Genomic DNA, 71,243 nt, shown 5'->3' with positions numbered 1-71,243 from the left:
AGCACTCCCAACCATAACTCAAAGGTAGAGGTAAAGGCCAAGGGATATTTCTGTATCCAGCTTCTTGTGTGATCCTAGGCTTCCTTCACGTGCCCAGATTTGTCTGAGAATTTCACTGAAGTAATTAGCATTCACTGCCTCTTTCCAAGAATGTCAATATTCTCCTGAACTGTGTGATGAAATATGCCTCTTTCTGGGATAAAACCAATGAATGAAAGTCCTCTATGCAGAGGCTTTAAGGGAGAAAGGAAGAAAAGGAGCCCTGCAATTCATCCCATCCACCAAGGTACACTTATTGTGATCAATTGAACCAAAGTCACACTATGTTTTGCTGAACAGACAGAACAACACCATTCCAATGAGATATTTCTGAACATAGCTCATGCTAGCAAACAGTATAGCCTTCATTTAAATGTTCCCAGACTTAGTTACCAGTATCTCCAACCAGAAGGGTCCCAATTAGCCCTCCATAGTGGTTATTTTCTTCTGGCCTTTGTCCGGCAGTGAGCTGTGGTTCCTCTTTAGGAATCCAGGGTTGGGAAACGTCTCTTTTTGAGATCTCCAGAGTACCACAAGCAGTAAGCAGAGCAGACAGCAGTGGGCCTTGCTTAGATGGCCTGAGCATAGAACAATCCCATATGTAACCTATTGGAGGAAAGATAACAAGCATAGCTTCCTTGTTTCTTCTTCTTTTCATCCCTGTGGAAATATTAGGAGTCTGTGGGTGTTGATTCATGTGCATATGCAGTCAGGCCTCATCTAAACTCTTTCTAAACCTGGCCTAGAAATAGCTGTTGGATCACTGCAGACTGTGTGTGTGTGTGTGTGTGGTGTGGGTGGGTGGGAGTTTAATCAAGTCTACCATTTCAGTTCATATGTGTTGTGCAACATGGCTTACCACAGTTGATACAGCACAATAGCAAAATACAGCAACAATAGAAATGCAAGAGAGAAGCCCTATTTAAATATTGGAAGAGATGTCATGTTGAGGAGGGAGCAAGCTTGTTTTCTGCTGCTCCAGAGACTAGGACCCGGAGCAATGGATGCAAGCTCCAGGAAAAGAGATTCCACCTCAACATTAGGAGGAACTTCCTGACAGTAAGGGCTGTTCGACAGTGGAACAAACTCCCTTGAAGTGTAGTGGAGTCTCCTTCCCTAGAGGTCTTCAAACAGAGGCTGGATGGCCATCTGTCAGGGATGCTTTGATTGTGATTTCCTGCATGGCAGGGGGTTGGACTGGATGGCCCTTGTGGCCTCTTCCAACTCTACGATTCTATGATTCTAAGCATGGAACATAAAATACAGTTTTCAGGTAAAATTACTTCAACATGGCAAATTCCCTGCCAAAAACAAAATGCCTTCATAAGATGATGGAAGGCAATCAGATAATAGGTCATCAGAATATCATGGGGCACAATGTTCCACTGTAAATGGTATAACCGGATAAAAAGTCCTGTGCTTCAACCTCACCAAGTGTGTTCCCACCATGGATGGGATACACAGAAGGGCTTCTATGACTGTTCTGAACAAGCAGGCAGGCTGATACAATAGAGGTGGAAGTTAGGCATCCTGGACCCAAACCATAGAGGACTTCAAAGGCCGTGAATGAGTGTCTTCTAACATCTCTGCTAGTCTATATTGTGCACCAATTGAAGTTTCCAAATACCCTTCAAAGGTTACCCTGTATACAGCACTTTGTAATAATCTATTCAAAATGTAAATAAGGCTTACATTTACCATAGCCATGGCAGATCTCCTGAGAAATGAGAATGGCAGGCATGTCAGCCTAAGAAGGCCTTGGTCATAGGTATAATTTAGACATCCAGATGGAAGGCTAATCTGAGGAGTACTCTCAGTCTTCAGAGCCAGCATGATATAATGGTTTGAGTATAGGACTGACTCTGAAGGCCAGGCTTCGAATCCGCATTCAGCCAAGGAAATCCACTGGGTGACTGTGGGGAAGTCACACTCTTTCTGAGGAAGGCAAAGGCAAGCCTCTCCCCAAACAAATCGTGTAAAAAAAATTGTGATAGGGTCACCTTAGGGTCTCCATAAGTTGGAAACTACTTGAAAATATACAACAACTCTAAGACTACAACTTGTTTCTTTAACAACTACCACCCACAAACTGTATGCAGAGTCAATCCCATTTCTTATGAACAGCACATCTATCTCTTATGGTCTATAGCTCCCCTGTCTTGTGCTGTTCTGACACAAGGAACAATTCTCCAAAATATATGACATTTCTTAAACATCTAACCAGTTTTGTCAGCAACTGAAAATGAAGCATATTATCAGAGTGCAGAATCCCGATCCAAAAGCGCTAAAATAATAATTGTCTAGTGCTAGAGGAACACCTCTGTGTATATTCTTGTTTGCTCAACAGTCAGACAGGAACAGAGTTAAAACAACAAATACAAGTGGTTTTTTTTATAGGCAAAGTCTTCAAAGTCTGCAAAAATGCTTCCCTCCTCCCCTTGAAGTTTTGAAATGCTTGAGGGGCTCTTCAGAGTTCTGGTACATTGAACTTTCAAGTCTTTCTGCAGCAGCAGAAGGGAAAATTCCAGTGCAGTTGACTTGCCTAAATTCTGACAGGATTAAAGTGCTGTTTTAGAACTGAGAGAGAATCCTCTGTCTCTCTCACACAAGCACACAAAAGATTATAATCTTATCTTTTCCATCATCCCTGTCACTGGTTGAGAGCTATTGGGGGGGGGGACTGAGGCTGCACTAAAAGCATGTTTGTCTTGCAGAATCTAGGTCCATGCAGTCAGAATTCATGCTATTGGAATATAGTCACTTAACCAAACACAACCACTTCACCCAACTGATATAAAAAAGCAAAGCTAGAAAATATGTTGGAGACTGGTCCAGTGCAGGTTCTTTGGATGAAAACTCTACAGATTATTGCTGCTTTAGAGAATTAGGCATCACATGGCATAAACATTGGATAAAAGCTCTCTCCAGCAATAAACTGTGGTCTGATTAATATGACTGACTAATTGATTGCATAAAGGTTCCTGAGTAAGTCATACAGCAGTGGCTTATGGATTTCAATTTGCTCTATAGGATATACTGTTTGGCTGTCCATGAGAGACCATGACTGATTTAAAACTCCTTCTGCAAGGCAGGTCGGGACAATGTCTGTTTCTCTGTCTTGAAAAAAGCAGCTTTCTTCTCATAGTAGGCTGCCTCATTGATGAAAACTGGGTAGGTGGTATCATCACCCTCATACAGAATATTTTCTCCATCGAGAGTCTGGAAAATAGGGTCCCCAGGCTTCAGAGGCTGGAAATCTTTATCCTAAGATGAATTGTTTAAGTATGGGTCAAAAACAAAACAGTCACATCCCCACCCACAGGCAAGCATTTTAACATGTCCTCTGCAGTATCTTATGAAGAACAATGACCCTCATTATAACAGATGGAACAAGAGTTCAACATCATCACTATAGTTTTGGGTGATCAGGGCTAAAAAATTTTCATCTTCAGCCAGATATTGTTCTCAGCTAGCTTAGCAATTGGTTGGGGCTGGCAATGATGAGACAACATCTGGGGACCCAAAATTGGGAAAGGCTGCACAAACAGATAGTCTGGTGTACCTTTGATAATTGAAATGAAGGGAATTTTGCCATAGGCATCTTTCCTCTCTCAACATTATGCTATGTGATATACAACCCAAATCCTTATTTTTGCCATTTATAGAAGTCCTGTTCCTTGTTGCATTGTGCAGAAGTTACAAAGATGCATATCAGTCACAAGGCTTTTCTCCTGCACATATGCACACAGGTTCTTACCTCCTTTTGTTCCATTCCTTCCTTTGATACTCACCTGCAGTTTTGGATGGACCACAGCACAAATCTCACCACTGGGATTGCGAGGGAAGTCCACACATCCAACTACCTTGTATGCTTCAGTTTCAAAGGCTGGAAACAAGGTACCTGGCAAAAGGAGGTGGAAAGAGCTGGCTTCCTAATTTATTCTTTGTCTTCACAGTGAGGAATCCATTAGGACCAGGGTGGGAATCATGTGGCCTTCCAGATATAATTGGACTCCACTCCTCCTAGCAGTCCTCACCATTAGCTATGCTTGCTGGCACTGCTGGAAGTTATGGTCCAGCCACATCTAGAGAAACACATGATTTCCAGCCCCGCTTTTAAATAAAAGGCAACTCCTGCCCTCTGCAATTTATAGTCACTGCGAGACTATGTCACACTACTTTTTGAACCACACTGGCTTTCTTCATTAGGCAAAACACCATGTAAAGAAACCAAAGTGAAAATGTGAGTGTCACAGGTCTGCACCTTGCTTCAGAAATTTGCTTACATGTTAAAGATGGTCTCAAAGTAGGGTCAATGCAGATGGACACCACGACTTTTGTTGGCTTTAAAATGATTTAAAACAAAGACAGTTAAAGAATTGCAATAAAAATTGCTCATCCATTAGCAAGAATAGAATATGGTATTATTGAAAATATTTTTTGGATTTTGTTGTATTTTGCTACCATTATAATTTTATGGAACTATATGCCAGTTATACAATGTATTTATCAAGTCTTATATTAAAGTTAAAATACTGAACTGAGAGTACTGTAGCAGCGGTGTTGCCAGCCCCAGTGTACCTTGGGCATGGCCACCTGGGGGCATGGCCAAAAGCTGCACTCACCCCTTCTCCTTCCCCGCGACGGCAGAAGCCTCCTCACAAGATGAGTACTGCCGCTGCTGCAAGGAAGAAGGGCCAGGTGCCCTCAGCCTTCTCTTTCCCCATGGTGGCAGTGGTTTCTTTGTAAGGGCTGGGGGTGTTTAGCTCTCCCCCCAGTGGGAGGATGGCCTGATCGGGGGATCACTCCTCTTCTAGAGTAGGCTGCACCTGTGCAGCCCCCAATGATGCCACTGTTCTGTACAGCAGAACAGCATTAGAAAGCATACTTGATGCAACAGGCAAATTAATTATGGAGTGGTATATAATAGCTAGCTGATCAATCAGTCTAGCTCTCTCTTTTACTCTGAATGTAAAAATATTGAATACTACCAGCATTCACAAAGAAGCTACAAAAGTGATACAAACCATCTTCAGTGTTTCATCAGCTACCAATCAATCTAAATCAAGTTCATTTGGCTCAACATCCAGTTCCATGAATCTGTACAGAGTGAGGCACAATGGGATAAGTCACCTTTGTTAAATAGCTCTATGAAGTCCAGAACATAAGCCACAGTGGATCTCATCTCAGTAAGCAGGTCAGCTCGTGCCACTCCCTGGGGCTGTGGGCCCATCTCTATCACTGTAGGAGATCACAAGGATATGGATATGTTGACTGGTGCTTTTGCAAGAGTTATCATGCAGAGCGCGCCTTCCGCTATATAGCCATAATATACTAATAATGTACAGTACTACGTTACCTCCTGGGGAGCCTTTTACATAAATCAACTTTCCCCAATCTGGTGCCTTCTGGATGTGTACAAGACCCACTGACTGCTAGGTCGGTTGGGGGTGAAGGGAGTTGCAACCCAACACTTCTAGAGAACAGCAGTTTGTGAAATACTAGCATAGTTCATAATGCAAAGAGTAAAGGCTTGATAATGTGCATTTCACATTCTTACCTGGCTTTCTGCAGATCACTGTCTTGAACCATCATCCACCTGAACCACATTTCTATTCCATCCCATAAAGAGAGACAGTGTACTTAAGAGTGCTGAACTTTGAGTTAGGAAATCTTATAAAATCTCATCCCCAGCCCCCACCAAATCTTGCTGCATAACCTTGTGACAGTTATTCTCTCTTGGCTCACTCTCTCAATCTCACAGAGTTACTGTGAAGACAAGAGAAAAAGAGAACATGTACCCTGTCCTAAGCTCCTTCAAGGAAGTGCAACATAAAAGGCGTTTATGAAACAAAGGCATCACAAACATTTGGATAACACTAGGGAGTTTATCACATGGGGAAAACTGGAAGTTTAAAAGGGAAGAACCCATGATTATCCAGCGTATTAGGAGCAATTGTGCAATTGGTTTTCACATGACGTTATGTGCAAACTGCTGAGAATCCAACTGGAAAGACACATGAACCAGCAATTAGTCATTTTCAGGAAAATATTGTGAATTCATTTCCGTTTCATTCACAATATCGCTTTTTTTCCCCCACAATTGCTCTAATATGAAAACTATTTGTGGTTTATTCATAGGATTCTCACAGTTTTTGTACTCGTTGCCAGATTTCCCAAGGTTCTTTGGGGCGAATTTACTTCCGGTGCTCTTTTGTCATGTCCGGTTGCTAAGAGGAAAGCAGCCTTTAATGCTTTTTTTAAAAAAAAAATCCCTATCTTTCCTGTCTTTTGGGTAGTGTTTTGTTCTTTTTACTTAGGTTGGATACCATTTCCGGGACAGTAAGGGCTATGCGAATCAGACATTGGTGTAAATAAGGGGACTAAAAATCACTGGCAGAAGAGAAAAAAAAAGCCAGGCTGTGCTTTAAAGAGACCACTTTCTAAAGCACAGCAAGTTTGAATCCACTGCATTTCTGGAGCTGCTTTTTTTACTCCTTCAACCAAATGCTGAGAGGGAAAAAACAACTGGCCTTGGCTGGCAGGAAGAGAGCAAAGCGGTGGGCATAATCTTCCCCCTGTACATTAACCCCTCCCTCCTGGGTGCCCAAATGGGATCAGGAGCAAGCTCCCATTGGCAGCACCCTGATATAACCTGGTGTTTTGGAAAAGAAACTGAGAAAAACATGATCTTGGAAAAACCAGGTTAAGGAGGATTGGGCTAGCCACCTGGAATTCAGGTTGGGAAAAACTGGTGCAAGTGTGAATGACCCCTTTTAAACTAGTTTGCAAACCGGTTTATAATGTAGTGTGAACAGCCCCAGAGTCCTCTTGCTTTTGAATTATATGGCACATATCACTAACACTTTTTTTTATTAGAATTTATTATTATATATTTGCTTCCCATATTGGTGGGCTTTCAGTGGATATTCTTCATCTTTAAGATAATCTTCAGTAGGACTGAAAGGAATACTGGGCTGTACATCTTTCAGACAGATTGGTATGCAAAGGGATCTAGTAGCGCTTTTGAGACTAACTGAAAGAAAGAAGCTGGTAGCATGAGTTTTCAAAGACTTGAGCCTACTTCCTCAGATGCATAGGAGAGAAAAGCTATGAAAGATGATACTACCAGCTTCTTTCTTCAAGATAGTCTCAAAGGTGCTACTAGATATCTTTGTAGACTGATTTTCCAGACTAATACTGCTGTCTTTGAATTTCAGAAAAATTATTCATGTTTCTTTGGTATTCGGAATAAAAGCACCATTCACTTCAAATAATAACTTGGTTGCTTTGCTCACTCGAGCTGGTCAACTTACAAAACTGCTGACAGAACAACAGCCAGTGTAATGTGAGGAGAGTTTTCTGCCATCAGGAATGTTCATGCTGAAGACTACACCTTACCTAGTCCAGCTTTGGACACAGAATTAATGGAATATGTCTCCTGTCCTGGTTGTTGATAGAGCAAGATGGGGCAGTTTTTCCTTTTGGACTGCTTCTGTGGAGTAAAGAAGAAAGGAGATTACCAGGGGAACTGCAACCTGAGAAAAGTGGAGAAATAAGTTTTTCAGTAACTCCCTGGAGCACATTCTCACCTGAATGTAACTGCACACATGCAGGGGCAACAGGTCATGCTCAGAAGCCACTATGAGGCAGGACCCCATGTTGGCAGTGGTGTTGTGTAGGTCAAGCATGAAATCGTAGGCTTGTGATGAACCCTTGGGTCCAAAGGTTTGGTTGATCTCCTGAGCACGCTGACATTCATAGGAGTCTGTATCTGAGACCTTATAGCTGAGAAAGAGAAACTCAAAGCAAAAGCAATGGCCAAGATCCAACAGGCCTCCTTACAGAGCCTAACCCTGCACCAGTGCATTTAAGACAAGATTTTGCTTTTGTTTTTTAGTAGGGTTAAAGGCGTCTTCATCTTCCTCCCCAGCTGTGCAAGAATAATCAGAAGGCTCCTGAGTGCAACGGTCCCACAGTCACTGTTTGGTCTCTGTCCCCAGCACCATGGCCATATGTTAACAGCTGTCCAGTGGCACAGCAAGAGTTAATGTATATTTAGTGACTTTGTTAGATATATTTTGCTGAAAGTGAAAAAAGATATGAAGGCTAGGAGCTAAGTCAGGGAGTGGAGTGAAGTTTCTCGTTTAGCAACCTACTTGAACAGATGGGTCATGCTTGTGCATTATATAATCCTTGGGAATCCTTCTTCCACCAGCCTCATCTAGAGTGGTTCACCACAGTCTGGGGCTCTGTTTAGCCAGCCATGGTGGATTGGCCTCCCATTAATGAGATAGTTGGGGGTGAATTCATCATTTAGAGGCCCAGTTCTGCAATTGGCTGTGAGAGGATGCTGGATCTCATCAGCAAAAGGGCTGGGATACTTCCCTGCTATGTACCATCTGCTGCATCATTTATCTATAAAGCTTATCTTATAGCCATAATATGCATCAGCATTCATACCAAGCAAAGTCTGGGGGAGGCCAGAAACTGTTGTTGTTGTTGTTGTGCCTTCAAGTTGTTTCTGACTTATGGCAACCCTAAGGCAACACTATCATGGGGTTTGTTTGGCAACATTTGTTCAGAGGAAGTTTGCCATTGCCTTCCCCTGAGGCTGAGAGCCTATGACTTGCCAAAGCCCTATTTGGCTGCCCTTCAGCAGCCAAGATAGAATGAGAGTTCTTTAAAAAGAATATATGAAACAAAGAAGTCCAGGCAAAGTCTGCTCCTTCTTCCCCAGGTGTATGAAGGCATCCAGAAACCATCCAGATGCACCTCCATGGCCAGTCTCAAGGTGGGGGGGGGGGGGCAGCTAAGGGAGAAAGAACTGTACTCAGGAACTGTCTGCTTATGCCTTCATACCCCAGCGTCAAGGTGTTATGGAAGGAGATACTGGGTAACTCCTTCTTGCAATGCCACCAGAGGTATTTATATTGGTTTAACCAGGTAAAGATATACAGCTGAACACTAAAGTTAGAATTGTCCAAGCCTTTGTATTCCCTATCACCATGCATGGATGTGAGAGCTGGACAATGAAGAAAGCAGGTAGAAAGAAAATTAATTAATTTTCTGTGGTGCTGGAGAAGAGTGCTGAGGATACAGTGGACAGCCAAAAAGACCAACAACTGGGTCTTAGAAGAAATGAAGCCTGAAATCTCCCTGGAAGCCAAGATGACTAAACTGAGGCTTTGGCCACATAAGGAGAAGACATGGCTCATTAGAAAAGACAACGATGCTGGGGAAGGTAGAGAGCAGTTGAACGAGAGGAAGACCACATGCCAGATGGATAGACTCAATCACGGAGACCATGAGCTTGAGCCTACAGAACGTGAGCAGAGAGGTGGAGGATAGGGGGCTTAGAGATGTCTCATTCATAGGATCGCTGTGAGTTGAGATCGACTCAAAGGCAGCTAACAACAAGCAACAACCAGGTGTTATGGTAGCATAAACAAACAACAGGATTCTGGCCAATGTGAACAGATTCCTTATGCCTTTAAATAGATTTAATCCTCCACTGGAGCAACCATGGAGACCACCCAGAGGGAGCACATCTGAGAACTCTACAGCATATTCAAGCACCTAGAAGCCCAGTGAAGCCTGATGCAGGTTAAAACAAAGGCACCGTTCTCCTCTCACCCAAACCTGTGGAAGCTCTGCAAAGTACAGTAATGCAGTGTGGTACTCACTTGAGAATTCCAGCTGTGAATGCCCGATTAAGGTCCCTCCCAATGTAGCGGACACACTGCTCAACTGCCCGTGGGTTGCCCAGGAAGGGTGTGGCATGAAAGGTTCCACGCTGTAGCTCGGAGGAATTAGCCAACCAGTGCTTGGCCAGATAAACACCAGACATCTCATTCCCGTGTGTGCCCCCGCATACTGCCACACGTCTCAGGGCAGGAAGGTGCTGCAGGCCAGTCATGACTGTGTAGATTTTAGACCCTGTTGGGAGAAAGAAGTCTAGGTGAGACTGTCAGCCATCTGCTTGGGAATGCTAGAAAGACAAATGTTTCTTACTGCAACTCATCCAGGCAACCCGGTTTTCTCCTTTTCAGATTCCTATTCCTTCTCAGATTCCTACTTTTTTTCATTTTTAAAATCTTCATTAGTATTATAACGTACATACAATAATATAAGAAAACTTTTACATAATATTCCACATATATATGGTATATCACATTAGTTATCCATTCTTTACTACCTTATCTAAATCTAATTCATATCAAACCATTTAATTTTAATTAGACAAGTAATTAAAAAACATTAAATTGTTTTTTGTGGGTTTTTCAGGCTACGTGGCCATGTTCTAGAAGAGTTTCTTCCTGATGTTTTGCCAGCATCTGTGGCTGGCATCTTCAGAGATTTCTGGCGAGGGTGCAGGGGCCAGCGGAGGAGGAAGAGGGAGGAAGAGTAGCAGGAGGAGGAGGAGGAGGAAGAAGAAGAAGAGTAGCAGGAAGAGGGGGATTTCCATTCCATTTGTACAGGTCTGCTTTGTTTTAACAATAATAGTGGTGATGATGATGATGATAGCAGTCAGTTTCTGAGGCATGCACTCACTCTTTCTGAAGGCGAGACAGTGTGACTTTCCAAAGTGCATTTCTGTGTATTTTTGGTGTTTTTAATGCTAAAAGGTCTGCTTTAACAATGATGATGATGATGATGATGATGGTGATATTGATATCAGCCAGCTTCTAAGGCATGGCCAAACTCATGCGCAGGGAAGAAAAACCAAAGTACCTTGACCAAGTGCACACTTCTGAGAAGTATAGTTGGTGCAAGACACCTGAAACCGATTTTGTTTTTTACTTCAAAATATGATGTGTGCAGTGTATGTAGGAATTATTTTTATTTTTTTTTATTTAAATTTTTTAAAATTTATTTAATTATTTATTTTTTTGGGCTTCGGCCCCCCAGTTGTCTGAGGGACAGCAACCCGGCCCCCAGCTCAAAAAGGTTGCCTACCCCTGGTATAATACTATTAATTATATCACTAGTTCATTTTATTCCCTTCTTTTCTCTTTTTTCATTATTAGACACACCACAGGAAGAGTTGCAGCTCCTACTTTGTTAAACATGGCACTGATGCTTGTGATAATTGCTAAATATACAGGGAATTTTCAGTTTCAAGCACCAAAAATTCAGTTGTCTCTGTTGCTGAAGCAGTTACAAAAAGCACTACTGAGATTGTTGCAAAAGGTCTGCTTGTCTGTCTGTAATGGAATTTTTGTCTGTCTGTCTGTCTGCCTAATTCCAACTGTGAGGAATCAGTTGCAAGCAACAGATTCCTCACTGCCTCTTGAAATAAATCCAGGGTAGGACTTTGACTCGTCTAAGTGAATATTGCACAGAAACAGTTTAAATGGTAATATCTAAGTGTGCAAGTCTTCTTGCACCTTGCACTCAACAAGTTAATTTTTTTTTTTCAAAAAAAGTAGACAAAAACTCAGATCTTCCTAGAAAAAAAATCAAATGGTTCAACTACTTTCTAATGCATTCTCAATCCTATTGGTATCCATAGAGAAGGAACTGTTAGGAAAATTTAATATTAGGTACAAGTTCCAGCAGCATCACTAGGGTTTATGTCACCCAGCATAGTAACTCATGGTTACTTGACCTTCTCCCATACCACACCATATAGAATCCTTAGCAATGTTTTTTGTATTAATGTCTTTTGTAAATTGCAATTCCTATATATCTCAGAAAGTTATGGCAGTAGTTGTGAGTGAAACAACTAACAGAACTAACATTATACCTTTTGGCCAACCAATAGAACAGGCTACCTCATACAAATATCTTGGTCTAATATTCCAGTCAACAGACTCCTGGATTCTGCAAATAAAGCATGCCATCGCAACCGTTCAAAGAAGTACCAAAGCTCTTCTATCTTTTTTCTACATCAAAGGTGGCCAATACATCCCTGCAGCAATTCAGGTTTTTGTTAGTAAATATCCCAAATGCTGTATGGCTGTCAGATTTATGCAAACGAGGACTATAAGCCTTTTGAAGTTGTGCTAACTAAATTTATAAGAGCTATCACAGGAATTCTCACCTGTGTTCCAAATGTAATATTTCGTCTAGAGACCGGACAAATTTCAATGGAGGCATGAATTCTGATAATGACAGTAAATCTTTGGCTAAAATTGACATTTTTGCCTCTGGGTCTTGCACCATTAACTCTGACAGACACCTTCCAATCAAAATGGAAAAAGACATTGACCACAAAATTGCAAAATATGGGTCTTCCGCCAGATACCCTTCTCGCCATGGGGCACTCAAAAGCTAAAACTTCAACGCATAAAAGATCTAGATTTCCAAAACCATCGTAGTCAGTCCACGAGATATTTCAACTATTGGGATTGTGCCAGTTCATCTGTTATGGCAAATTACTTGATGAACCTAACAATACCCAAACACAGGAAAGCATTCTTGTTAGCTAGACTAAACGTATTACCTTCAGCACAACTCAAGGGCAGATATAGTAAGATTCCTGTGCTTGAAAGAATATGCCCTTGTGACACAGGAGATACTGAAATGGTCAATCATGTACTATTTCATTGTTGTTTTTACAGTGAAGCCCGTAAAGTCCTGATCTCCCCAATCCTTCTAAATAACCGGGGAGATCTGAAACTTTTTATTTAAATCATCTTTTGTCAGATTGTAACTCACAAATAACTTATAAAGTGGCACAATTTTGTGCGTCTGCAATTACTTGCAGGAAAAGCAAAATTAATTCTAAATTAGCAGAACACATTATGCCTGAGTTTCCTTAATCCTATCAACTGTAGTTGTTCTTTATTCTTATTTTAATTCATTTTATTGTTGATTTAAATTGTTTTATCTTCCCAGTGGGCAGATTTATCCTCCTGCTATTTAAGAGCAAAACCCAGTTCTGTAACCAACCCTATGCATGATTGTACTGCATTGTTTTTAATGTAATACTAATGTATCATTATTAGTGCATTATTTTTATCATTATTGTTTTAATGCTGTTGTTGTTGTTTTGTTTCTTTTATGCTGGCCTTTGACCATAATAAAGTATTCTATTCTACCTTTAAATTACAGTATCATAAGCACAGCCTAAATATATTTGCATATACATAATTTCATGTGGTTAACGTGTAAATTTGGTAAGATGCAATGTTTTTAAAGAAAAGTTTTTAAAAAATTAAAACTATGAGGTTTTTTATTTAATATTTATACACACACACACACGCACACACACACACACACACACAATTTCAAAAAACATACCTTGACCTTGCCATTTTATATAATGGACAGTATTTTACTATGTCATTGTATTTAATGGTTCTGCTTAATCCCTTCCCTTCCTGCTATTTGTCTGCTTAAAATCATACTTCACCCCCAAACTCCTTTTCCACCCTTGAGGGAAAGATCTTTTATTCTGAAAGGAGAGGGTGTTTTTGAATGGGCAAAAACCTGGAAACCTTAGGATGCATCCCATTATACTCTGTCACTCTTCTGTTCCTAGTTGCACCTTCTTTTCTTCTTGAAAAGATAACACAGCGTTATTGGAGGAGGGACGATATATCTAATTGTATTTGATTTGTACAGGGTAACTAAAAATTATCTTCAAAATTACAATTGAAATTGTGAAGATAATTTTTAGCTACCCTGTACATATTAAATACATTTGGGTATATTTCCCCTCCAATGCTGTTGTGGTGCTGTTTTTTTAATCAAGAACAGAAAAACAGTTTGGACTGTGCAACTAGGAACTGAATTTCAATTGCAATTGTGAAGATAATTTTCAGACACTATTTTGACCCTGAGAAAATGAATAAGGAAGCAGGTTTCTCCCTTAGGCTGTTGTTTCCATGTGCATTGTTTCCAATCTTGTCCCAGCAAGTGGCACCACTGCTCACAGGTGAAGAGCTCTGTGTGAGTTCCAATGAGAGTAAAAACAGTCACAGGTAGAAAGACGGGTCTGTCTGGTGGCTCTTTTGGCAGCCTTTGGCCAACATAACAGGGCAAATGAAAATAGAAAATGTGTGTGTGTTTGTGTATATTGTGTGCTTTCGTTTCTGAGTTATGGTGACTCTAAGGCAAACCTATCACAGAGTTTTCTTGGCAAGTTCCTTCAGAGTGGGTTTGCCATTGCCATCCTCTCAGGCTGAGAGAATGTCACTTGCCCAAGGCCACCCAATGGGTTTTCATGGTTGAGCAAGGATTTGAACCCCAGTTTCCAGAGTTGTAGTCCAATGCTCAAACCACTATATCATGCTGGCTCTCAAATAGTGGGGGGAAATTTGCTTTTAAAGTACAGAAGAGTAGAAGATGCATAGAATTGGAGCAAATCTGTGCATAGGATTTATGTCTTGTTGTCAAGAAGGAAATGGGAAAATGAGCAAGAACTCTGAATCCAAAACCCAGGAGGGAATTGAGGTCTAGAATATGAATTTCTACTGATCTGGCCACTATTCATAAATTAGATCAAAGGTCAACTTTGTGGGTCCAACTGTTACTGCAGTGATCAGACTACTTTAAGTCAGGGGCAAAAAGTCATGGAAAGCAGGTCTGAGTCTGAATTTTACACAGTGTTCCAAACCAGTGGTGTCACTGGGGCGCTGCAGGGAGTTTGGACCACACCAGGTGATAACCTAAGGGGAGTGACACCACTGCTCCTCAAACACCTATCTTTTGGCAAAAGCAGGCTGTGGCATTCACCTGTGTCCCTTTAAAATGCTTTAAGAGATGATGGAAGTGGGGTGAAGCTCAGTGGAAGGAGAAAGGAGAGGCCCCAGAATTTTTTAAAATTAAAATGTCAATTTTTTTTTAAAATAAATATACTTTTTACATTTTCTTTAAAAACACCACATTTTAATCAAATCTTCACTATGTATATGTTAATACATTTAGGCTGAGCACATGATATTGTAATTTGAAGGTAACAATTTTACTAGTTGTTTATGTCACACTATTAGCATTATATTCAGTGGTATATGGGAATTGCAATTTGCAACTATCATTAGTGCAGGAAAGCATTATTAAGGATTCTGTATGGTGTGAATTAGGAGGACGTCAATGTCAACCCTAGTGACATTGCTGTTCCAAATTAACCAACTAATTATTTGGCTGCCACATCTACATATCTCACACATACTTGAGTGTAGAGAGTCCATATATGTTGTAGAAATTAGGAATATCTGCTGCTAGACAGAGGACGACTCCAAGGAGTTTGAGGGCAATCAGAGATAAGTGCTTAAAGGAGGGACAGCAAATATCCATGCTTCCTTACAGAGAGAGGATTCTGATTTGTCAAATATTAGAATGAAGGAAAAGAAAAAGAACCCCGGTAGCCAGAATAAGCACTGAGGCTCTATGGTATCCGGTGACAATGCACAGCAGTCAGGAATACTTACCACTCAGAACCTTGAATAGCCTTTCAAGGAGTTCAAATTTTCTTAGATCAAGATGGTATCTGCTACCTCCATGCACTAGGGACACACACCCGCAGAGTCAGGAATGTGGATGTTTAACCTTTACCTCTTGCTTGTATCAGGCTTGGTGAATGATTTTCTTTTTGTGGTTCCTGAGTGACCTATGGACCTCTCTGTGATATCCCCAAATGTTGCTATATCTTCTTGGCTAGGATCCAGCTGAACTAGAATAGTTAAAGGAGAGGCTGTGGATAGCACTGTACTGTACCTTGGTTTCCTTTGGAGAACGGGGCAGTGCCAAAATTTAGAAACAGTTACAGGCCTCATGTACTTTGAACAACAGTGCAGAAGATCAAATTTCATTACTTGTCATACAACTGGGTAACAAGCAACACCTGTTAAAATTATCTCTTTTGTGCAACCATTAAAGGTGCAGGTACCCTCTCCAGTTTTCATTCTGGCAGCCCTAGTAGACCCATTCATTCAACAGGATTTACTTATATCCCATTTACTATATACTCACCACTCAACAGTTGACTGAGTAGGTCAACTGCCCAATCACACAACACTGTTATAGTGCTATATTCCACTCAAACTGCCATGGCAACATTCTGTAGAATTCTGACATTTGTAGTTAAGTAAGACCCAAGATCCATCTATTTTATAATTCTGAATTTCCTCTCCTAAACTCCAAATCCCAGAATTCCATATGATGTTGTCAGGGCTGTTAAAGTGGAATACAATGTTATAACAGTGTAGTATGATAGGGCCCCTAGTCTAGCTGGGATGAAACAATAGGATGCCAGCCCCAGGTTCAGACCAGATAGAATGATTCCCGTGAAATAATCTTACTTCTGCTCATGAGGTGTAAAAGGAAATGCATTAGAGGAGTGCATGCACAGGAATGTGTTTTTGCCATTTCATTTTGTATATACAGTTGGCCCTCCACATTTGTGGCTTTGACTTTTGCAGATCTGATTAGTCACAGATTTGATTAATATATTCTCTCTAGGAATTTCTAGGTCTTCCAGTGTTACTCTGCCAAAGGCTGACCATAATTTTCTAGAGACAACACCTCTCTAGTCCTTTCTAGGTCCTCCACTGCAATTCTATGGTCAGCTTCTGCCAGATGTTGGCCATAGAGCTGTGATGGAGGACTTAAACATTCCTACAGAGGTGTTCTCTCAGGTATCAGGTTTTGGGTTGTTTTTCACAGAGATCCTATGCCACTAACACCAGTGAACGTAGAGGGCTCACTGTATTTGAAAAATACATCAGAGTCGGCTTCATTAATGATTTTCAGATACCTTGCCTGCTGGCCTCCTGCTTCCCACTGGTCATGCTTTTCCCTGCTCTTGGAGATAGCAACAGCTCCAACCTCCAGATCTACTATAAGGGCTTCTTTCTTGGTCGCCCATTTATCTCCTTCTGTCACCAGCAGTGGCAGCTCTAATAACTCCTAGGCAGGTATCGAGCGGCAAGATGAGGAGGTGTTAGAAAGCACAAAGCGTAACTGTCAATGGCTTGGCAGGAGGAAGAAGATGGATGGAGGTGGGGAAGAAAAGGCCATACCTCAGAGCCTGAGGGCTAAGCATGAAGAAGGGGAAAGGAAGGGTGTTTTGAATATAAGAGGCACCAGTATACATAGATCTTTTCAACGTAGTCATTTCTTAAAATCTCCTGGAACATGGAGCACCATACAATTTTAAGGAAAGACACCTGCTTAAGTAAAATCGGCCTAGGACTGCCTACCATTTTTCTCTTAGGCAGCCAGCATTGAGGTATCTGTGCCTGCCTGTGAAAGCAGCCATACACAGCAAGATAGAGGACTCCCACATGAATTATTGGCCTTCTTCTCTTAGACTTTGTGAAGTTCTTCATCTGGGTTAGTTTACCAGAGAGAAAACTGAAGATGGTTTCTGTATACCTTTAATGGTTGTATAGGAGAGAGAATTCCAGAAAGTGGTGATTATTACAACAAACCAAACCTACTGAAATTTCCTCTTCTACACAGCTACTACAGGTACAGGAACTTTATCCAGTTTTCCATATGGCAACCCTATGGGGCAATTTATTTCACACATGCAAGCCATAACTTGAATGTATGTGCATGTGCAGGCTCCATTTTGGGGTGAGAGGTGGGGGAGAAGTTTGGACAAACATTCTTCCCTGAGACCCATCACAGCAACCAATTTCATTGCCTTCTTTCACAAGGCCTCATCATTTCTTAGGCAAGATTGTTGAAAGCTACTGCTTCTGTTTCTCTTTGCTGTCACTGCTATGGAAAATAAACATTTTGACTTTAACACCCAGAGTCCCCAGTCATTATGCCTGCTAGGGATTTTGAGGTATGTAGTCCCAAAAATTACTGTCTGAGGTTCTGAAGGAGGAAGGCATCAACATGAAAAAGAGGAGATCCAGGAAGCTCAGACAGCCCTTGTTTATATGGATGCCATCCTGGAGTGTGTCTGAGTATGGCTTGTGCATGTATTACTGTAGACATCTATACCTTCCAAGGTACCATTTTCCTTCTGGCCCTGCTGCCTCCACAATCAGTATTCCACACCAAAATCCATCTAACTTGGGAAGGCGCAGGGGTAAGGGGAAGAGAAGTCTGAAGTATAGTTCCTATATCTACATCAAGAAAATGGGCTCTGTGATGTCCTTTGTATGAATTAAATTTCACACACAAAAAAATTTGTGTTTGGGGAGATGAAATGACACCAGAATGAAGCATCAATAAAGATTCAATTTGTTGAATCAAAATGTTCATTTCTTTTCACAAAAATTTCAACAGCATATTGGGATATATATCATCATCACATTGGGTTCGCCACAGTGAAAACTGAAGAGGGCTACTGTACTTTTAACTGTTGTGTAAAAGAGGGCATTTCAGCAGATGTTGCTTATTAGGAAAGAGATTTTTGTTGTTACCTGTTACAATGGTTAAAAAAGTAACTAAATGGGTTACTTTTTGTTTTTCATTACTTTCCTGGTTCTTTAAAATACTTGTAAGGTTGTTAAGAACAATAAGCAAAATGTATAAAATTTGAAAAAATCCATTCAAAATAGCTTTAAACTCTCCTTGAGATGTGAAGGGGGGAAAAGTAGAAAATGTTGCTGGTTTTGCCTAATAGCATCACTTCCACTTTTTCTTTTTAAATGTAACTTGCTTACACCCTCATTATCAAGCAAGGGGTAATTAGCCACACACTACTATGTTTGTTGTAACTCATTACTTCCATGTTCTCTTTCTGATAAAGGACTTGGAAAAGAGACAGGCCTTGAAACATATGTGGCTCTGATGAATAACAGGAAGTTGTTTGTGGAGAAGAAAGGATTTTTAGAGGCATCTCACCAAGTCATTAAAACTACCATGGATAAGAAAAACTACACCTGCAAAAATCCCTTCTTCTATTCAACGTATAAAAGTCTCCAGTGCTGACGTCTGTTATCTCTATATTACAGATCTGGCCTTTTCCATTGAGACCCCCATCGCTGATCTCTGTAGGGATCACTTTGAAATACTAACTGCAAATTAAAGCTGTTGCACCCACTGTCCCTTTTAGCCCTCTGGCTTTGGCAATATTGTCTCATCCCAGGATGCAGTCCCAGGGCTGCTGCCCCTAGTCACCTGCTCATCCAGCTCTGGATTTGTAGCATGGATGTGTGTATACCCAAATGCCTCCAGCAACTGCTGATGATCTTGCTGTATCACCCTACCAGTCTTCTTCCCGATTCACCCATTCCCCTGTCTTGTTTCCCATTGGATGCAGGAGATGCCTCTCTTTCTCCATGTCCACCTCTTGCCCCTCATCCCTGCTATGGAAGAAGATAAAATTGCTCACACCATCCCAGAGATCCAGTTCTGAACACAAAGCAAGACAGAGAGAGGAGGAAACTGAACGACCCAGAATCTGCTAACCTTCCAGCTGTGCATAATGTCAGGTAAAGCATGCTGGGAACTGTGAGGGCAGGAACAATCTGGACCTGGGCAATTTTCTCTTTGGGCATTTGTTTCTTCTACATAGCTCCATTTCTTGGTTAGGACAGAAGCAGAACTTGGAAACATTATTTTATTGAACTACAACCCACAGAATCCCCAACTTTTGTGGAGAGCACTTGTACTGTCTGGGGATTCTGGGAACTGTAGTCCAAATCAGTAACATTTTTCCATCTCCGTCTAGGCATTATTGCATTCAAGACTGCATGTTATTTCTGCATTGCCGTTCAATGTGGTAGCATAGCTGATTGCATAGTGAGGAGAACCTTTCTTTGGTTAATATTCCATCCAGTTCCAAGTCCTTGAGTCCTGGAGATAGTGACACTTGAGCAACCAGGGTGGAAGGTGGAGACTACTGTGGCAGATCCTAGCATGGGTTTTTGACTTGTGCACTACAGTCTCATACCAGGCTGTAGTTTCCATAACAGTTTAACATGGCAATTTATATAACAGGAACAGCTTTAAGTCTGTGGGAAGTCCTCACCCCATCATTTCAGGGTGATTTCCCCTTTGTTCAGATCACAGTTCACTCCTGTTATACAGATAGATCTTGTGAGCTGCTCCAAATAATTCAGAGATCTATCAGCAGATCCCAAGGTACCTTCTGATCACTCCTGATTCAGAGCTATAAAAGAACTATCATACTGATGTTGGGGGAAATGAATTGAATGACCAGAGGTTCCTAAGAAATCTTCAGAAGTCACTATAGTGTTGCATGGAATTTATTTGTGAAATCCTAGAGTCTTGCCTATGGATTTTTCAAATTATGGTGCTATTGCTTCTGCTATAGGAAGTGAAACACTCAGCTTGATGAACTATGGCAGGGGCAGGGAGGAGTCTTAGGGACAACTGACATGCACAGGATAGAAAATCAGGGACAACACTCAATTAGTAACAATTAGTATTTATTAGATACTAATTAGTATTTATTAGAAGCTAATAAATATTTATTACTAACTAATTAATTTGATTTATATTCTTACTTATAGTAAGTACCACACATACCTACAAATATTATGGTACATAATGTTATATTTTAATGTTTAAATGTTTTTACTGATATTCATTGATCTGTGTCTGTTTTAATTGATGCAGGTCACCCTGGGACCTGGTTCTGGGGAAGTGATGATGATGATGATGATGATGATGATGATGTAGCAGCAGCACAGGGATACTACCATTTCTTGAAGCTCCAGCTACTCAGGTTGGGAGCTTAAAACTAACAGGAACAATTAAAAAGGTCTTTCCTGGGTATTACTACACTCCATGCATCTGAGGAAATAGATAAAGTATACGAAAGCTTATGCTAGGAGATTATCACACACGAAATCCGGAACGGATCCGTTCCAGGTTACATATGGGTTGTAACCGTCAGCTACAGATCTTATTGCATTGCCCCATGCCTGGGCAGTAGGCAGTCCGTATCCAACCTGGGATTCTCTCGCAGGCAGCTTTTCATGAATGGGACAATCCTGTTCATGAAAAGCTGTGGGAGAAGTCTGTGTTGGATACGGGCTGCCTACTCCCTGGGCATGGGACAGTGCAATAAGATACATGGCTGACGGTTATAACACACATGTAACCCAGCATGGATCTGGCGCGGATTTTGTGTGCAATAATCTCCATTGTCTCAAAGGTGCTACAAGAAGCCTTTGCATATTGATATTCCAGACTAGCATAGCTATAAACTTTATCGCACACCTTTTTTCCCCCATTATGGAAACTGGAAGGGGACTCTCGGGGCCATGTGCGACCTGCAAAAAATGGATTTTATCGCCCAGTAAATCATCCTCAAAAGGGCCCTGTTCCGTCCCCTGGCGCCAAGCCATCCCCGTTCAGTGCTGAGGGGCACCATTTTCCTCGGTTGGAAGACTTCCGACCAGAATATTTAACGTCCCTCAGCACTGAACGGGGATGGCTTGGTGCCGGGGATGGAACGGGGCCCTTTTGAAGACAATTTGCTGTGCAATAAAATCCATTTTTTGCAGGTCACGCGTGGCCCCAAGAGTCCCCTTCCAGTTCCCATAACGGGGGGGAAAAGGTGTGCGATAAAGTTCTATGCCTCTGAATTCTAGGAACAGTTCTGCGATTATTCCTGGTGAAGGAGGAAGGGAAAGAAGAAACACATATGTTCTTCTTATCAGGGAGTATTTACAACATGAAAGGAAAGTTGGAGGGATGCTTGGATACCAGGAAAGTGTTTGGAATGGCTTCTAGCATGAGTTCCCAATCAGTTCATTTCCCCTGTAGCACTTATTTCAGGAAGGACTGAAGGACTGGGAATGTTGGTGCCTCTCCTGGAAGCTGCTTGGAGCCACAATCAAGTTTCATTCTCCATACATACATTCTCCATCACCTTGAAGAACGTTCCTCTTTCAATTAGGACTTTATCACATGAGGCTAGAGAATCAGAATTTTAACAGAATAAAAGCTTCTTTGGCCAGTACTTATCACACAACATCATATCCATCCTGCTGTTGCCTTGCATTCCATGTAGTGCCCCTTCCCATTGACAAGCAAAATTGTGAATGTGCACTTAGCAGCCAGCCTTGGAATTGAAATATGTTGGTGGTTGTGACCACTCCTCCTTCCTCCCATGAAGTGCAGGACTGTAATTTGCACACAGAAGGCTCGCAATTGCAGCTACCAACACTTTCCTGAGGCCAGCTTCTGTGTGCACATCCACACAGCACCCAGCTTCATAAGCCAGTTGGCAGCCACAATCATTTATCCTTTCTCCCTCTTGGAAGATGGCATTTGGCAGTGTGGAAAGCATCTCATGACCATGGACACCAAAGCACAGTTGTGGGCGAAAGTTTGACAAGAAATGATGCCAAACTGGTATGCTTCCATTGTTAGTGCAATTGTGTTCTCACTTCCTGCGCCATACTTCTGGAATTGCATGCCTAGCCATTTGTAGACTTCCTTCCATTGTTATTTTTAACTCTCTGTTGAATTTCCTCCCATGAAGGTTGTAGAGTTTTAGTTTAATGCTGTTTCATTATCTTATATGTTTTGATTATATGTATTTGACACTCTGTGTGTGTGTGTGTGTATAAAATTAAATCTGGATAATTTGTTTTACAATTGTATTGTGTAGTTTTATATTTGCATTACTCCATCCTTCGTGTGTGTGTGTGTGTGTGTGTGTGTGTGTGTGTAAATATTTCAGATTGTACACCTTTGGCTGGGTTGAATGTTCTTTGCTATTGTTTTAGTTGTAAAGCGACATATATATTGATAGTGCAATAATAAATACAAGAACAATAACAGCATTTTGTTGTGATGGGGAAGGATTGAAGGAACTCTCCACAAATGCCTGGGAAGTAGAGTAAATAAAACAGGGGGCTACACTTGTCCCCCAGACCAGGGTTTCTCTGTCTAATTATTTTATTTGGGCACAGTGACTGTGTATCTCTTTGGTAAGATACTCTGGAGCCCAATTCCCACCCACACCAAACACTTATTTCAAGGATCCTAGCTCTCATTTTGTCCCCAGATCAGGGTCAGCCCAAGACTTTGAGTCACAGGAACAAATGGCACCCCTGAAGTCAATAATTGTGGTGCCCAAAATTTATCAAGTTATTTTGGTGCCAGAGCCAGAATACTCAACAAATTCTTCTTCCCTCCCTCGCCTTGGTAATAAAAATGAAATAATAATGAAAATTAAAAGTTAACATTTTTTATATTTTTTCATGATCATCCAAAATCAGCTCTCTGAGGTGATGGCTTCATTCCACCAAATAGTAAGAGGAAGGGAGCACATTTTAAAAAAGTAATCTCCTTAATGTGTTGTGTTTTTTACCAGTTCTTGCTCCACTATGGTCATTTCAGGTCTGAAGACAGGAGTTAGTCTTTCCATCATGGCTCCTATAGACAGAAATTTTAATCTCTATTTGTGTCCAGTACTATCATATGTGCTTTATGTTATATCCCTTAAATCACTGGCTATGGTGGCAGATTCCCTTAGCTAAGAAAAGTTTCTTCTTTGGACTATACAGTACATAGTAGCTGGAATATTTTTCAAGTTGTAGTAAAAAAAAGCAATGTTCCCAAATTCTAAGGGAATGGACCTACGCAGCCCATGCTAGCTATGTCTAATTAGGTCCAGTCAAGCTGAAAGAGCAAGAGCCCCTTTACGCCAGGTGCGGGGGGGGGGGGGGCGAGGAATCTTTAACTGCAAAACCAATATACAGCAACAATAAATATGTTTAAAGCAGATTCTGCCTGCCTTGAAAATGAAAGCTCAAGCTTCAGAAAAGGATATTTACTATTCACAGTCAGCTGAATCAGAGGGAAGCATCGCCATCAATGCAGTTTCTCCTATCAGAGCACTTCCAGGCAAAGGGCTAGTTCTAGCAATACTCACTCGTTGTTCTTTCATTGTATCCCACTTTGGGGGAAAGGAAGGCTATACATTCAAAAATAAATGAATGAATAAATAAATAAATAAGCTACAGGCGTAATTGCAGCTGATCCTGGGTCAGGAAACTACAAAGAGTATAGATGCCACTTTTCTCTTCCATAGCTCCTATGGACCTTACAGACATGCCAAAAATAAATATCAAAAGTGGTCAGAAATTGACTTTCTAGTTTTGAAGTTTTTAACTGTTAATGGATTTTATCACACGGGGAAAATTGGGGCTTTAAATATTGATTGTCCCATGAAAATTGCATGGTCACGATTAAGATTTTCACACAATGTCACAATTAAAAAGTCATTATCCTGGGAATAAACAGGCAATAAACAGCAACAAATTGTTCACGGGGAAATTCTGTAAATGATTTGTTGCTGTTTATTGCCTGTTTATTCCAGGATAATTGCTCTTTAATCGTGACGTCGTGTGAAAATCTTAATCGTAATCATACAATTTTCACAGGCCAATCCCTGTTTAAAGCCCTCATTTTCCCCTGATTTTCACCATGTAATAAAGTCCAGTGTTAAGCAATGCATGGGGTCCTTGCAACCAATTCAGATCATGAACTGCTGCTTTCAGCAGTTTTCAGAATCAGCATTTTGTCCAGGGGGGTGGGTGGGTGGGTGGGGAGGAAAGTGGCTATTTGGAGAATAAGGCAGCAGTAAGGACCACAGACCCAGTCATGGGGTTGTGAGGAAACCCTAGTACAGTGGTGGTGAACCTATGGCACATGTGCCAGAAGTGGCACTCAGCCCTCTCTGTGGGCACACACTCTGTCACCCCAGCACAGAGTTTGCCAGAGTTCGTTACTAGAAAGCCAGAGAAATGTGGAACTTTGGGATAAATAAGTGGGCTTTGGGTTGCAGTTTGGGCACTCAGTCTGTAAAGGTTCACCATCACTGCCCTACTAGGTTCCATTCATGCCTGTCAGTGTGATGATAGTTGTGGAGGCAGGGAAGTAACATACGTATTTTAGTACAGTGGGTCCTTGGTATCTGCTGGGGTTTAGTTCCAGGACCCCACTATGGATATCAAAATCTGTGGATGATCAAGTCCCATTACATACAATGACATGGTAAGTTGGAATTTATATATTTTTAAAATATTTTCAAACCATGGATGTTTGAAGCCATGGATAAAAAATCCATGGATACAGAGGGCTGACTGTAACTTTTAGATTAGCCCTAGGATGCTTTTTTCCTTCTTCAGTGAACTGTGAAAACATGTTAAGAAAATAAAGAAGAGAACATGTGCCTCCGTGAAGATGTATGGTGGTTTGAGACTTGTCTGTCCCAAACAAAATGATAAAGAAGTAGTAATAAGGTGAGCTACACTTGCTGGTCCTTCGGCCAGCTGGGGTCTACAATGCCAGTTTTCTGTCTTTGCTTTCTTAGCCTTCATTGCAGCCAGCCTCAGTGTCCTGACATCTGACAGCTGCCCCTTCTCATCCAGCCCTGTGCGGGCACCATGTCTGCTGGGGACAACATCAGAGTTTGAGCAGTATGAAACTGAAGCAGCCATGAGGCAAGGAAGGGGCAGCCTTTTGGCCAGAAAAAACCAGTGTGTATCTGGTGTCACTGTGCAGCTGGAGATGAGGAGCCTTTGGGAGGAGTTCAACAGTCTTGGCACTGAAATGATTGTCACCAAGGCAGGACGGTAGGTACAATATCCCAGCACGAAATAGGCCACGAAGACTAAAAAAAATAGCTCTAATCTAGAGAGCGACAAAAGAGGAGCTATGACAATGCTCATGCTCTTCCAGGCTAACAACTCACTGTGAATTAACACCACTTTAGTTGTTGTTATGATCCTTGAAGTCCAGTCCAACTTATGGTGACTCTGTGATAAGATTTACTCAGAGGAAGTTTGCCATTGCTTTTCTGTGAAGCGGAGAGATGACTTGCCCAAGGTCACACAGCAAATTTCCATAGTTGAGTAGATTTGAACTTTGGTCTTCTGAAGTCGTAATCCAGCACTTAAACCAGTACTCCACACAGTCTCTTAACACCACTGTACAATGTTGTTAATAATGCAGGTAGCCTTTCCATAAAAAGACAGTTGGTCAGCATGTAAACACCTGCCCTCAAGGAACCCCAAAGCTTGACATTTATTTAGTGCCATCAATGTACATAGTGCTTTACCTGCAAAGTGTATTTGCTGCTACATTTTGGCTGTATATGTCTGTGTCTGGGAAAACTCTGCCTTCGATAACTGTAGGGTAACCCTCTAGAAGATGTTGTTGGACTGCAGCTCCCATCATACCTCACTTTTGGCAATATTGGCTATGGCTGTTGCAGTCCAGCAACATCATTCTAGAGAGGCTGAGCTTACTGACTGAATATGTAGGTGCTTTTCTACCTGTTCTAGGAGGATGTTCCCCACCTTCCAAGTGAAGATATCAGGCATGGACCCTTTGGCTGACTATGTGCTGCTCATGGACTTTGTGCCTTTGGATGACAAAAGATACCGGTATGGGCCCCATTCTAGAATAGTGAGATTGAAGCTATTTTGTCTGTCTTGTTTAGTGAGTGTACAATAGGTCTAAGAGAGACTAGGAAGGCAAAACATAAGCAGAACCTAACAGTAACTAGTTACACATCATTAGTTACTTATAAGTAGTTTATTTGCTACTAACAGGCATATAACTAAGACTGTGTCTGCACTGCAGAAATAATGCAGTTTGAAACAACTTTAATGGCTATTGCTCAATGGTATGGAATTCTGGGATTTGTAGTTTTGTGAGGTATCAGAACTTTCTGAGACAAGGCTAAACATCTCACAAAACTACAGATCCCAGTATTCCATAGTACTGAGGCATGGCAGTTAAAGAAAAGTCAAACCACATTATTCTGCAGTGCAGATGCAGCCTAAATAACTTTGTGATTGCAACTTAATAAGAATTTCACTTCGTTTGTCGTGTAACTGTAATTTTCAAATTACTTTTTTTAATTCTGGGAGGTGACCTCAATGGTATGAGAGAATATCACTTGGCTCAAGTGTTGTCTTCTGGTGTCAGGGTTTAAATGGCCAAAGGACATACAGAGGACTGGATATATTACTTAGTGGCCACCAAGCTGATCTTTAGATTTGATAAACAGGCAAAATTTAATACAGTGGATCATAGAATCATAGAGGTGGAAGAGACCACAGGGGCCATCCAGTCCAACCCCCTGCTGGGTTTGGTTCCAAGATCCTCCATGGATAACAAAATCCGTGAATGCTCACGTTCCATTAAATATAATGATATAGCAAAATTGTGTCCCTTATAAAAATGGAAAATCAAGGTTTGATATTTGAAATATATACTTTTTTGGAACATTTTCAAAACGTGAATGCTTGAATCCGTGTATAAAAAATCTGTGTATAAGAAGGGCCAACTGTATACTGATAGTCTATTATACAAAGCAGTGCAGTGTTCTCCTCTTATTTATCACAGTTGATCCTCTGTATTTGCAACTTTGACTTTTGCGGATTTGATTTTTTGTGGATTTGATTACTATGTTCTCTTGAAGAATCTCTAGGTCATCCAATGCAACTCTGCCAGACATTGACCCTAGAGTTGTGCTGAAGAACTTAGATGTTCCTAGAGAAAACAGTACTCTAGGCATTTGTAGGGCCTCAAAAATGTTTCTATGGTCAATTTCTGGCAGTTGTTGATCACAGAGTTGCACTGGAGGACCTAGATATTCCTAAAGAGGTGTTCTCTCAGGTAAAAAGAATAGTTTTTTTAATTGCGTTTTTTCCCAGTCACAGGTGTTCTTCATCCCTAATCCCAGTGAATGTGGAGAGACCATTGTACTCTCTTGCCCTTCTTGGAATTAGCTCCTGTAATTCCCTACAGAGAAACATGAACAAGTCACTATTTTCTTTAGCAATGTACATGGTTTTGCAAAAATTTTGATCTGGTATGCACAAATCTTATCTCTAATTTTATCTTTTTGGTGACAGCTCTGTAAATATACTTAAAATCTATATACATGAGAAAGCCAAATAAACTTTAAAACAATTAATTATTTGTATATTTTTAGGTAACCGTTTTTTAAACTAAATTCATTTATTTTCTGAAGGTGGTTAGCTCTGCAGTCCCAGGACAATGGTGACTTTGCAGCTAAGCGTTCTTTTTGTAGCTGGGTGGGAAAACTAGTCTTGTAACTGCTCCACTCTGGCCAATGGATGGAGACAGAGTGGGTGGCTGGGGTTACTTTTGGGCCCAAATATCTACCTCAAACTGTGCAACTGCATAGCTGAGCAGGTGTACTGAATTCATCCCAAATCCTTTCACTTGGAAGCATTCTGTCAAGAAGGATGGGAAAGAGGCTGGCTCAACATAAAACTTCTTTGCACTACAGGTATGCATTTCACAGTTCGGCTTGGTTGGTAGCTGGCAAAGCGGATCCTGCTACACCTGGCCGAGTTCATTTCCACCCTGACTCCCCAGCCAAAGGAGGCCAGTGGATGAGGCAAATCGTCTCCTTTGACAAGCTCAAGCTCACCAACAACTTGATGGACGACAATGGCCATGTAAGTCATTGTGGACTGCTCAGCGGATAGTGTCTTTTCATAGCTTAGTCGCTAGATGTCACTAGACGGTTTTATTGGGCTGAAGTCTTGAGTTTTACCTTACTGTCTTGTTCTTGTTTGCTGCTTCCCAAGTGATTCATTCTTCAAGCATTCCAAGACCATAGTTAGCAGTGGCTGTTATCATAGTAAAATAAGGAGCCTAGAGGGCTGACACTATAAAATGCAGCTGTTGAAAGATAACTAAAATCTTTGGCATCTGAGAAATAGAAAATAACAACATCAAGAGCAATAAAGCAAAGCAATCTTCTAGCCAAGCAATCTTGTCCCTAACCAAAACCTCTTTTTCTTCTCTTACTGGCAGAGAAGAGGTTCCCTGTTCCACCCTTTTGCTGTGTGCCTTCAAATCCTTTCTGACTTATGGTGACCCTAAGGCAGGCAAGGGCTTGTAGGATCTGGGCGGGGCAGTGGAGGATAGGAATTCTTGGCGATGTCTCATCCACAGGGTCGCCATGAGTCAGAACCAACTCAAGGGCAGCTAACAACAACATAGGCGAAACTATCATGGGGTTTGACTGGCTGAAATGGCTCCTGTAAAGGATTAATAAAATGAGAGGGACAACAGGTCTATGACAGAAGAACTCATAATCTTGATCTCCCTAGTTGGTTGTCCTGGTATATGGAGAGAGTCCATGCTTAAGTGAATGCTTAAGACTATTAAATAAGTAGGAAATATGTGACCCACTATATATTATGTAGGGTTGCCTGGTTTTCAGAATACCAATACAGAACAGGCAAAATTCATGATACACAGGGCTGACAATTTTCTGTCTTTATGAAAATCTGTATCTTGTTTCTTTTTTAATATGCATCAGCAGTCCTGAATCCATTTTAATCATAACCTAACTATCTGTATTGCCAGTGATTTTCAGACACACTCACTGGATCCTGCAACTTGACTTCATATTTTCTCAAAATGCCCAGATAATGGATTTTTTTTTACCATGCCATTCGGTCAACATAAAATGACATATTTTCCAGCTCTCAAATAAGGGCTATCCTTTTAATAAGGGATACCTGGGAACCCTAAGCGTTTGTAAACTATAGCTCTCATTAGAGGTTGAGCTGTGTAACATCTTGAGGGGCACAAGTCCCCCAACCTTATACTGAAAAATGTACTACTGTACATATGAAATGTAAAATAAAAAGTGTTGGAATTTTATACAATTTCCTTTTTTTATGTATAGTCATACAGTGCTTGGGGGAAAAACATGATTTCCACTGTTCCATGGGCTCAGGCCCTCAGGATTTGTAAATCCCTGCCAGGCTGTACAATGACATATGGGATAATAAACGGGTGGGATTGATTTTGTATTGCTGAGTGAGTAAATGGAAATGATTAAGCAGGTGCCAATATCTTCAGGACCACCTGAAAAGGTCTCTCCTCTTGATCAAACAGATCATCCTGAATTCCATGCATAGATACCAGCCCAGATTCCATGTGGTGGTGGTAGATCCACGTCCAGACAGTGAGCGTTATGCCCAGGAGAATTTCAAATCCTTCATTTTCACCGAAACTCAATTCATGGCTGTGACAGCCTATCAGAACCACCGGGTAAGAACACAACAGTATTGTAAAAACAAGCCAGTATGGTGCAAGAGTGTGCAAGGTTGCTTCAATACAGCATCTGTCTGGAAGCTGGCAAATTAATGAATACAATGATGATGTCCTCTGCTGTGCAATCTTCTTTTCCTAATGCATTTTTAATGGCACCTTAGCTAAGTATTGTTTTTTAGATACCATTAACATGTAATGGCCAGAATTTATTTGGGCATTATGAATGCATGATCAAGTGACTGTTTTGTATTCACAATCCCAATTTGTTCCCTAATTCAGGGTTTATGTAGGGACCATGAAAGTTTGCCAACCCCCATTTACCAGGCAGCAGCTGCTAAAATCAATTGGGGGGGGGGGGGGGTTTTGTTCCCGCTAACTGGAAAAAAAAAAAAAAAAATAAAAGACGGATGTTTCCACCAACATCTCACATGGGAGATCTCTGGTTCGAGGAGAAATTGTGACACAGACCCTGCTTCTGACTATTGCAATGGCGTTCAACCATGGCAGAAGGTGGGAACATCAAATAGCTGCTTCCCAAATGACAGGGAAAGACCCATATGAATTGCAGCTGCTGCTGCCTTGTAAGTGGGCATCGAGCTGGAAATCACTACGTAACTAGGGTTGCTACACATTTTTAACTAAGTGAATTCTGGTCAGTATGTTTATGGAGTGTAGTGGGAAGGGACTGATATGAACTGCAAGTGCCTAGCTCAAAATTCCTATCCAGCCATTAAGTTCACTGTGTGGCCATATCCCCTATCCTGACCTACCTCAAAGACTTGTTGCAAACATCAAATGAAATAACACCCATGTACGCCACTCTTGGTAAAAGATTGCAATAAAATAAACAAATTAGATGTTCTTAAATGTATGTTGTACCTTTCTTTCAAAACAGAGTGTGCTTTTAATTCCACAAAATGGTAATATAGATCTGCATGCTTTTTGCTTGATACAGCACCACAATGCCTACACTGGATCTGTTGCTGTTCTTTCGTGGATTAATATAAAAGGAAGGGAGAGGCAGGAAAGATGCTGCTTACTTGACAAACTCTTCTCTCTTGGCAGATCACACAGCTGAAAATCGCTAGTAATCCATTTGCAAAAGGGTTCCGGGAGTGCGAACCAGATGAGTGGTAAGTCTCCTTTGCCCTACCACGGTCAACTATGAGTAGAAGGATTAATCTCTCAAGTGGTATGTCTGCAAACAGGGCAAACACCATTCTCACGCCACAGTCCTATGTAGGCTTATTCAGAAGTAAGCATCACCGAGTTCAACAAGTTACTCCCAAGTAACTGTCTGTACAGATTACACCTTTAGCTATACTGAATCAGCCCTCCATAGCCACAGATTCAATCATCCACGGACTGAAAATATTATAAAAATTTATAAATTCCAAAAAGCGAGCTTTGATTTTGCCATTTCATATAAGGGACACCATTTTACTGTGCCACTGTATGTACTGGGACTTGAGCATCCACAGATTTTGGTATCCATGGGGGATCCTGGAACCAAATGCCAATGGATACCAAGGGTCTACTGGTATTAATGAATTTTTATATAATGCACTGCTGCCACGTCTGAATAAGGCTGATTTCTTGGATTGTAATTTGAGATAAATAGCTTTCACATCCCGCTGTGCTCAAAAGGTTAAGACTTCCTAGTGGCTTAGCCAGCCTCTGTACCTTCCCAATAATCAAAACAAGAAAAAAAAAATGAAAATAAATAGGAATAGGAGAAAGATTTGGGGTTACAGCAGGTATGGAGGGGGGAACCCAGATGTTTTGAACCCTCCCCAGGTGTTTTGGAGTAAAACTTCCACAGTCCCTTATCAATGTAGAGAGGGGCTGATAGGAATTCTACGTCAAAGCATCTGGAGGGTCAAAGGTTCCACATTTTTGCTTAAGAGACAAATTCACAGCTTTTCTTCATGAAGACCATCACCAATTAGTTTTTGCATCTTCTCTTTCTTTTTTTATATAGGCCAGGGTCACCAGGGCAGCTTCTAGGATGCTTATCGCGGAATGGTGGTGCAGCTACTTTAGCTCAGATACAGGAGATCCCAGAGAAAGGTAAGATGGAAGAGGTAATGGTACTCATTGTGCACAGAGCCCTTCATTCACAGCATGTTGGGGGGAGGGGGGCCGAGACAACAGTTCTGTGCTACCGAGAGGTCTAAAGGCCTATTAACACCTTGTTCTCATGTACTTTCAAGTCATTCCTGACTTTTAGGGCAATCCTAAAGCGATCCTATTGTGGTGCTCTCTTGGCAAAATTCAAAGACTACACCAACAGTGGATTAAAGTATCATGCTGGGCCACAATGCACCCAGATCACAATATTATAGCATTTATCCAAATAAAACCCCACCACATGTTGCAATGCTGATAGGCTGGGGTCACCAAACCTATCTACTACTGGCCTCTTGCTTACTTTTAGTGTAGCCTGGTTTCATACATTTGTAATCAGGATTGTTTGCATTCCAATCTACCCTTGGACCAACGGCAGAATTTAATTTTAGTTGCAGAATTCAGCTGTGACTCTTTGCTTGCTTTTTCAAGTTTCTAGTCCTTATGGATGCATACAAATAATAACATCACAACAATTAAAAGATGCTACCGAATAAGGGCTTCCATGATTAGGAATTACTCTCACTAGTGCCCACCTCATTTGTCCATCTGTAATTACCACTAGCAGTATAGTTTGTGTAAATTTGCATAAATTGGCTTTTCATGATGGACAGTATGATCTTACCTTTTTCAGACTGCAATGCATAACCAACCCTGGTCATAATCATATGATACTGAGTTCTTTTGGGAGAGCTTTAACCTTGTCAACATACTGCCTGGCAAAACACTGAGCTCCATCTAGGTCTTTCTGGCACGGCATTAAACCATACAAATAAGCAGCATACAGTTCAGGCAGATGACATGATCATATTTCATACTAGTGCAGTATGTAGACACTGGTTGGAGAATCACATAAGCAAGTCTCACAGTGCATATGGATGAGTCCAGCTATCAGGAAAGAGCTTCCGTGCTGTATTTGTTTTCTTTCTAGGATTTACCAGCAGCCATCATCTTCCTCCTTCTCTTTTCAAAGAAACCTCACAGCTCCAACACTCACCCCTGGTGACTCCCACCAACCTCTCGGATATGTGTACTGCTCGACGGCCCTTCAGTGAAGCATCCGGGGCCCTGCCCTACAAGCATCTCTCCTATCACAGCATCTACGTGGGAGCCCGCTCACGTGCAACACCATATGCACTCCCCAGCAGCCGGTCCACCAGCTTCCACACTCTCAACATCTACACAGCTGGTGGCTATCAACAATAAAGGAAAAAAAGAGATAGAGGTAGATCAAGCAAGCACACCCCTCATTGAATCTACACAACAAGAGTCAAATGTGTGCCCACTTTCCCCTCCTGTTGTCTAGATCATTCCACTGTCTGCCCACAGAGGTCCTCCCATTTCACAACTTACACTCCACTGAAAATATTTGAGGATGGTACCTTCAAGGCATCCTGAAACATGTGCCTACCATTCTACTGAAGGCAAACAGTGTTGTTCCCACTAGTTATTCCTTAGTCTATGGATATTACGTGCCTTCATGGTGACTCCAATTTATGGAGTCCTTGTTGCATGATCCTCTTAGCATATTTATTCAGAGGAGGTCTGCCATTGCCATCCTCTTAGTCAGTGGTACTCAAACTGTGCCCTTTAAGGGATTTTGGACTTCAGCTCCCAGAATCCCAGACTATTGGCCAACATGGTTGAGGCTTCTGGGAGCTGAAGTCCAAAATCTCTTAAAGGATACAGTTTGGGGACCACTGCTCTAAGCAGAGACATCATGACTTGCCCAATGTCATTCAGAGATCTTCATGGCTGAGCAAGGGTTTGAACCCTGGTCTCCTCCAATCCCAGTTCAACACACAAATCATGATAATGGGCTAGGACTACAGACCAGGGTTCAGATCCCTGCTTAGCCATGGAAAGCCACTGGTTTGCACAGGTCACACAGTCTCAGCTTTCGAAGAAAGCAATGGCAAACATCTGAATAAATGCTTCCAGGAAAACTCTAAGGATGCCATAAGTTGGAGTCAACTTGAAGGCACATAACAACTACAGACATCAATCAAAGTTCAGGACTTGGTGCAGAATTAGTCTCCTTTCAGAGATGGAAGACAGCCTAGGGAAGCTGGAAATGTATTTCACTGATGCCCTGGTCTCCACCTCCCAAACAATGCCATGCCTTCTCTCTTTGTAATATTCTGCACTGTAGAATCTACAGTTATAAAAGAATTCGACGCTCCCAAAACCTGGTGCACTAGCAAATGATGTTCCAATGTACACAACACATCCGACCCTGAACTCAACTCTCCTACACAAGCTTTGCAACAGAAATAAACTTGGCAGATAAATATTTTAAAAATGATGCAGGGAGAAGCATGTTTTTAATTGGTATTTTGTGACTATAGTGATTGAAAGGTTTTAGAACAAAACTTCTGGACAGCTTGCTTATGGCAGCTCTCCTTCTCTTAAAATGCAGGACTCAACAGGGTGAACTCAGGGTGCTGCTACAAACCCCTGGTCCTCAGTACAAAGTAATATTTAAAGAAGAGTACTTCTCTTGTCCTTGGAAAGATAAGCCTGCAAGTGTGGCCTATACAGGACTCCTGGTACTTACACTTTGCTCTTTTTTTCTAACAGTTGACAACAAGAGGCCTACAACAAGCATTGCCACATCCTCTGCTTTCCATGAATTAGCCACCAGTATGTCATCTACTTTGCTAGCATGGGCAGACAGATCCTTCACATTAGGCACATGCCAAGGGCACACACTTACAGCGCCACTACATGCACTAGTAGTTGCAGAGAAGCCCAACTCCTTAGCAAAGAAACAAGAACTTTGGGACAGACTCAGAAATCAACAACGGATGTAAAAATTTTGAAGTGTAAACTTCCAAAATGCTTTCTTTCTTGGGATGTTAGGAGCCTGGGCTACATCTCTTGTCTTCTAATGTGCTCTGATGAACAAGGATGAGCAAGGAAGAACAGGCCACTTGGCAAACCTACGAAAACTACACAGATAGTCCTATCCTTATATTGGTATAGGGTACTGGTACATTTTTCCCGGAAGCATCTCTATGGCTACACAGATATGCACAAGACAGTCTGGTTCAGGTGCAAATCCCATGAATCAAGAATGGAAGTAACATGGCATGGACCAGGAGGCAGTTTCAGAATTTCCTCCAATACTGATATCCTTGTGGTGAAGCAGCATATGACCTTATCTTCATTGTAACAGACAGCAGGTCCAAATAGGGGAAAGGGGTAAAGAAAGCTCTGTCGCACCATGTGGTAGGACAGGAGGCACAATCGGCAGAAAGAGAAGCAAGATAGTTGCTCAAGTAAGAAAATGCAGCATAAGCCAATTAATTTTCCCCACTGGCTCATGAGGGCACACAGTACATCTGCTCTCTTCAGAGAAGCCTTCGTCTTTCTTCTCTTAGTCCCAGATATTGGCAGTGAAAGCGAATGGGTTGAACCGGTACCCAGCACCTGCATAGAATTTGTTCTGAAATTCCACCCTGAAAAAAGATACAAGAGGAGTCAAAACCCTGGTCTCCTGGAATTATAATTCAACACTCAAACCACACTATACCACACTAATGCTACATGGAAGAGGATGTCCTCTCCCATTCCAGGTCCCTCCCTCTCAACCTGGGAAGAGGACTTCTTTCGTGTTTCCACTCCAGCTCAGTTTCCTAGAACAGTGGAGGCATGAGGCAATCCAAGTCAAGTATGGTAGCTATCATATAGGGTATGATTATATAACAATGGTCAGTAATCTAGGAAGAGGGTTGACACATGATTGTAGCTCTCACCAGTGCAGACGCAGGGCATGCAGGAAAGCTGATAACCCTTCCATCACAAGCAGGATAGCCACAGTCAATACCGCAAAGAAGGCAAAGACTGGTACAAGGATGACACCACCCTTGTAGCCAGTCATCCAAAAGCCGTTCCTCATCACCATGGTCCACAGGACCTCTGAAAGTTCTATGGATAGAGACGGGTAGGGGAATTGTCAGCGAATCAGTGGGGCAATCAAAGAGCCACCCTGCCCCACTCTAAAAGTCTCTCGGGGCAAGAACAGCAGTTAAAAGGTTAGCACAGATGCCAAAGCATGCATGTGCACTCTCTCATTCTTTTTACACAGAGAGAGAGACAAATACCACCCCAGCCTTCTCCAACAGCACCTCCTACACAAATGTCCATGTCCAAAGCTTTTGCCATGCTTCACATTCTCTGCTCCCTCACCTCCCACCTCCAGAAACTCACGTGCGTGGGCCAAGCTAAGAGCCCATAGACGCAGGTAGGAAGCTGTGTTTGAGATGCACCCCAGGCAATACTCAATGGTGTGGATTGCTTGATGCATGAACACTTCAGAGAACTCAAACTGAAAGAGAGAAAAACAAAAAGGGTGCAGGCAACATTAGTCTGATGCTCTAAATGGCTGTTGTAGCAGGCAATCCAGTCAGGAGGCAAGGTCTCAAATGAAAGTCCTCTGAAGCAGCCTCCAAAGATTAAAGTTAAGGACTTACTAGAGTTAGCAATGAGCATATATCCAGTGGCTGCACATAAGCACATGCACTGATCTAGGCAGACTACAGCTTCCTACAAATATCTTCATTTAAAAAATACTGATAAAGCTCCTCTGCCTGTCCATTTTGCTAGGATAAAGGTCTTCCTGGTTTGTTTTAGGCGCAGGAGAGGCCTTTTTCCAATCAGGAAATGATCTTATTGTCTTAATTATATTGTTTTAATTATTCCAGCTATTTCAACCTCATTCTAAAGCGATAACTATTTTAAAGAAATCATTCTAAAATAAGCAAAAATGAAACATTGTTTTCTGTGAGTTTTTCGGGCTATGAGGTCATATTCTAGAAGAGTTTATTTGTGATGTTTGTGGCTGGCATCTTCAGAGAATGCTGGAAGAGAATGGGGTATATATACTGTTAGTTGAGAGGAGGTGATTTGCATGTTATTGTGTGTATTGTTCTGTTGTTGAATGGCAAGGTCTCAGGGTGTCCATTTACTTAATGATCTGCTGAGAATCCATCTCTCTTTGGGTAGTTTTCATTTGCATTTGCTGGGTCTTTATTTTGGTATTTTTCAGGACTGGTAGCCAAACTTTGCATACTTTAAGGGTTTCTTCTTTCCTGCTTAAATTGTTCAGGTGTTTATGAATTACAATGGCTTTCCCGTGCATTCTGACCCGATAGTTGCTAGCATGGTCCAGAATTTCAAACAGGTTTTTATGCCCAGGATGGTTTATAACATGTTCTGCTATTGCTGAATTTTCTGGCTGACTCAGTCTGCAGTGCCTCTCGTGTTCTTTGATTTGTGTCTGAATACTGTGATTGGTAGTCCCTATGTAGACTTCTCCACAGCTGCATGGTATGCAGTAAACTCCTGTGGCTGTGAGAGGGTCTCTTCTGTCCTTCACTGAGCAAAGCATTTGCTGGATTTTCTTGGTTGTTTTGTAGATCATCTGGAGGTTGTGTTTCCTCACCAGTTTCCCTATTCTGTCTGTGACTCTTTTGATGTATGGTAAAAATATCTTCCCTTTGGGTGGGTGGTTGTCTTCCGTCCACTGGGTTTTTTCTGGGTCTGGCAGCCCTTCTGATGTCTGACCTGGAGTATCCATTAGCATGCAGAGCCCAGTCTAGATGCTTCAATTCATTTTCCAGGAAGTAGGGATTATAGATCCTTTTTGCCTTGTCTACCAGTGTTTTTATTGTGCTTCTTTTTTGTCCTAGGTGATGGCTGGAGTTCTTGTGTAGGTGTATGTCCGTGTGTGTAGATTTTCTGTATAGTGTATGGCCCAACCTCTGGTTCAATTTTCAGATAACCAGGACACCCAAGAATGACACTGTTCCTTCCTTTTCTTTTTCCACTGTGACTATTAAGTACATGGACACCCTGTAGGCCTTGCCATTCAACAACAGAACAATAAACAGATTAATATGCAAATCACCTCCTCTCAACCAACAGTATATATACCCCACTCTCTTCCATGCTAGCATTCTCTGAAGATGCCAGCCACAGCTGCTGGCGAAAGGTCAGGAATAAAGTCTTCTAGAACACAGCCTCACAGACCAAAAACCCCACAAAAAACTATGGATGCCAGCTGTGTAAGCCTTCGACTTAATACTGGACAAAAATGAAGCATTTAGGCTATGTAGAAAAACTGCATGGTCAAAAATGGTGAAGGGGTAGGTTTGGGTGGGTCCTACAATTTTGATGTTACCTCCAGCTCCTGCCTTGGTTGGGCACGGTCCACATCATCCTCTGCAACGTTCACCGACCTGCTTGGCCCAGAGTTTATCAAAGACTGGCGCTCTTCTACAGTTGAGGGTTCATGCTGCAACATCCCAGAATATATAGCCCATCAGAAAGGAAGCTTCCATGCAGTGAACCCTTCAAATTTACTGTAAACCAGGATCTCAAAGAAAACATCTACAAACTGCTTTACAGATGGCATTGGATACTGCCAAAAACAGCTAAGGTGGCAAAAAATACGAAACACAAATGCTGGAAGTGTAACGAATAGAAAGGTACTATATACCACATACAAAGCAAATATATTTTGGAAACAAATCGATGACCAAATCAATAAAATATTAAAAATTAACATGATAGACAAACATTGACTGAAGGATCCACAGAACCATGTTATAAATGATAACAGCTGCCAGAATACTATGTGCAAAGAACTGGCAGATAAAAGGCACACCCTCAATAGATGATTGGTTCACAGAACTGCATGATATGATGGAGGAAAGTAGCAGTTTTAATGTAAGAATTAGTGAGACAGCTGAATGAAGTTTGATGCTAATATACTCCGAAATAGACTATAAAGATATAGAAATAGATTATATAATATGGTATATTACATCAATAACTGAAAGAACTTGCAGTGACATTATAATCACAGCCTTCTTCTCCTTCCTGTATCCTTCAACCCTGGTGTGTATTATGTGGTCCTCCAGTTATTGTTGTGACTACAGTTGCATCAGCCCTAGCCAGCATAGCCAGTGATGAAGAGTGATAGGAGCTGCAATCCAGAAACATTTGGAGGCCACATGTTTCCCAGGTCTGTTCTACCCCCAACTATACACCCTCTAGCCCCTGACATGCACCTTCAGCAGGCATGCCACTGCAGGACAAACCCAGATACAGTCCTTGGCCCTTTCCAGTGGGGTCCCAGGACATGATGCCAGTGAATCCACATAATGGTCCTTCCCCTGCCCTGGCAAGGAGGCTTGGGCAGGGAGCCAGATTTGGATAGCAACCCAAGAGTAGGGTATAGGACTGTCTTACCTGGGACTGGGAGGCCTTTTTCCGTGAATGCTGGCACCAGAGATACAAGGGTACCCCTAGCAGTAGGACAGGCACTGAAGCGAGGGCCACCACCACCAAAATAGTCTGCACCGTCACCTACCAAAAAAGGTTGTTGCAAGCCTTTCAGTCCTAACAACCACAGTTGAGGTGAGGAATAAAACTGATGCAAGCCTATCTCACAAGGCCTACTGTTTGGGTAGGATTTTAGGTCCAACCTTAACACAAGACAATTGGAGACAATTAATAACACCATGTTTACTCTTGAATTAATCTCCTTCTCATTTTCTGCCTCAATCCCTATCCTGTGCAGCTTCATTGGCGAGGCTACGTCTTACAATCCAATTTCACATTTGTTGTTATAAACAACAACTACAGTACCACCACTGTTGTTGTTACAAACGTGACAGTATTCCAAGTCTCCACTATGCTCCCCAAATAGGATAGTATGACCAGAAATATGATAATTTGAATGTGCATTAATCTTTTAAAAATGTTATTGTTATTAATTTCGTTATTAAAATTTGCAAATCAGATTCCTGTTCTACAAATGTACAATTATTTTATTAGTACTTCCTACCTTCAGGGAGTTGGTGCTAACTAAATCAAACTGGCTTTTGATTCTGTTTGTGTACATAAACTTCTACCTAAATACATAAACCTCTACCTATATACAAATCCTCCTATCTGTCAAATTACACCTCCTGGTAGCAATCCCATAATATAACAGTAGTTCCAATATAGATCTTCAGTACTGGTAATTAAAGAATTAACTAAGTAATTAAATAAGCCAAATTTCCTCTCCTTATCTTAGTCCAGGTGGAGGCCGTTGGGGGGGGGGGGGGGGGGGGGGGGGGAATGGAGGACACAATCTAAAGGAAGCCAGAAACACTCACAGAAATAGAAGTCTAGACTTCATAGTTTCAGAACGGACGACGTTGGGGGAAAATGGAGGACACAACCCAATGGAAGCCAAAACACTCATAGAAATATAAACCCAGGCTTCTTAGTCAGGCTCCAAAGGAAGGACATGTGAGAAACATGTAGGACATGGTCAGTTACAACCCTTTAAAAACCCACTATTCAGTATAAATCCATGCATCTTAGGCAGGCTCAAAATGGAGGACACTCAGGAAAAATGGAGGACACAAGGAGGGAAAAGCTTGGAAAAATATAAATTCCTCCTTAGTCCTGCTCCAGATGGAGAACATTTGGGAATTCCTCCTGGACAGAAGGCAAAAATGGAGGACAGGTCCTGGGGGTTGGATTGGATGGCCCTTGTGGTCTCTTCCACCTCTATGATTCTAGACCTACAATCTGTATTAATCTAAGGCATTACTGAGTAAAGGATGTGAAGGCCCAGAACAATTTTTTACAATTCAGGAGAGAAAACCCTGGTTATTTCTATTTTTCCCCAAAGCCCTTTTTCATGCAAAAAACATAAAAAGGATTCTGGTATATTTTCTTTTAAAATGCAGAATAAAATATGTTTACAAGTTCATTGCACCATAATCATTTGTAAAAACTATGTCGAAGGAAGACTTTTGCATAAGACTATGTACAATGTTAGATCATTGCAGCTTCTGATCTTGGTTTCCTTTTTTCAGTTTCTTTATGGGAATGAAAACTTTTTCTCTGCTTGATACTATGGGAGACAAAATTATTTTCTCTGTTTTACAAATGTTGACAGTTTATTCTGTTTCTAACACTTTTTGTCTGCTCACAAAATCAAAGAGGTTTGGTACCTTATGGAAGAAATATATTGAAAGCTTCTTCCAAAATGCATCCTGGGGTGATTTTTTTCTATCTTTCAACAGCCTCCACTTTTTGTAAGATCTTCATTTTGGTGGTGAACTTATAGATCTATATTTTTCAACATACTTGAGTAGTTGGTGAGGCAGGCTAGTCTTATTTCCACTCTCCCCCCACTCCCATCTGCTCTTTATACATTTCAGTGAGTGATTCTGTAGGCAGCTGTTTATGGGCTATTGTAAGCACATAAGGCTACAGTAGAATCACCCAGAGGAGATTGTCAATCTTTCCCTTGTTCAGTTTTACTGCACTATTTACTGAAGACATGCGGCGGCTGCTGCAACCCAACACTGAAGGTCTTTCTCCAGCCCGCCCTTGTCATCTTTCCTATGGCAGTGCTGCAAAAAACAACAACCAAAAAACAAAACAAAAAACCTAGCTAAACAGAAGAGGGGAGGAGCTGCGCTAGGCTAGACCCCTTAAAAAGACATTGTAAAAAGGGGCTTCTTTGTCAGAAATGTTGTTAACTGAGGTATACCTGTATACAAAATATAACTTTGTGCCAAACAAAATTATACATAATACATTTTATGTTCCTTAGGTAATACAGTGACCTGTAAAAGTTACTAATATCACATTTTTTCAACTTTTCTAAAAATATTTGGTTTTTCCAGAATCCAAGATTCATAGGCAGGACCTTTCTCATCAAAATGGAATCTCTGGAAACTTTAGTTTCACTCTTGAAAGCTTATTTCTCAAATACAAAGTCATTTGCAAATCCAGCAGCATGCCACTGAATTTGCAAATAACTTGGTCTTTGGGAAATGGCAGATTGTCACAGAGTCATAAAGTTCCAGAACTGAAAGAGATCCTAAGAGATAGTTAGTTCAATGCTACTCAAAGGAATGGTCCATGGACTTCTGCCAATCCTTAAGCCATCAGCTGCCATTCTGTGACAAATTTCTAGGAAAATATGTGACTCAGGCCATGTCTACATGGCTGTTTTACCCCAAGTTCCCTGTGGACTTGCTGTATCCTGCGCTTACATAATGCAGGGCCAAACTCTGAATTGGCTCCAAACTGTATTCATGAAGCCCACACCCAATTCAGGGTTTCCTCCCCCTAATCCACACTTTAAAAACTCATCTTTTGCTCTAGGTTTTGGAGGGGTTTTCAGCAACAACAGGTGACTACTTTTTCAATTGCAATTTCCATTCATTGCCTGATGCTGCCACTGTGGGCACAAGTCACTCTAAGGTCAGAACAAAGCACCCAGCATTGATAGCATGGCTGGGTACCTCGTTATGGTTTCAGCAGTGGTGCCAGACTATGAACAGGGGCCATGCAGCAAGGAAGCTGCCCATTGTCACTAGGGGAAGAGAGCAAGGGAAGGGGTGAATTCAAGGCCAGAATATTCTGGGGGCAGCCTGAAATATGCTGGCAAGTGTAGACAAGCCCTTGGATAATAATATGGTACTGATCTGGGGCATGCTGGGGAGAACAAGTGAGTCTGCCACATCACATAGCTTGAGAAACACTGACATAGTTCACAGTGCTGTCAGCGCAGAAATCCAAAGTTAAAAAATCCATGAGAAATGGCGACCTAACCTCTATTTAAAAGTCTCCAACAAAGGTCAATCTTCAAAGGATAAAAACATCTGGGTGAACCAGACCCAACCTGTCTCACTTGACCATTTCTTTTCTTACAAGTATCTCTCACAAGATCAGCAAACTCCTGCATTTCTCTGCTACTTGGGACAAAGAGTAAACCAGATAACATGGATAACCTGGATATATGAGCATACTATCTCAATTTATTTGATCCATATCACTATTCTGTCCACTCTGCCTTACAAAATCTGAATGCAATCATTTTCATGTTGAACAAACTGGGGCAAAGGGGGGAGCGGAGGGGTAACAACTGGGAAAACTGGAGGATGGAATACTTCCTAAATATTAGGCTGAATAGACATGTTATGTTACCTCAAGCTATTACCTGGTGTTCATAGAGTGGCAAGTTATCAGCATTCTCTGCAAACAGAAACATGTCGATGAAGTGGATGAGAATGCTAGGTGCCCATTGGGAATTAGAAGCATTGTAGACCAGCCACTTATAAAAAATCAGGACCACAAGATAGCCAAAGAGTGCCAGCAGGAAGGTGATCTCCGGAAGAAAAACCAGTAGAATCTTGTACCTGTGCTTGAAGTGACTGCAGGTCAGACAAAGAAGAGTAACCATCAGCTATGGGGGAGTTTGTCAGAAAAAATCACCAGGAAAAGCCCAGCTGCGTTCAACATCTTGTTTGTGACTAATCAGATGACATAGAGACACAAGCAGCCCAAGAGCACGAAAGCACCCTCTTTCTTGTATTACTCATGCAATGGGTATCAGAAGCATGTTCTTTAAAGATGAATGGTCCCCGACAACTTTATTTGCCCTAGATTTAGCAAACACCCTTACATCATGGGATATCCACAGTAAATATAACAAATTTGGAGTGCCATCTAGGGATTTCTTAACACCCTTGACTGAAACAAATCATGTGGGAAGGGAAGGCCATGGACTTACACGTGATTGAAGATGCCAAGAAATACCCCGAAGCTCATGTGCACAATGCCCAAGATCACAGACATCTTCATCTTGAAGGAATTCAAGAAGGTGAGATGGTTGACAGCCAAACTCCAAATCTGATGCACCAGAATGGAGAGGACAAGAATCACATACTCGAAATAGACAAGGAGCCCGAAAAACCCACAAAAAACGAAAGTATGAACTTCTTTTGGAAGGCGAACAGAACAAAAGTAGGGATAAGGAAGAAGTCCAGTTACTTTAATTCTGGTGGCACAAGGAGTCCTGTCCTAAATATGCATCTGGACCTCAAAGCAGTAAAATGAGCAGGAAAAATTTCCATGTGGAAAAATTCAATAGTTTTTTTAGGGATAGATAGGGAACATCCATTAAAACAATGGATGGAAGTTAAAACAATGTTAGGTAAGCTTGGCTGTTCTAACAGTGCAATGCAATACTTTTCAGACAATTATCCCTAGAAAATGTGTGAGAGGGCATACTCATTTTACTGATTTGTAAACAAGGCAGCAAAATAAAACCATAAATACAAACAACAATTCAGATTTTAAAAAATTAGCTATGAATTCCTTGGCCAACTTTGTAAAACAAATTAAAACCAAAGCAAAAATTCTTATTTCATCCTTGACTTCCAGTGAAGCTAAAAATGTGATTTAAAACGTATTGTTTTGTTTTCAGCAGCACACGGAACAGCACCTCATTTTTTTTCTCCCCAAGCCAGGGAAATTGCAGGCAGCTGTATAAGGTCTAATTGTTCTTTAAAGCTTAAAGACACTGTTTGACAGGCAACAAAGCTCATCTGGTCTTCTCAGAAAGTAAGAGACACTTTTTCACAAGGTGTTACCTTGACTGGATTTGGGGGTCATAAAGTTTCCAAGCATTCCACCAACAGCCACTTCTTGTGAATAAAAATGGAAGTGTTTCAGCTCAAACAAAATCAAAAGAGAGAAAAGAGGGAGCTATCTTTTACTTCAAGCCAGTGTGACCAATACTGAGGCATGATGGGAACTGCAATCTTACAACAACTGAAGAGCCACATTCCCAAACTGTTTTAGTGAAAGTATAAGTTATTTCAGCTCGGTCATGGAAACCCACTGTGTGACCTTGGGCATGTCTCACTCCCTCAATCTCCGAGGATGGCAAAGGCAAACCCCCTCTGAAGAAACGTGTCAACCCTATGATAGGGATAGCCTTAGAGTCACCATAAGCTGGAATTGACTTGAAGGCACACAATAACAACAAAGAGGTTATTCAAATAGATCAGGATCAGAATCAGGTCAGCTTCAGCATGAAATGGAATGAGTATGTGGTGTAAGTGCAGTCAGGGAAAGTGAAACTGGAGTTGCCCCAGTAATCTCAGTGGGAGAGTTAAATTCTGTTAAAGCAAATGGATGGACACACATAGCACATCATGTGCTGAAAGTAATGCATTAACAATGCACATTACCTTTATTTTATTTTTTAATTTGGCATTGCATTCAGTGGTATTGGACGTTAGTGTCAACCCTAGTGACATTGCTGTTCCAAATTAACCAACTAATTTATTTTTTAATTTGGAAGGAAATTGTATCATCTATGCAAGTGAAGTATATGCTATTGCTCTTCAATTTTTACAGTAAAAATAGTGTGCTTGTCTAGCTTTGGATTTGCTTGAACTGTGCATTTAATCCACACTAAATTGTAATTTGTTTATTTTCCCCCTCAAACAAGTTTTTCAATTAATTTATAGGGGCATAAAATTAACATGATTCACTTTTAAAAGGTTTTGTGTAAGTCAGCTAAAAATTGCAACCCTTGAGCAAATGGGAAAATGTTGCAATTTTCTGCAAAAATTTTGCAGAAAACCCACACTGTTGCTTTTAAGCTAACAGTGCAGTAGTGACTTTCTACAAAAAATCCTAACTGTACTCTTGGTCACAGCAGCTAAAGATACCTAGGCATCCTTTATCTTGTCCTTGTCTGACATTGGTGACCAAGATTTCTTAACCATTACATTAATTTTTTTTCACACTGATTTGCTCTTTCAATACTTACCGGGTCTATCCCAAAAGGGTAGGGGCCATTGAAGACTCCGGTGATGTTAGGATTCAGGGGAAGAACAGGGTTTTCAGTGATATACTTCCAGCTGTAAGGAAAAAGAGTATTATTTGGCACAGAAGGAAGAAGGGGCTGATACAATGGTCTGAGTCACAAGCTGGTCAGTACCTCCATTCTGACTGGTTAACCATGGCAGCAACACTCCAAGCAGATGGAAAGATGGTGGTAGCCTTGCTGAAACATTCATTGTAGATGAAGCCAGTATACATAGAGAAAGCACCCATAAGGAGGATGAGGTAGCGGCCCTCAAAGAACGTCTGCCAGATCTGAGGAAAAAGCAATGTAATTTTAATAATGAGGTTGATAAATAATGTAGTGTAGTGGCTAGAGCAAGGATCAGAGACATCTGGTAGAGAAATGTTGTCAAGATCTGGGTTCCTCCTTCCCCATCTGTAGTGTCTTTCCCCAAAACTGCCTCTTCTGCAACCTAGGACGTACCTCATTTTCCACCTTCTTCAGGCCAGGACTGTTCTCAGCTAGCACCATCCACAGGGCAAAGAGAAACATCAGCAGACCATGGCCAATGTCCCCAAACATGACAGCAAAAAGGAATGGGAAAGTGATGATAGTGTAGGGAGCTGTAAAACAGACCCAGTGTCAGATGAGGAGCTCAACAAAACCTCCTAGGCCAAACACACAAGGCTACCCATCCTTCACCTAATACAGCACAAACCCATATTTATTCCTTTAAAAAAACTTGTAACTATCTGGCATGTTACTGATCAGGCAGAATATGCATACAAGACAGTATCACCATTGGTCCCTCTCACTGAATAAAATTCCATCCATAATAAAAATAACATTTTTTCTTCTCTCTTCATGCCACAGCTAGCTTACCCATAAAACCTACCCCTGCCTGGAGAGGGACAGCAATACTTCCAGTATCAGTGGCTGATATACCCTTGCCCTCTCCTTGTTAGGTGTACAAGCCATTAAGCTTTAGGTAGGGATGTAGCCAGTGGAGGCAAGACAAGATGCACCTTACAAATCTCCTGACCTGGGTTCACCTCTTGATAGCTGGCCACCCCATAGGCATCAACAATGTTCTGGAAGCCAGCTGTGAACTTGTTAGTACGGATGAGAGTAGGGGGGTTCTCAGTGCAGGAGATCCGATGGGCAAAGGATTCTACTGTAGAACCACTGAGGCGCTGCAAGGGTACAAGGAGAATGGACAGAGGAGATTAAAATGAGAAGCCCAGTTTCTTAAAGGAGCTTTTCAGAGGAGCTCTTAAAAAAAAGGCATGAAGGCAGACCAATGTGTCAATAATCATTAACAGCATGTGCGCACCATATGCAAGCGCGCCATATGCGGCTTCAACCTTATGTGAAAGGCAAGCCCTGGAAGCAATAATGGTGTATGCACCCACTACACCTGCACCACGCCACACACAGGAGTGTGCAGCCATTGTTTTAAACAGGGCTTGAGCATACACATTTTTTCCTTTATGTGGGGGTGGGGGTGGAACAGATCTCCCACGTATGGGAAGGGCCCACTGAAAAGGGTACATCACACTATATATGCAGCTCAGCTTCTACAATACAGTGTACAGTACGATCCTGCAGATTCAACAGCCATGCTTTCACTTACCTGTGATTCAAAACATATCTACCCTGGAAGTGTTCGTGGGCCTTCTAGGTCCTCTGTGCTATTCTATGCTATGATCCATGCCCAAGTATAGCAAACTATAGGGTTTACTATTATGCACAGTTTCAGGTCTCCACAGGGTGTCTTGAAATGTATCCCTCACAGATAAAGGGGTCATACTGTAGTTTGTCATTCAACTACCAGCCCAGAGATGAAAAGCAAATTACAGTTGTGGGAGAAAGGAAAGGTACACTGTGATTTCAGACATGTGTGATGTACAAGTGTGATTATCCCTTTTAAGAGGTCTCTAGATCAGTCTTCCCTCCCTCCCCAATAATCCTTCTAGTCTTTACAGATTACAGAACAATCAGTGAGATATATCAGTGAACCAGTTGCCAGAAATGGAGTTATATTGCCTTGCACCACTCTATCCCACTTCCACAATAACTCTTTGCTACCTCAAATGTACATCTGTCTATCTGATTTTGAATGATTTAATTCTGGTTTCTGCTAACCACCAGGGGGGCTGAAGAGAAGGAGCTATGTAGGACATTTAGACACAGTTGGAAATGTTACTTACTCCTCCCTTCTGCAATTTCAGCACACAATGCTCTTCTCTCTCACACACAGTTTCTCTCACATACAAACCAGATATGAGGGTTAGGTACTCTGGAATCTGGACTGAACTGATATATGAGGGGAGAATTAATACCAGTAGTCTATATCCTTCAATATGTTACCTTCAGTTTAGCCCTGCCCACGGGAATAAACAAAACTAATACAAAACCATACACACATGCATAGATTCCATTTTTGCGACATTATCATTATTTAGTGAAACAGAATCACCACACACAAGAGGAAAGTAAAAGAAGCCTTGGCTAAGGCCTACAATTTACAGTAGAAAATCAACACTGGGGCAGGAGGGGAATCTAAGCTGTAGATACCCCAAAAAGCTTGATAAGGACTGGGCACCTGGTAGCCACAGGACTGGGAGTTGTAGTGGAAGGAGCAATGGGATATCCTGGAAGAGGGACCTATTTAAGCTGGCCATGAACAGAAACATCCCACACTGCAAAATTTTGCTACAGCCCCAAATGGTCAAACTCTGATTCATAATTTGCCTGAGAGAAATAAGCAAGACTTGCTATATGGCACCAAAAAACAAAAACAAACAAAAAACCACGGGACTTAAGAGTACATCAAAAAGAACAGCAGAAAGCTCCAACCCAAAGCCCATGATTCCCCAAGCAGTGCAGAATGAGGAATGGAGACAGGGGTGAGTAAAGGGCAGATATGTGATGGCACGTACCGATCCCTCCCTCAGGGCTTGCTGTACAGCTGGAAGATCACGTACAGGGCACCACACTTCACCAATGAGGCACTTGTCAGTTATGTTAAAGCTGCACTGGTTGAGGATGAAGTAGATGGCCTTCATCTTCTGAATCCGCATTTGCCAAGCAGGAAGTAGCAGTAGCACCTTCTTCAGCACCTGGTCCAAATATTGCTCCGTCTGGCCCAAGACCTATTTGCAGAAGGAGAACTGTGAATTATGAAGTACTTCTTGGTATGAAAGAGAAGTTTAGCTGTGGAATGAGCTGCTCAGAACATTGGCTCCCTAAGCAGCCTGAAGATGTTGCAACATCTAAGGCCACGGAGTATGCATTGAGCTTGCAAATTTTGAAATCTGAATTTCTGTGTGATTACATTTAGCAATCTGCACCAGTACCTGCATCCTACAGGTTCTTTTTCTCTCACTGACAACCCCTCCTCTTCTCCCATATTCCAAAAGCACAAGCTCTGGGATGGGGGTGGGGGGTAGCTGTTATGCCTTAAAATGCCCTGATAGCACTTTCTACAGGTCAGTGGAACACACTGAGTACTTCAGACAAAGGGATAACACTGTGAAAAGAAAATCCTGGGTGAAACAGATCAGGAGAAGAGACTGTTACTTTTAGCCCAAAAACTTGGAGTGTAAGTAACGATAGATGTCAATCAAAATACAAACACTGAATTTAATGTGTTTTTGACATCTTGACTTGAAAGGAAAATAGAACACCTTACAAAAAATAAAGGCTGAAAATGAGACTTTTTCTCCCACACCACGGCAACCCAAGCAATCTCATTTTTTTCCTCAAAAAAAGGTAACAACAGATCCCCCAATGGCTCTTTTCCATCCTCCTAAGACCTGTACTTCTACCACAAACCACCCCAAACAGCTCCCAGCCTCTTACAGTGGTCAGATCTTCTATCTGGGTGCGCAAACGACGCAGGGTTTCTCCCCGCTCAGCCTCATCGTCGGCATATGGGTACAGATGGCAATGAAAACTAGAGAGAGACATGGTATAGAGTGAGTATGAGAGTGCACAAATAAGCCCATACACATAGGGAAGCTGACAGAGGGGAGGGCAGAGGTCCAGAAAGTGAGTTTTCTTGGAGAAGGGTTGGGAGCTCTGTCAGTTGTATGAAGATGAGCAGGCCTATGGAAGACACCCTGGTGCTCATGGGCCTACACGAGCATCAGACTCCCTGCAGAAGTTTGTGCCCTGTCATATTTCTGCAGAGTGAAGAACACATGAGAGGAAAATTTTTAGAGTATCCATATATTTCGGGGATGACAAATCTGAATGGGTAAGAAGACACATCATGTGTCAAATAAAGACAAATAATATCAGGTGTTGGTGAGAGTAGTATCTTTGGAAGAGGATAGCACCAAATAAAGAAGAAGCATTTTGAATAGAAAAGACAAGCAGCAGATCAAAGGAGATCATAGAAGGCAACATTCATCAACATACAGCAAAACATGCATGTATTACCTCAGCACTCACCAGTTGGCGATCTTGCGGATTTTTTGTCCAATCTGTTCACCCCAATAGGAGATGAGGAAGATGACCCAGGTGACACTCTCACCCTACACATGAGAGAAGAGGTTGCCCAGAAGACTCTGCACTGAGGGGAGCAGACGATGCACTTTGGGAGCCTTCACCCTGGGCTATACCCCAGAAGTACTTGTGGCCTCCTCAGCTGTAGCCTCTTCCTGTTTCATCCATATTTAGTCTTCAGTCTCACCCACACCCAGGCCCTCTGTGTAATTTGTCAATCCTCCCTTTATAAACTCATAGGGTAAGTCATTTTAACTCCCCACCTGAAACCATACCTACTATCTCTACTCCAACTTACCGTGGTTGGATTTATGAGGGGCTCTGGCATCTCTGTGAAATGAGCAACAAGATATCCACGGCATGCACGCCACAGAAGTCGTTCAAAAGAACTAACACGCCATGGGTGGATCACACCAGCCACAAAGCTTGGGGGAAAGAAATAAATAAAATGCAAAGTGCATGAGCAGATTAACTGCAAAAGGCTGGGTGCAAAGTACCCCAGGGCAACTTAACAAACTCTTGTAATTTGTACAGTGTATTTCAAGTGTACCTGAGTGCTTCCTATATAATATCACAGTAACCCCTAGAACAAGGTGGAGAAAATGCATCCTATACACTGCTTGTCATCCTTGGATCTCTGTCTGGGGCCTCCAAAGTTCCGATTTTTCAGCTGAAAAACAACTCTAAACTATCCAAACTGTCACAAAAACATGATAGGTTGGGGTGCCCCTGCTCTGCTCACCCAATACTTGGAAAATCAGACATTTTTCAGTTGAAACCTTGAACCAGAGGTGATGTTAAGTCACTTCTAGTTGTGTAGGGAGCAACACCCAGGCCCAGGCCCCCATGGGAGTGAGGGGAATTGCATGAGATAAAAATGGCCCCATCTTCTTCAGAGTTGTTCATTCCTGCCTTAGGACAACCCTAAAAGGTAGGTAAGCATTATCTCCCCAAAATGGGGGAGGAGGCTGAAGAGACAGCACTTTGCCTGTGCCCACCTAGAGTATTCAGGTTTAAATAGAGGTAAACTGAGGATTTCTCACCTTACCATTTTAATCATTTGGCTACACCATGCCTCATCCAGGGGCAATGGCCTTTGTTTGCCCTGCAAGCTCTGTCCCTCAAATAGAAATGTTACCCTGCCTAGTCCAATCATCATACTCTCTTGGCTCACTTTAGTCTGAGGTCAATTCGCTGTGCCATGGATGGATCAAGCAGAGGCTCTCTATCAGAGAAGGCACGCCGGCGGAATGGGGATCCCAGTGGTACCTGCTGGCAGGAAAAGAGTTTGTGAGAAAAGCACTGAGTAACAGAAGAGGGCATCAAAGATGGTGAAGGGTCTGAAAACCACATCCTATAAGGAATAGTTGAGGGAGTTAGTCATGATTAGCCTGGAGAAGAGAAGATTGGGAGGTAATTGGATATCCCAAGTATATGAATATACATATAATAACTTGTAAAAAGACAGAACAAACTAGATTTCTTTTTGCTCCAAAACATGAGCCAAAAGTTTCAAGTTGAAAGAAACAGCAAAATATCAGAAAGCACTTCCTGACAGTAATAGTTGTTCAACAGTGGGACACACTGCCTTGGAAGGAGATAGAGTCTTTTCACTGGAGATTTTTAAGATGTTCTTTACCCGTAGATTTCCTACACTAATTTGCCTTGACTGGCAAAAGGACCCAAATGACCTTCAAAGCCCGTTCCAGCTCTATAACTCTATGATCCTATCTCCACAGAGTTCATGAATTCTTGTATGTAACTCTTGTAGCCACCAAGCTCCATTCAAATTTATATGTTTAACAGTGTCATCTTGTAATATTTAAAATTTGCCAGCTCCACAATTTTCCAAGGCCAAATAAGATGCAACTGAGGTAGCTATGTTTTTTATTAATGAATCTGCTGGATGCCTGTATAATGTCAGGGGTGAAACATGAAAATGCAAGAGTTCTGGTGTGAAGGACAGAGTTGGCAAAGAAGCAAGATGAGCCTCTCTGCCTCTGAGGTACTGGAGCTAGACAAATTAACAAGAAAGGTAAGAGATGAAAAATCGAACAAATTTTTTGAGATATGGAAAAAAGTCATAGATTACTTAGAAAGGAAATGGCCACAAAACTAATTATGGCATGAAAGATCTGTAGTTTATAACAACGAAAAGAAGGAGACCCAGAAAATAGAAGTAGTTTTGATTGAAAAGATACCATGTTTTTTTTTAATGAAGGAAAAATTACAGTGTTGGTTACAACGATCTAGACTTTTTATTTTAAAAATAAGAATTATGTAATATAATTGTAATTGTAAAAGATTTAACAGTACACTGGCAAGACTCAAAATAGAGAAATAGGCATTATTGTCCTTATATTATTTATTTTTGCTATGTAATATAGCTTACCTTATTACTACTTAATTAAAATGACAATACATTATACAAATGTAGGTTCAAAGTAACAGGAAGTAAATTTTCTTTGAAGTGCATGTTTAGAACCGTTTAGGGCTACATCAAAATGTAGATATCATTGAAACATTCTTCTTGTACAGTACATGTACTCAGAAAATTTTGCCTATACAGTAGTTCTATATTTTTAATGGTTTTGTATGTTATGTTTGTCTTATGTAATGGTCGATGCTGAAAGTGTAAGTCAGATGGTGTAATTTTTTTATTCCAATAAAATTAAAAAAAAGAAGTTACATTACAACATTATTTAAATACAATGGTGAGTTGGAGGCACACTGGCCCCCTACAAGACCTGAGGGACCTCCCTCTTCTGAACCTGACAAATTGTGGTTAATCTCAATTTGAGTTTGTTTCAAACAAGTTGAATTAATACAATTAGTTACAAAACTTGCTTAAACAACCAAAAGTTAAAATTAACCAGTGTGTATTGGGTTGGGACATAATACTAAAATATGGTTAAATTAAAATAGAAACAAAAATTCAGATCGCCTTACAGAAATACTGATGGATTTCGGGGGCGGGGGACAACGACGGGATAAACAGCTTGTTTCAGCTTAACACTAAACTATGGTATCTGATATCTGAATGCGGCCGTTGGTAATATATGAGAAAGGAAGTAGTACAGTGGGCCATTCCCATATGTGGGGGATTTGTTTCTTACCTCCCCCCCCCCATAAAGGAAAAACGCGTATGTTCAAGCCCGATTTAAAACAATGGCTATGTGCATGTGCCATTATTGCTTCTGGGGCTTGCCTTCCGCATAAGGTTAAAGCTGCATATGGCACACCCGCATATGGCACAGGCACGCTGTATATGGAAAAAGAAATCAGTGTGTTCAAAACAGTAAGGCATTAGAAGCCATCACCTTCACAAACATCAATCCAACCTTATCTATTTTCAGAGAATGAGGATGGGTATCAATAATGTTGCTTTGTATTCTAGCTTGGCAGAAGTCTAAGTAAGCAACAAGTCACCTATTAAATTCTGGAAATGTGAGGGACTTCTTTTAGACAGTATGATATAGACATGAAGTCTGTCCAAAGGATTATATGTGGTAAACAGAATGCTTCTTTTTTATAGTTCTCTCATTCTCCTTTGTCAGTCCTTGCAGTTCCCTCTTTCACCACATCACCTCTTCCTCTCTGCACCTCTTCCTCCCTAAATACTCAAGCACCAGCAGGTACACCACTTTCAAAAGAGCTGGTATCAAGTATTTGAAGGACCACCCTTTAGCCATAGCTATATCCCTTTCTCTTGATAACCTCTGGCTAGCCAAAAAAGCAGGTATGGAAGTGTGTGTGTGTGTAGCGAGGGAGAAATCACTTACCAGCTGACCAGTGAAGTGCTGTCCTTCCTGCAACACATGAATATGCTCTCGCATCTCCTGTAGTCGACTGAGCAGTGCCTCACGGTTGTGGCTCACCTCCCTCAGCTCTTGTGCCAGTGTCTCTGACTCTTCTTGGATCTGCAGGGCATCGCGAGATTGTGGAGCTGGCAAATTCTCCTCAGGGGGTGTTAGTGACAGCCCTGCCTTCCGCACTTCCTGGGTCAAGAAAGCTGGAGAAGAAGTGAATCATGAGGAACACCAGAATCTGGGACACCCATTTCTTTTTAAGATCATGGAAAAGCAGGCTTAGACATATGGACATCCACAACATTCAACACACCTCATCAGAAAACCCAGGGGTTGTTACCAGTTCACCAGACAACCCAGGAGCCAGGGATTGGGAACTTGTGTCCCTGCAGGTATTGAACTACAGTTCCCCTCACCCTGACTACTGGGCATGCTGGCTAGAGCTGATGGGAACTGAACTCCAACATCAAGTGGAAGACCACAAGTTCCTCATGCTTGAAAAGTTCCTGTTCCTATTGGCTGCCTGGACCTACACAAACAGGAGGTGCTAAGCACTACATAGCTGGTGACCTGGCTGGTCACAATCTGGGAATATCTATCAAAGGCATAACTAAAATAATTTCTCTCTATTGTTAAGGAGGCTTGTGAAAGAAAGAAATTTCCTAAAACGACAGGCTGCTAAAATTTTGGAAGTTATATTATTATGAAATTATGAAAGCCTCCATGCATAAAAGAAGATTGGGTTTTAAGCCCTTCCTACTTCAAATTAAGCAGAAGGATACATGAAGAATCACTGTTTTTCTGCAACTGAATCTAGAATTCTCCAAAGAAAATATGGTGTTAACAGGAAAGGGAAGTACAGTAGAATATTTTACCTTATGCAATAATTTGGGTACTTTTCATAAAATGAAAACCTCCCACTACTATGTTTTCCAATGGAAACCCATTCATGTTTTAAAAGGTACTGCTTCCCCAAATTAATGCAGTATTAGAAACAAGCATTCTGAGCTACAGTCCTCCCTCCGTTCTTGTGATCTTTGGACTCGTGTCCCTTGCTTATGCACGAGGGATGAATGGGGGGGGGAGATGAATGGGGAGTGTACCAGTGGTGAGCACCTGTGCACCCACACTTATATTCAAGCCAATGGGGCTTGAATATAAGCAAAACTCCGAGCCATTCCGGACCCCCCCCCCCCCCCCCCCCCCCCACACAGCATATGCTCAAGCCCCATTCACTTCAATGGGGTTTGTGCATGCGGCGGCGGTGCGGTGGCGAGCGCATGCCATAGGAGCGCACCCCATTCATTCCAATGGGACACGCCGCCCCTTGCACCCCATAAGCCCCCCCTGCGCGCCCGTGTATGACCCAGGCCCCCTGTGGGGTTTTAAATTTTTAAAATGTAAAATTAATCTAGCATGCTTTTTTTTTAAAAAAGCGTTGATAATTAAATATACACTATACATGCTAAAACCAAATTTCACTGACTAAGAGCCCTAGGATTCCCCACCCCCCACCCCAAAATGTCCATCTTATCAGTGATAGTGCCCTCAAAAGCTGTAGTCTCATTATAGGAAAAGAGGAAACAAGAAGTTACAACAGGCAGGAAGATGCCAGGATGCACACATTACCGTAACCTAGATGGCTAACATACCAGTTGCCTAACCAAATTCATAGTCATAAAGATACTTAAGTTTGAAGGAGCGGCAAAAAGCAGGCTGTGTGAGGATGTATAACTACCACTAGTCAGAAACCAGAAATTAGATTAAGACCCATGAAGCATGGTTTTGTTCATAAAAAGGAAGTCTCATGATTTGCTAATTCAGTTTTGTTATGATGGACGAACGACACAAAGTTCCAGTTACCAAGTTCTGGAAGCCTTGCCCAGCCCTCTGACTGCTCTTGGATGGTCCAGGCAGTTTAGAGCAAGAGGCTTGGCATGCTGTCTTGGGAAGTCCCTTTGTTCAAGTCACCACAGACAGACCTCAAAAAGCTCCCTCAGACACAAGGATCACTTACTGAAGGTTTTTTCCATATCTTCACATCGTCGCACCTCTCCCACATAACGTCGCTGGAAGGCATTGACATGGGGATTCAACTGAAAATAAAAGAAGTATGTGGCTAGTGAAGAACATACTAAGGACATAGTATAGTAGGTTACCCTACTTGGGAAATACATATGCTATGTCTTCATTGCTTGCTTGCCCATGCTCTCCCCTCGTAAGGGCTGCACAACTTCAAAACGCACTCTCCAAGCAAAAGACACCAACTTTATAATCCACCCAAATGCTAATCCTTTCTTATAACTTCCTCGTCCATTTTGCTGACATCCGTGTATCATAGCCAACTTTCTTCATAAATGGGGTGGGGGGATTTATCTCTCTGCATGCAGCTAAAAATGTTCTGAACTCTTAACAAAACCAATATTAGCAAGTTTTTCGTCCCCCAACATATATCGTTATGTGAAACAAAGCAGAAATTTTTGCTATTTCTCATGGTTGTAGTGGGAAAATAGACTTACCTTTAAAAGGGCGCCACAGGTACAACCACACATCAATTGCCACCCCAAATAAAACTATGTATCCAATGTTTTGAGCAAACTTTACAAAGACCCCAAAGAACTACACCATGGTTTCCATGGCTTTCCCACAGAGATTTCTCTCAAGCCTTCTTGCACTTACATCATGGAACTCTACAAGTCCCTGTTCGCCTAGTTCACTGATGCAAGCGTATGCAGAACCTGACTGCAAGAACAGCTGAGCCAAGCACATCTCTTCACTGCGGAACATGGAACCCATGTTGCTAGAGGAAACCAAAAGAGAAAAGCAGCTGGTGAAGCAGGCATGGCCTAAATGAAACTAACATGAACCAGGTCCTTAACAGGCCAGCAATAATTTACATTTGAGATGGTGCCATCTGAGGGTTGCTGTTGGTTTTTCTATGGTTATCTAACTAGGGCTGCATCTGAACTGCAGAAATAATCTGGTTTGACACCACTTTAACTGACACAGTTCAATGCTATCGAATTCTGTGAAGTGTAGTTTGTTGTGGTACTAGAGAAGAGCTACAGTTCCCAGAATTCCACAGCATTGAGCAATAGCAGTTAAAGTGATGTCAAAGCATATTACTTCTGCACTGCAGATGCAGCGTAGCATGAACTAATGACATGAGAGTAGCAATAAAAATTGGAATGAGCAAGGGAAAGGTAGTGGCAACAAAGGGATAGAAGGGACAGACTATTAGGGGTAAATCACAGGCAAACAGAAAGGAGACAAGAAGGATGGCTTCTGTATTCAGTTCTGCCCAGAATCTGGAAATGTTACTTTTCTGGACTAAAACTCTTCAATATGCCAACCAATATGTCCACTGCTGGATGGAGGATTCTGAAGTTGTACTGTCGCCCCTCCATTCTCGCAGACTTGAGGTCCATGGTCTTGTATATTCACAGAGGGGTGACCTCCGCTATTTTCAATGGGGTGCACCCAGCAGCGCGCACCCTGAGCACGATCACAGGCATATAACCCATTCAAGCCTATGGGGCTTGAGTATCAGTGAGTCTCCATTTTTGCAGGGGGGAGGGTGTCCAGAACGGATCCCCCATGAAAATGGAGGGCCGACTGTTCAAAAAGCAACATTTACAAGCTCTCGTCTTGTCAGTTTTGAGGTTATACTAAGAAAGATCCCTGGGCAATAATATCTGGGACATCTCCCTAAAAAGAAAGTTCCCAGTGCCTGACATTAAGGTTATACATAATGACATTCAGCAACAGCACTAGTCTATTAAATTTTATCAGCAGCTTACCTTCAAGTGTTCCAGAAAGTACAAGAAGCTAAAAACGAGGTTATCCTGCAGCTGCTGTCTCTTCTGATGTTCCAGGATCTTGCAACAATTAACAGCCAAGCTCTGGCTACTGACTCACGTGAGTATTTTCCCCTTTTTTAGTTCTGGGATTGCAACAGAGTTTCCAAGCTAAGCCACGACCATCCGTTTCCCAATGACTCAGGGCTCCATGTTGCTCACCATGGGATTAAAAAATCTCCCAAGATGGCAAATCTGGGAGTCAAAATGGAGGAAAACAGCAAACAATCCTTGCAAGTGTTATCTTGACATGTCAGATGAGGCACAGTAGTTTGTCCTTGTGGGGGGAGAGAGAGAGAGAGGCAAGACTCCACTATTAGTCAAGAAGAATCTTCTCAAATTGTCATTTCCAACAACTCTTCTCCATATTATGAGAGGTAAATCAGTAGCAACTAGAGTTTGAAACTTTTTTTTTAACTACAACTTTCAGAATTCCCCTCAGCCAGCATGACCAGTAGCCACACTGTTTGGGGATCCTGGGAGCTGCAGTCCAAACAGTAATTTCTTTCAAGCTTTGGTTGCAACTCTGTGGTAAGTCACTTGCTGTGGAGGTAAAGTGATAATGACAGCCATGCTGACCCAAGACATTTTGTTTTCTGAAACAGCCATCAAATGACACCCACCTAAGTCAAGCTTGTTTTCTCAGTCTTGTTGTTTTGGCACACAAGGCAGAATGTCCCACAATCACCCCTTACCATCCCCTAACAGTACAAGTTCAATATTAAAAAAGGAAATAACTACAGTATTTGTTTTCCTTTTATGAACCCCCAAATATGTTATCTAAGGCAATATTAATGCCCTAGTTATAGCTGAATGAAGCCCCTCTCACATCTCCATGGCAGACTTGGGAAACCACAGAGTCTTTGTGATAGCCACAAGAACCACACACAGGGTAACTATCTAGACTAGACCATCATTGCTACAAGATTAGTTTTAACACAATTGATATTCCAGATCATAACAGCTACTAAGGCCATTTCCTGTTGTAAAAATGGCAAACAAAATGACGGTGGTCGTCTGCCACCTATTGTAGTATCTCTTTGATTGTGAATGAACTAGGCATACCTGCCACTCTGAGGGTCATCCTGACTTTAGAATGATTCTGAGCTAGATTCTGCTGGAGTGAATATACCTCCCATTCTGTTCAGAAGATGGCCTCTGACCCTCAGTCTGATCAGAGCTTTAGTGCCAAAGGTGCAACTTCTCCCAACCTGATTTTGCCGTGTCAGGAAAAAACACACCTGCGTCTAACAAACATTGCCTTGCTCCTGAGCTCTCCAAATGACAGAAACACTGTCCCCAAAGATGATCTATATACTAGCAGAGAAGCTAAGAATTCCTCACTGTGGATCATGCATTGCAAGCAGGCTTGTTTCTCCTTGTGAGCTGATCTCATTGCTTTAAAAAAGAGAGATACAACTCTATGACACAGTATCAGGAATTAAAATAATGGAATGTTAAGCTATGAAGGCCAAATGACTTAGCAACCATCCTATGTTGAGAGCTACTGTATATACTCATGTATTAATCTAGATATTTCAGTCAAAAAAACTGACCCCAGAACACTGAAATGATTTATCCAAGAATGAATCTAAGTATTCTACTTTAACTCTTATATTATTTAAAAAAAAAACACCATTCCCTGATGAGCGCACAAGAGTGTAATCTGTCCTGGAAGCACTGACTCCTGCCTCTACTCTCTCATCCATCCAGCCTTTAGTATGAGCACAAATAGTTATGCCTGCTGGGATTTTCTAAGTTCTTTGTCATTGCTTTCCTTTGCTTCATCCTTTGTTACATGCCCCTAGGTTTTACCCTCAACTTATCCATGGGTCACATCAAAATCCATAATTTTGAACACAAACCCTGCCCCTGATTTACACGCAAGATTGGCAAGTTGAGTATATACAGTAATTGCCCACATGCAATAAGACTTCTCTTTACCAGAAACTGGAGAAGCATGCTGGTTAAATATGGCAGAAGATCCAAATGCCAAGATTTGAGGGGTAAGAAAAAAGTAAACAATTCATAACTGTCTACTACAGAAAGCTCTTCAGCATGCAGCAACATGAGTAATGACAATCAACTCTGTAATGCCGCCACATGTTAAAACCCTGATGGGAGGGGAATTCCGGGCTGAGCTAGGCTGTGTTGAGCTTCAGCTACAATCACATTTCCCTTGGCATGTGAATGAAAAGTTTTCAACTAGCAAGTCTGGTTGTAGAACTCTTAAAGTGAAGTCAGCAGCGGCTTTAGGCTATATTTTCATACAATATTAAAAAAAATTCCCAAATTTTGGTAGGTTTTTCTTAGAACAAAAATGAAAAACAAACAGATCTCAGGTGTGAGCAAATTGCAGCCCGTTAGGTGTTTGTTGGACTGTGGCTCCAATAACTCTTAGTTGCACAGCCACTGATGAGGAATGCTGGGAGGTGTGGCTCAATAAACATCTGCAGGACTACACTTGGTGTAATGAGTAAAGAGAAAAGCAATTTCCTTTTTTAAGCAAAGGGACTAATCTGGAGTCATCCTCAGTTACTGGAAATGTAGGCTCTGGGAAGAAACAGTTCTTCAATCTTTGTGGTAGAGGTCAAATGTTGGTGGCATACCAACTTCTCCTCGGCCCTACATTAATTTTGCATTTTTTCACTTCTTCTTTTAAAATCAGCAAAGAAACAAATTAAGACAAATACATGTTACATTGAATGAAAAAAGAACACCCCTGCCTCTATCCCAGGGGAAGGCACACGACTTTGAGCTGAACCAAAGACCCTTTCACACGACATACTTATAGTTCTATGATTTCACTTTAAGTGCCATGGCTGCATCCTATGGGATTCTGCGGTTTGTAGTTTGGTGAGCCAATAGAGCTCTCTGGCTGAGACTTTTAAGCACTCCTTACTAAACTGCAAATTTCAATACTGCATGACAATGGCAGTTAAAAGGGAATCATAATATTATAAATGTAGTGTGGAAGGGCCCCCAAACCTGATTTACATCTGACATTACTGTTTGTCTCTCATTCATATGGTATAATCAAGATGATGCTTACAGCTGAGGAATCTGCTGTCTATATCTGAGGAAGTAGGTTCAAGTCTAGGAAGGCTCATGCTACCAACTTCTCTCTTTCAGTTAATCTCAAAGGTGCTACAAGATCTCTTTGCAGAGTGAGGAATCTGCTGTGAGATATCTTTCTAGGTCAGATTTGCCCCCAGTCAGAAAACTGATGTAGGCCAAGAGGTCATGCAAAAAACACTGCTCAGAAATCTAAAAGAAGGAGCAGTAACTTCTCCCCCAGAGCAGTCATGCATATTTTAAATATGCTAAAACCTTCTCCAGTTGTCTCTAAAATAAAATAAAATCACTCTTGTATTGCCCTTGCCACACTGTGATAATGTGTGTCAGATATGAGGGTAACAAAATGGATTGATATTTATAGCAGATGTGATGTGACCACAAAATGAAACATGTTTAGCCATATCTTGGAGAGTATTGCACTTGTCCCAGAAAATAATTCAGCATGCTGTAAATAATATCTTTCATTAGACCTATGAAGAAGTGTACAAGGGCCATTGCACTCCCAACCTGTACTGCACCCAATACAATCAACAGTTCCACTACTATCAAAAATTTCAGGGATTAGCAATAGCAATGTTTAGTTTTTATTTTACATTTTATTTATTGTGTGTACTTGTTAAATGCCCTTGAGTTGACACTGACTCATGGTGGCCCTGTGAATGACACCTCATCAAAAACCCTTATCCTCCATTGCTCTGCACAGGCCCTCCAAATTCAAGCCTGTGACTTCCTTGATTGAGTCTATCCATTTGGTATGTGGTCTTACTCTTTGTGTCTTTTACTGTTCCTAGTATTATTGTCTTTTCTAATGAATTATGCCTTCTCATGATGTGGCCAAAGTACAACAGCCTCAGTTTACTCATCTTGTGTGTGTGTACACACACACACACACACACACACACACACACACACACACAATATAGATAGAGAGTTACAATTTAGATATGTGTGTAGGAGAGACTGTGTGGTGTAGTAGTTTGAGCACTGGGCTATAACCCTGGGGAACACAGCTGGAATACCAGCTTGGTCATATAAACCCTTGAGCAAGTCACACTCTCTCAGCCTCAGATGATGGCAATAGCAAACCTCTGAACAAATCTTGTCAAGAGAGCCCCATGATAGGTTGCTTTAAGTCAGATATGATTTGAAAACATGTAACAAGTTGTGTGTCTGTTTTATGTGACTTCAAGTAGTTTCGGATGTGATTATATATATAAAACACATTATCTATAATGTATATATATATTCACACACACAATATACACACTCTCTCCCTCTCTCTACATGTGTGTGTGTGAGAGAGCTTGAAGTCTGTGACCCTCGCCTGTTTGCGGGTGGGGGACAAGTGGGGTGCGCGCTGCTATTCAAGCCAATGGGGCTTGAATATAGGGGAATTTGTTTTTGTGGGGGGGGGGGGGGGGGGGAAAGACCCCCCCCAAAAAAAAGGGGGGGGGGGGATTTTTATATATTTTAGAAAAAAAGGGAGGGAAGCTCTGCAAAGCTGCCACACTCTGGAAGTGGCAAAGTAACACACGCTTAGCACTGGCAGAACCTAGGTCCAAAACATATTGCGGAAACAATCCGGTTTGAGCTGCCCAGGCTCAGTGCTAGGGAATCCTGGGAAGTGTAGTTTATTGTGGCAGTAGAGCTATCTGACAGAGAAAGCTCATTGTCTCACAAAAGTCCCTGAATTCCCTAGCTCTGAGCCAGGGCAGCTCAAGGGGTCTCAAACTGGATTATCTCTGCAATGTGCTTTGGACCTTAGTCTGAAGGCAATGCCCCTGGCCCTCCTTCTTGTGGGGAGGTGCAGCAGTTGTAGCTTTATTTGGAAAAGGCCAAACCTTGCCCCCTGCCCCTTCCAGAGGCCCAGGTGCTCCTGAAGGAGCAGCACTATCATCCCTGCTGCAGATGGCCCTCCAGGTTCAAAATCCACAAGGCAGGCAGGCAGGCATGGAGGGCCTCTGTGCAAAGGCCCTAATCTCTTGGCTGACAGAGAAAGGGGAAAAGAAGGGGGCCTTTAGCCCCAGAGCCCAGGTGAGCCCTTGAGAAGGCAAGATGGAGGCAGCACCAAGACACTTGAGGAAGTGGGTGAGGGAAGCTCAGTGGTCCTCCATTTCTGCCTTCTGTCCAGGAGGAATTCCCAGATGGTCTCCATTTGGAGCAGAACTAAGAAGGAGAAATTTAACATTCATGTTTCCCAGCCCCCCTCCCCTGTGTCCTCCATTTTCCCAGTATGTCCTCCATTTTGAGCCCGCCTAAGATGCATGGATTTATACTCAAAAGTGGGGTTTATTTTAGGGTTCTGATTGGCCGCATCCTACATGTTTCTCAAATGTCCTCCATTTGGAGCCTGACCAAGAAGCCTGCATTTATATTTCTACAAGTGTTTTTGGCTTTCGTTTCATCATGCCCTCCATTTTTCTGCAATGTCCTCCATTTGGAGCCTGACCAAGAAGCTTGGATTTATATTTCTATGAGTGTTTTTGGCTTTCACTTAGTCATGAGCTCCATCTTCCTACAATGTCCTCCATTCAGACCCTGACTAAGAAGCCTGGATTTACATTTCTGTGAGTGGGGCTTTCACTTGGTCACGTCCTCCATTTTTCTCCAATGGCTTTGGAGCCTAAGAAGGATGAATGTATTACTTCTGTTTTCAGACTTTTCTTTAGTCCTGTCCTCCATTTTTCTCCAATGTCCTCCCTTTGGAGCCTGACTAAGAAGCCTGGGTTTCTATGGGTGTTTCTGGCTTCCATTTAATCATGTCCTCCATTTTTCTCCATACATTCCGAGACTAAGAAGCCTGGATTTATATTTCCACCAGTGTCTTGGGCTTCCATTGGGTCATGTCCTCCATTTCCCCCCCCCCATGTGTCCTCCATTCTGAGCCTGGCTAAGAAGGAAAGAAGGCCCCAGAGATGGCGCCCAGGGGAGCACCTACCGTCCTCCTCGCAGCGAGGATGCTTTCTTCCTCCTCCTCCTCCTCGGGCTCTCCTGGCCAGGGAAGGAGGGACCCCAGGGAGGGAGGGAGGCAGGGCCCAGGGCAGGGTTTCCCCTCAGCGCCGCCCGCCACAGCCCCAGGGAGATGGGGGAGAAGGGTCCTCCTTTCCAGGGCCTGCCCTCCGCTGCAGCCTTCTCTCCGGGGGAATTCCAAAACATCCTCCATTTTGGGCACCAGTCTCTTCCGAGGAGCGTTCTTAGCTTTTGCTTTTCTTTTCCGCGGCCTCCCGTTTCCTTGGACGGCCTCCATTTTGAGGTGACCTGCCCTCCATTTCAGCTTCCCTCCAGGACTAGGGATTCCAAAACGTCCTCCATTTGGGGCACGGTTCTATTTCTATGAATTCTTTTAGCTTATCTTCTTTTTCATGGCCTCCCTTTTCCCTGGATGGCCTCCATTTTGAAACGCCTTGCTCTCTTTTGCGCTGAAGAAGACATTTGGGTCCACCGCAGAAATAATAGTCTGAGACCAATTTAACTGCCCTGGCTCAGTGCTATGGAATTCTGGGAATTGTAGTTTATTGTGGCCCCAGAACTCTTCGACAGAGAGCTAAACATCTCATAAAACTCCAGTTCCCAGAATTCTCTGTCATTGAGCCAGGGCAGGTAAAAATACTCTCAAACTGGATTATTTCTGCAATGTTTTGGACCATGGTCGCCCTGCCAGGGAGGGCCTGCTTGCCATCTTCACCTCCTCGGAAAGCCAGGGAAAGAGGTTCCCTACTTGTTTCCAAAACAATGGAGGCCGAGGTCTCCTCAGGCGACTAGGCTGGGCCTTAGTTAGGTTTGTTGTTGTGTGCCTTCATGACATTTTTGACTTATGGCCACCCTAGGACAAGGCAACCCTATCATCATACAGAAGTCTTGGCAAGTTTCCTCAGGAAGGTTGCCACTGTCAATAGTCAACAGTATCATGCAGAAGCTAAGAAAGCCAATTTGATTCTAGGCTGCATCAATAGATCAGTGGTCCCCAAACTTTTTAAGACTCCTGTCCATTTCCTCTAGGGCAACAACCCTAATGCCCCCCACAATACCAATTTGTTGATATTGGGTCTAATGTTCTACTGCAAATTTAAAACAACAGTCACCCTGGGAGCAACAACCAAGCAGCTGGCTGTGTAAGTTGAATCCTGAGACCCCCCTGCCTATAGCTGAGCAGTGACCAAGAAGCCTGTCTATTGTGCCAATCTTGCGGTGAAGGCCAGCACAGGAGAAAGGCCTTTCAGTTGATGTTCAGCTTGCTGCTTGGTCATTGCTTCCTTTGCACCCATTCACCCTCAGAGCAGCAACCAAGCAGCTGGCTGAGCAGTGACTAAGAGGCCTCTCACTTATTCCAGCCTTGTGGCAAAGCCCAGAACCTTCTTGAGATGATGATAGCCGTGCTTAAATATTTGAAGGGTTGTCATATTGAGGATGGAACAAGCTTGTTTTTTGCTGCTCCAGAGAATAGGACCTGGAACAATGGATGCAAACTACAGGAAAAGAGATTGCACCTAAACAGTTCAACAGCGGAAAACAGAGGGTAGGTGGCCATCTATCCAGGGTGCTTTGATTGGTATTCCTTTGTGACAGGGGGCTGGACTTGATGGACATCGCGGTCTCTTATGATTTTGTTTTCTGAGTATGGGACAGTATGACTTGCCTATGGTCAGTGGGGATTTGAATCCTGGTCTCTAAAGTCCTAGTCTAGCATTCACTATGCTTTGTCGGAAGTTGACTAAAGTGTTTACTCCCAAGTAAGTGCACGCACAACAGGATTCCCTGGCAGCAGGAGAGCTGTGCTTTGGCTGGATACAGTCCACCCAGAGCAAAACATGACACAGGAGATACACACACACACAGTGTTCATGCCACATATCTAAGAAGGTAGAGCATGAGGGGAAGCATCTCTGCCCCAGTGGCATAGCACTAAGGCAAACTGTTAAGTGGGCATGTAAGTTAAGGAACATAGCAAGCAATCGAAGGCACACAAGCCTTCCCCTTCCATTTACTTCTCTGAATTGAGGACAGCAGTTAAAAGAAAAGTGGAAAAGCCAAACTCCCCGAAATGCTTGGGGCGGAAGTGTCACTCAAAACCACAGTAACAGAAACTCAGATATAGTACCACTGGAAAGGTACCATCAAGAAGTCAGCAATATGGCCAAGAAAATAGGTAATGCAAACAAACCTATCAGAGAGAAAAAAAGGCTCCTAACATTAATTCCTTTCTGCTTTTATATTTGTTTTGTTATTGTGTTGGAATTATTTTATATAAATATATTACTATATAGAAATATGTTGCTATAATGACATTACTATATAAATATATAGAGTTACTATCTATGGTAATTTGGATTTGAAAAGTTAAATGTGTGGAAACATCTGTCAGTTTGGGAGACTGACTCAGCGTCACCTGCCCACTCTGTAAGTTTCATTTTCCATCCAAAAGCATCTCATGGTTTTCCTTCCTATTTTCCAACAGTAATTTTAGTCAACCAGATTATACCAACTCATTCTGACTAAAAATAGGAAAGGGAACGTATGGTTAATGACAGTGCCTACTTGGAAGACTTCCCATATTTCTGGAGGAATGTAATCATTCTAAATCCTGCTGTCTGCCTCTTTCTATCAGGACCATGGCAGCAGCTTACTCTCCTGCCCTCACTGCTTTCTCCCTGCCTCTCAGTCTTCTCCCTCGCCCTTCAGCAGCTCCCTTTAACCATTTTTACTTCAAGTGAAGCTTCTTGTTGCATACCAGGCAAAGTGGACATGCAAAACAGAGACAGTGATTATTCAGAGAAACAATCATGAGGTTTTCTAAAATTAGCCGAGTATAAGGTAATGGCTCCTATAGACTTGGTTGGGCATTCAGGAAAACCTAACAGCCATAGTCCCTCCTGCCCCTAAAGGATCCATCAGCAGGATCTGGTGCTGTAGAAACAAATCCCTATGGTAAACATACCTTAATCGTACTTGTAAGAACTTACTGTTAAGAGATAACAATCAAAGTAGTGAGACATGCATATCTTTTTTGTTTGGTTTTTCTTTGAATCATAATCACTTTATTCTGGCCCCTTTCTACTCTGAAACATACTTTTTGTTCTCCAAGTGCAAATGGTTTTAAAGGTCTTGGCAGAAAGAGACATATAGCTGTGCAGAGCCAATAAACCCTAAGCCTCCACGTCAAAAGAGCTCTGATATAACAGCCATTTGACATGAGAGGCAGGTAGCTGTCACATACTGGATTTAAGGTGCAGCACAACTATTCTGACCCTCTTCAGTAGCAGAAGAAATCAACTCCACCCACTTTCTATCAGAATTCAGAAATAATGTAATCAGTCAGAGCTACTGATACCACTGGTAAAGTATAAGTCCACTGTGTCAAACACCAGCATGAATAAAGTGAAACCCCACCCTTTGACTCAGTATCTGGATTTTGTACCATCAGTATGAGTGGCTAAAACAGCTGAAGACGAGAGAGTGTCCTCATTTCTCAAAAGATCAGATGTTTATGCAATAAATCTTTTCTTTATCCACTCAGGTCTATCTTACTCAAACACACTCCTGGCAAAACTTTCACTGAAGAGTACACAAGACTCTTATCTTAGTTCTAAAGGATGCTTATCTTAAAACAGACCTTTCTATTCTATTCACAGCTGATTTAAACATTTAGAAAAAAGCACGTGGCATAGGCTTCCTTCAATTGTATAAGTAGGTGGAGGAAAAGTAAGTTACATCTCTAACTCCCATTTCAACAACAAGCTGTATAAAGGAGCTTATAGTATGTGAAGAAATGTCAGGTTTATCCACAATGGACTAGTTGTCCATCAACAGCATATTTGATTCAACAGATGTTACTAGTACCAGGAAGACTAACATTTCTCTGAATCTTAGAACTGACTCTGTAACAGAAGACAGCAAAGGGGATATTAGTTCCACAAGAGTGCCTTCAAACAAAAAAGCCCATTCAGCAGAAAGAATATAGAAGAACATGCATTCTCATAGTTCTCTCTTCTAAGCACCACCTCTTCCCAGAACAACATCCTTGTACTGCACTTTAATTTTGCCTTTCGTACAACAATCTTCCCTTAAAAGAAAAGACAGATACTTCCCTCTCCCCACCCATGCAAGTATGACTGTACTACAATATCAGAAAGTTTATGGACTACTGCTTCTTCAAAACACAGGAAAACGAACAATGGGTGTATGTCCTTTATTGCAGGTGTGCTTCGGTGGAGTTGGCTGGTTAGGATGTGTTAAGGTTGAATTAAGTGCTCCATCATCGGTACAAATAGTCAGCTTGGATGTTAGCAGCAATCTCAGCTTCCCACTTGTCACCATTGTTGAGTAGCTTCTCTTTGTTGTATAGAAGTTCTTCATGTGTCTCAGTAGAGAACTCAAAATTAGGACCCTGCAGAATAAAGGAAAAAAGCATGTTGTCAGATCAGTCTGCATTACCGCCCCCACCCCTGTCCACAAAAGCAGGGGGCATGTTTTACTCTATGAGTAGACCCATCTTCCAGAAACAAATCCAAAGTGGGCAACTCAAAATATTAATCTCAACATATTCATTCTAGCCTATTCACCTCCACAATGGCATCAACTGGACAGGCTTCCTGGCAGAATCCGCAATAAATGCACTTGGTCATGTCAATGTCATAACGCGTAGTCCTCCGGCTGCCATCAGCACGGGGTTCTGCCTCAATTGTTATTGCCTGTGAAGAAGAAAGAGGCACAATACAATAGCAGGTGTCATTCTACATATCAGAAGCCTGGTCTGAAGGCTGGGGGAAGTAAGGGAACAGAATGACAGAAAGCAGAATTCAGCTGTATTCATACTATAGACGAGAAGGGACTAAGGTCTGTGGGGACTCTGGCAGAAAAGAACTCTGGCGGAAAAGGAGAAGATTTGTTTAGCAAGGATGTAAATCTCTGCCCTAAAAGGAGGACACTATTTCAAACACAAACTCCATAATGGATATTATTAAGGGGCACAATCAATCACTGGATTTGGTAACTAGTGGTAGGGAAAGTATTTCAGATTAACTGAGCAGACACACATTCTCACAGTTCAAAAGGAGGTCACAGGGACTAACAGAAGCAAATCTGCAGATCTAACAATCCAGTGAAGCTTACCTGATTCTTAAAGGAATAACAGTGTGCCTCCCAGGTGGATTGCAAGCTTCCAAATGTTTATAACTTTCATCTCTATGCTTATAACTTTTGCACTGAATTCCTGCATTATGTGGGAAAAACAATCTCTATCAAATCAGAGAAGAAAGGGGGGACAACAGGGGTCTCACCTGAGCAGGGCATACAGCCTCACAAAGCTTGCAAGCAATACACCTCTCCTCTCCAGATGGGTATCTGCGCAGGGCATGCTCCCCTCGGAAGCGGGGGCTCAAGGGACCCTTCTCAAAGGGATAGTTGATAGTGGCAGGCTCCCTAAATAAGTAGCTCATGGTCATAGCCAAGCCTGAAGAGGATAGCAAAACAAAATATTATTAATTGAAATCTTATGTTGATTTCACTACAAAGTTCTGGGCAGAGCAACTACAGAGTTAAATTGTTAAAAAGACTATCTAGCTAATGTCCAAACAAAAGCACTATAACTGAAAAGATTTAATATTATAGCTGTTTCCTGGAGTGCTACAATTGGCTGCTTGCCCATTCACCTTGGGTAAGTTGCATTTACTACCAGGGGGCATGATCAATCATAAAGTGCACCCAGCATGAATCTCCTTCCCACCAGCTGCTGATGCTACTTCCCAAGGAATTAGCCATCTAACAGCAGAACTACCACAGTTGCCTTTACAAATTTCTTTATTTCCTTTCTTCCTTTTTAAGATAGAGTAACAGTGCACAAATTCAGCTAAGATAACATGACACTTTATCACAGCTTCCAGTTCAAAGTCTTCTGACAGAAACTAAGGAGCACTGAGGATGCCCACCAGAGTGTTGAGCTGTATTTTCATGTTGCAGCTACTCACGCCATTGAGATAAAAAAATATTTTATTTTGGTGTTAAAAGGCTAGGTCAGGGTCCTTGAATGCATCTGCAGTGATAGAAGTACAAGAGCAGAAAGCAAGTCTTGAATTTAAATAAATACATCTGGCAGCAACAGGAGGGGCAGTGGGTTAACGAAGACTGTCATCATTATTACAGATAACAGTAGGTTATTTGCAGCATTCTTTCCAAGGCTACTCACACACTGAGATGAAATTGGTACTGAAAAATTACTAGTTGCAGTCAGCCATGGCCAGGGCACAATCTCATTCTCAGTCCCACCATGATAGACCTTCTGGAGGGTGTGAGGACAGGAGGAGGCAGTCGGTAATCTCTGCATATTAGATTCTCCGTTCCCACTTAGTTGGTTTACTCATTGCCAAAAGACAGACTTTCCTCTCCTTACTTCCAAGCATCCCCATCATTGTCTTAATCCTACCACTGTCCTCACCTCGGATAAGTTCTGTCCACAGGAGAGTCTGTGCAGCTTTGTCAGTGATTGATTTCATGTCTGTTGCCTCCTCCCTTGCATTCACATATTCTGTTGGGGAAAAAGAGATGAACCTTGCGCTGTTGCTTCATAGAAATCTCAAATGCTGTAATGTACAACAAGGGATCATGCAATTAACAACCAAAAAGATCTCCTACAGAAACTCTGTAAACAAGGACACTACACATTAAAGTTCCTGGAAACAAAAATTAACTTCAAAGTAAAAATGTTCATGCCCTTGATTATTGATGGGAAATTTTCTTGTCTGCACTATTATTATTTATTATTTATTGGTTTAATTTATAGGTTGCCTATCTCCTGGAGTGGGACCCAAAGCAGCTCACAAAAATAATCAACTAAAATCTAACAATAACATTTTTAAAATAATTTAAAATCATCCCATTAAAACAGTATGACTATCATTTTAAAAGCATACCAATGTTAAAAATAAACACACACATCCAAAAGAAGCCTTTCTGCAAACAATTACATATTAAAAGCCTCATATTCATTCTTAGGGATATCTGTGAGTTTTCATAGGAAGGTTGTCATGTGATAAACTTGCATAGTGTCCCTTCCTGAGAGACACAGAAAGAAAACAGCGAAAGTACAATGGAACAACTGCTACACTCCTAGAAAAAGATCTCCTTGCTTAGAATCATAGAGTTGGAAGAGACCGCAAGGGCCATCCAGTCCAACCCCCTGCCATGCAGGAAATCTAAATCAAAGCA

The 71,243-nt window shown here is 41.9% G+C and overlaps 4 protein-coding genes across 7 annotated transcripts in view; 1 reads left to right on the top strand and 3 right to left on the bottom strand.

The window, feature by feature from the left end:
* ACY3 (aminoacylase 3) overlaps positions 1-15,709 on the bottom strand; it is a 17,463-nt gene extending 1,754 nt beyond the window's left edge. The window contains exons 1-7 of one of the 2 annotated variants that reach the window (XM_042446180.1): positions 15,420-15,709; positions 9,726-9,978; positions 7,632-7,827; positions 7,441-7,534; positions 5,173-5,280; positions 3,831-3,940; positions 1-645 (exon numbers count right to left, since the gene is read on the bottom strand). The exon at positions 1-645 is cut by the window's left edge and continues 1,754 nt beyond it. In XM_042446180.1, the coding sequence (XP_042302114.1) occupies positions 460-645; positions 3,831-3,940; positions 5,173-5,280; positions 7,441-7,534; positions 7,632-7,827; positions 9,726-9,958 (927 nt within the window). In that variant the 5' untranslated portion in view covers positions 9,959-9,978; positions 15,420-15,709 and the 3' untranslated portion in view covers positions 1-459. Of the gene's footprint in view, positions 646-1,242; positions 3,304-3,830; positions 3,941-5,172; positions 5,281-7,440; positions 7,535-7,631; positions 7,828-9,725; positions 9,979-15,419 lie in introns of those variants that run through there. The other variant, XM_042446179.1, reaches the window with a different exon arrangement.
* Positions 15,710-24,925: 9,216 nt separating this feature from the next.
* TBX10 (T-box transcription factor 10) lies at positions 24,926-33,468 on the top strand. The gene is given in 7 exon segments (XM_042458791.1): positions 24,926-24,933; positions 25,311-25,514; positions 26,226-26,327; positions 28,208-28,379; positions 29,836-29,991; positions 31,060-31,131; positions 33,010-33,468. Coding segments are annotated over 7 exon segments (1,032 nt in total). The 3' UTR covers positions 33,328-33,468.
* Positions 33,469-35,081: 1,613 nt separating this feature from the next.
* TCIRG1 (T cell immune regulator 1, ATPase H+ transporting V0 subunit a3) lies at positions 35,082-64,465 on the bottom strand. Of its 2 annotated transcripts, none has more exons than XM_042477895.1 (21): positions 63,982-64,465; positions 57,909-58,242; positions 56,788-56,908; positions 56,126-56,204; positions 54,082-54,311; positions 51,474-51,571; positions 50,598-50,724; positions 50,246-50,328; positions 49,652-49,745; positions 48,730-48,942; positions 46,830-46,980; positions 46,271-46,410; positions 45,941-46,098; positions 45,770-45,860; positions 43,718-43,836; positions 43,145-43,358; positions 39,379-39,495; positions 38,306-38,419; positions 36,334-36,451; positions 35,880-36,051; positions 35,082-35,582 (listed from the first exon to the last, which is right to left on the bottom strand). In XM_042477895.1, exons 3-21 carry the CDS (start codon positions 56,902-56,904, stop codon positions 35,501-35,503), a joined length of 2,517 nt encoding a protein of 838 aa, XP_042333829.1. In that variant the 5' UTR covers positions 56,905-56,908; positions 57,909-58,242; positions 63,982-64,465; the 3' UTR covers positions 35,082-35,500. The 2 variants fall into 2 exon arrangements, with proteins under 2 accessions (XP_042333829.1, XP_042333837.1); XM_042477903.1 differs by having other exon boundaries at positions 51,474-51,568.
* A 3,593-nt stretch (positions 64,466-68,058) lies between these two features.
* The window catches only part of NDUFS8 (NADH:ubiquinone oxidoreductase core subunit S8), a 15,558-nt gene continuing 12,373 nt past the window's right edge, over positions 68,059-71,243 (bottom strand). For both annotated transcript variants that reach the window (XM_042477965.1, XM_042477975.1), the window contains exons 4-7: positions 70,474-70,563; positions 69,320-69,492; positions 68,603-68,731; positions 68,059-68,427 (exon numbers count right to left, since the gene is read on the bottom strand). In XM_042477965.1, the coding sequence (XP_042333899.1) occupies positions 68,296-68,427; positions 68,603-68,731; positions 69,320-69,492; positions 70,474-70,563 (524 nt within the window). In that variant the 3' untranslated portion in view covers positions 68,059-68,295. The remainder of the gene's footprint in view (positions 68,428-68,602; positions 68,732-69,319; positions 69,493-70,473; positions 70,564-71,243) is intronic.

This window comes from Sceloporus undulatus, chromosome 1, assembly GCF_019175285.1.
Source record: "Sceloporus undulatus isolate JIND9_A2432 ecotype Alabama chromosome 1, SceUnd_v1.1, whole genome shotgun sequence".
In the NCBI taxonomy this organism is placed as follows: Eukaryota; Metazoa; Chordata; class Lepidosauria; order Squamata; family Phrynosomatidae; genus Sceloporus; species Sceloporus undulatus.
The sequence above is the reverse complement of the archived record's forward strand: the minus strand, read 5'-3'. Positions and strand labels throughout refer to the sequence as shown.

Bases quoted from the DNA above. Each gene is read 5' to 3' on its own strand.
- TCIRG1 (XM_042477895.1), bottom strand. From the start codon at position 56,904: ATGGGTTCCATGTTCCGCAGTGAAGAGATGTGCTTGGCTCAGCTGTTC. The intron at 45,861-45,940 runs GTACTGACCAGC...TTTTCCTTACAG, and splicing joins GTTAACCAGTCAGAATGGAG to CTGGAAGTATATCACTGAAA. The intron at 36,452-38,305 runs GTAACATCAAAA...TCTCTCTTTCAG, and splicing joins AACCAAGGCAGGAGCTGGAG to TTTGAGTTCTCTGAAGTGTT.